The sequence below is a fragment of the Phaenicophaeus curvirostris genome, chromosome 3 (assembly GCF_032191515.1).
Source record: "Phaenicophaeus curvirostris isolate KB17595 chromosome 3, BPBGC_Pcur_1.0, whole genome shotgun sequence".
Taxonomy (NCBI): domain Eukaryota; kingdom Metazoa; phylum Chordata; class Aves; order Cuculiformes; family Cuculidae; genus Phaenicophaeus; species Phaenicophaeus curvirostris.
In genome coordinates, this window is record NC_091394.1 from 69,550,234 (window position 1) to 69,622,322 (window position 72,089).

Here is a 72,089-nt window from a genome sequence, read left to right on the forward strand (position 1 = left end):
GCTATAAGTTGATGATTATATTTTATCCTATCTCTTGTGACCCCCAGACTATTTAAATCAAATATCAGATGACCTTTTCCGTTTTGTTACATCAGCAAAGAAGACTGAATATGTTAAGGAGCCTTTAATAAGCAGCTTCATGCCCCAGCTGCAATTCAGGAGGGTGGATCAAAATTATAAGCAAGGTGGAAATGTATGTCACCTAACTGCAGGCAAATAAATTGCCTCAGTGTGAGTTCAGTGGAGTCACTGAGGCTCCCTCTACGGGCAGTGGACAAGAATCCCACCGACCCTATGCAGCCGTTTGCAAATCAGTTGTTCTCTAGAGATTTCTGGTTTTACTGTTTATAGGAGGGAGAGAACAAATGACTAGATTATACCTACACAACTTCTACCAAGACTAACAAGGTTAGGACAAATTAATTCCTTGTATCAGAAACGGCGTGACCAGCAGGTCCAGGGAGGTTATTCTCCCTCTGTACTCGGCACTGGTGAGACCGCTCCTTGAATCCTGTGTTCAGTTCTGGGCCCCTCACCACAAGAAGGATGTTGAGGCTCTGGAGCGAGTCCAGAGAAGAGCAACAAAGCTGGTGAAGGGGCTGGAGAACAGGCCTTATGAGGAGCGGCTGAGGGAGCTGGGGTTGTTTAGCCTGGAGAAGAGGAGGCTGAGGGGAGACCTCGTTGCTCTCTACAACTACCTGAAAGGAGGTTGTAGAGAGGAGGGTGCTGGCCTCTTCTCCCAAGTGACAGGGGACAGGACAAGCGGGAATGGCCTCAAGCTCCGCCAGGGGAGGTTTAGGCTAGACGTTAGGAAAAAATTCTTTACAGAAAGGGTCATTGGGCACTGGAACAGGCTGCCCAGGGAGGTGGTTGAGTCACCTTCCCTGGAGGTGTTTAAGGCACGGGTGGATGAGGTGCTGAGGGATATGGTTTAGTGTTTGATGGGAGCAGTTGGACTCGATGATCCGGTGGGTCTCTTCCAACCTGGTTATTCTGTGATTCTGTGAAATAAAGAATAAAGGTAAGCAGAATGCTATCTTAATATGGAATACTGAGCAGTGTCACTGATAAAAACCTGTCCAAATGCCTCACTGAGGAAAAGGATTTTAAAATTGAGACAAATCAAATGGGAATGAAACCAAGGAGAAGCCAAGAACTTAGAGCAGATATAGCTTAGTCTTGGACAACCCCTTTACAAGAGGCATGTGCCCAAAAAGAAGGTAACTAAATCATGCTGCTCTTTAGTAACCAAGTTTTGATGATACTTGAATGAAGCTGGTAAACAGGTTTGAGGCCTTGTATTGTTTCCGTGTACATTTTTTGGTCCTTGTTTTGGTAAATGCAAACCCCTTCACTTGTCTGATACAGTGGTCTTTAGGAACTAAGAGGTGCTGTATTTCCCCGACATACCCGTGCAGTCCTGGTCCCCATGCCAAGACACCTGCCAAGTTTCTTTCTGCTCTTTTGCTGTAAGTCAGAAGTGTTTCATCCTTGGTGATGTATTCATGCTGAGGAGCACCTCTCCACATTTCAGAACACCACTGGGCTTTCACTGAAGCCTTCTCAAGGGGGTTATGAATACGGCACAGTACTCACACAGCACTAGAACAGTTTAATGGAGAATAGGGGGAAATTGTTAAGATTACATCATGGCTCCAAGCTATCTGAATCTCACAAATCTGGAAAGCAAATTTTGGACTCAGGAAAACTTTCATGTCACCCATTGTTAGGTGAAAGCCTGCGAGAAAAATGAAAAAATACAATGCAAGTTTTTCTAAATATTGTTGATCAGCTCAGAATAATTGTTCTAAAAGTGATCTCATGGAAGATATATTTTTCTTGGTGCACACTAATTAACTTGAGGAACTATCAATTTCCTGATGATTTCCTTTCTTACTAGTAGATATTAAATCCTTCCAAGCATGCTTTCCCTGTTACCATCTGATCTGTTCATTGAGAAGAAGCAATTTACATTTCATGTTTGCAGGGCATGTAAGGCTTATGTTCAATGAATCACTGGGAAGGAATTATCGCAGTTTTCTTGCAGAAGTGTCGGCTGACTGGAATATTTTTGGGGCCTTTGGGAACACCTTTCTAAAGGCATTACTGGTTTTGTACACAAGCAAGAGAGATGAAACTTTGTTCACAGAGAAATGATGTAATATGCCATGGAGGCCAGAATGTGTTGTTTGCCTTCATAATAAAATACGGAGCTATTAATTTCCTAGGTAAGGACCATTATGTTGATTTTTAGGTTCACTCTTGATCTTGAATGATACATTGAAAGAGATAATGTCTTCTATATTTAAAATCCAGAAATTTATTTTCTTGCATAGAAGAAGTTCAGAGAAGTTTTCAATATGAATAGAGGACCTTGATATTTTCCTCAGCTAGAAATTTTTTCAGATGGTTTCACAAGTGCTCTCAGCTAGAAGAATCTGTCTGTGTGCTTCCAGATGAGCATGGCATATCGGGTTGTATCTTCTGCAACTTTCTTGCTGACCACTGCTTTTACTTTTCAGTGCTGACACCTATGAATCAGTGCTTCAGGCATGTCACAATCAGCTCTCCCATTATTACCAAGATAAAAAAGTCCCACAGACAACTGTGCTTTGAGTTCACCTCAGCTGCTTACCGCTCCTTCCACTCCCTGTCTCCTGTCCTGGCTTACTCCTTACCCTCCATCCAGGACTTTTCTTATTCTTTCATGCATTTTTGGAGAATGTGACCATTCGTTCTATTGTGGGCCTGAAGGATCTGAAATAAGCAGCTAAAATGAGATCCACTAGGCTCCTCTCTGTCACTTTAAGATCACTTTCTGTGTTGTTCCATCTCTGGGACATTTTCACTTGGTCTGAAATTTTCTTCCCTGCTCTTGTGATTCACAGAATCTCACACAGTTGTGTTTTGCCTGGACCCCACGATAATTCTTTGTCAAGGCTTGTTGTAGGACTTTTCCATACCTCTTCTTGACTATGTTTTTTCAGTTTTTCTTTAGTTTCCTTCTTAAAAGAGGCTCCTAAAATGTACTACGATCCCCCAGGCCTACTTCAGGTCTCTTCTCTTTATCCCTATCCGGACTGTTCTCTTAAAGGCCAGATGTGTTTCCCACCCTGGCTAATCATTTCTTCTTGTGAATGGGAATTCAGTATAGTCCAACATCCAATCTGCAAAAAATTCTCTTACAATGACATTTTTCCTCCCCCCAGCAATTACTCAGTGTCCATGAAAGGCAACTATTTTGTATTGCACTGAGGAGTTGCTAATCTGTTGGTAGAATGAGCTGTTTCCAATGACTAGCTAAAAAAATTTAAGAGTTTGAAAGACGGTATTGTGAAAGGAAAATATTCACTTTAAGGACTTCATCCTCTTTCAGGCAAAATTGCCTCATCATTCCTCTTTCACAAGTTTTTCCACGGCCTATCATCCATCAAGTGTAACTGAGCTGTCTCCCACAATGAAGTTCTCTTGTTCCAAATTTCAGGATAAGGTTAAAGCTCTGAAATGTTTCTGCCAAATAATTTCTTATGATAAATATTTTCTTTTCTAGCTATAAAATGGCATGATCCCGATTTTTCTTACCAAGACAGGAATGTAGAGGTGTTGCCCTGTTCTCCTTAGAGATTTTTAAGAACAAATTATGGAAGGTCTCAGAGGAAGGAATGAACTAAGTGCTCATTACTCTTCTTACTTGTCTACTATATCAATGCGTAAGCTGAGAGTGAAAGTGGTTTCTGTGAGTCTCAAAGAACTCAGAGTAGGTCATTATCAGAATTACTGGTGACATCACTGTCACTTGCATATGCTCTATTCTTTCCTCTAGACTTGTGTGGGCTATGAAGCCACTTCAAAAACCTCCAGGAGAATTAAGTGCAGTCAAAGTCCTGCATAAATTTAGCCTCATCTGTATTCCAGCATTCCTGCTTTGATACGCTTTTCTCCTTACCTGCAGGTATGCTGCACTATTGCTGTTAAATTCAAATATGCTAATCTCACTGTGCATCAGTGTTACTCAGAACTTCTTCGTGCCTGAGAAACCTTCCCAGCCACCTTCAGAGTGCCTGCTGTAGCTCTGAAGTTACAATAAGTCAGAGGAGCCTCCTGGTAGGGAAATCATTGTTCCCTTTCTTTTACATGAGGAATGTGTAGGATTTGCACCTTCTGCAAATCAGCACAAGACTGCTGAGGCCAGAGAAATGGTCTGTTCAAATCCAGGTGAGTTCTTGTTGCTGAAGGCAACTGGTCATAGAGAAAGACATCTGAGTGACTCCCAGAGCCTGCGTTTTATTTATCTTCTTGTGCATACCTTCAATCCCACTTTCCAATAAATATAAAAAAATACCTTATAAAAATTTAAAAGAATACTTGACCATCTTCTCTTTTCCAGCTTCCTGTCTTCATGGACAGTTTGTAATTTGTCTAAAATTTACAATAAATCCAGGCAGCTTTAGCTACCATAATAAATAGGAAAGTCTTCCTGTCTCTACTGCTCCCTGTCCAAAACTTTGTTATTTCACAAAAAGAGGTCCCTTGAAAGATAGGAGTGTTTCTGTAGCTATCGAGCTGTATATGTACTAAGAAGTAGGGTTTGAAGAGAAAGCTTTGTTAAACTAGCTGATACAGGTGGAAAAATCGGGTTTTCCCATTCAGGCTCTGGTTCCCTTCTTAAGTTCAGCCAAAATCACCGTGTCCTACCTATACAGATAAATATGATTTTTGGCTGTTCGCTTCAGCTCTCTTACTGATAGACAAGGCTGTATGAGCCTGAGATCTGTGAGGAAACAAAAAATCACCCCTGTTAATCATGCAAGGTTTCGACTACAATCACTCCTCTCCTGGGAAGGACTGTGAGTCTGTCTGCTTAAAAAAATAAAACCTTTGCCTTTCAGATTGCTCCTCATCCAGGGATTTTGGGTTCACTCAAAACATTTTTTGAGACAAGCACATTTCCAAAGTTGAGCACTGTGACACAGCCAGGTCTCCTAAGATTTTTTTTATGGAGGAATCGTATACCTGCCACTGACTGCTCTCTGCTTAATAACTGACAGTATTTGCTGTGAAGTTACACTAATTTTCTCAGTAAAGTCCTAGTGGCGTTAGGCAAGTTTAGCATGTACAAGTCTATTGCCACATACTCAGCAAGTATTACCAGACAAGAAAAAAGAACAACCCTTCAAGCACTGGGAGAAATGTTGTCCTAGTTCTTTGGAAATTGTTTTTTTGTTTCTTCCTTGACCTAGCAGAGACCTACAACTGCCCAGTGGTTTCTTCAGGGTTTTGCAACTGTGAGGCAGAGTCTGGCAGCATCTCAAATGCAGAATGAGTAAAGGCAGCTTACTGAATTCACTTGATAAAAGTGTTTGGAAACAAGATAACAAAAGAAATGAGCCAGCACTAGCTATAGTCAGTCCTGGTAAATAAAGGATCAGGGCTGTGGCCCTCAGTGGGTAAGTGAGCTCAGAGCACTGCACTACGAGACAGAGGCAAGGTTATGATGGAGCAAAGTGAGACACATCTGGAATTTCAAGCAGAGAAGAAAAAGAACAACAAAGAGCAGAGTGTTATTGTGATATTAGAGGCTCCTCCTGCTCACAGCACATGACTCAGAATGGCACGAGAGGAGTGCTACAGCTTTGATGTCAAACATCTCCTCCTAAATGTGAAGTTGGCAAGCAATCTCTCCGTTGTCCTTGCACAAAATTGCAGCTCTCCTTTACTTTTGCCACACAAAGACGTTCCTGTCATCAATCTGCAGTAGGCCCAGTTCTGTCACAATTAAGAGACCATCTGGTACTTTTACGCAGAAATCTCTTAAACTGAGGTATTTTTTTTTAAAGGGTTGGGAGGGGGATATCCTGTACTCCATTCTTTTTCTCTGCAACACCTCTGGCCCCCTCCTTCCACTTCCACACCCTGAGCTTAAGTTTGTAAACCTTTTGAGCTATTTTAAAAAATGTACAGCTTGTCCTCTAAGACATAGGAAATTACATTTGATGGTCTATTGTATAAGAATTTCCATATTTAGAGAAAAATCAACAGATACAATCTCTGATTTCCTTTTCCCTATACTCCTCGTATTTGCCTCTTTCGGCATCATTTGGTTTGGCTGCTGCCATGGTGTAACAGAAGCAGATGTCATCAATATGAAGACAGATTTAAAACCTATGAGAGATATGTTCAACGAGTTAAAATCAATACCCTCAAGATCTTTAGAAGTATGGTTCTAGCTAATTTTAAATCCAAGAAAATAACTGGTAAAATCAATAAAGAAGTAAAAAAAAAAAAGAATCTCTCAAATGAAGTGAAGACAGGAGCTACAGTTTATCATTTGTCCTTGAGACAAGGCTTTAACCCTCTGTCAATTTAGACAAGAAGATTCGTTCTCATACTTGGTTTCCAAACTGTGAGATGGACTCCCTTTGAAACTGAAAAGACTTGCAAAGACCCTTGCGTTTCCAAAACCACACACGTTTCTGTATCTATTACACACACAAATTTATTCCTTTGATGATGTTTGTGAAAAAATACATCTCACACGGCAGGTACCAGTAGCCTCTTAAGGCACAAATAGAAGGCACTTTGGTACCCAAAGTGGTCCAGGTGCCCATCTCTGATTGGCAAGAATTCCAGTGTGGTTAAAACTAGTCTTTCATGAAGTGTTGTTTAAGAAATCTGAGGGTTTGAGTCCATAGGAAACAAATTAAATAATTATCAAAAAGAATGACAGCTTTTTATTGTGAATTTTGTTCTGTTGCACTGAGCTTTTTATGGCAAAGTAAGGGAGATCATTATAAATGAAAAAGTTTATATGCTTTTTGATTTTTCACCTTCCCACGAATTTAAATATTTATGACAGTCTTCACCATTCAGAAAGCACAGGTAAACATCACAAATCAGCCAACCTTTTTTGTAGCATATCAATTTACAATACATAGGTTCCGCTAACTTAACCATATTTTCCATTGTCAGCTTTCTGGCCCTTTTTCACTGGTCTACAAAGAACATTTTGCACTGTGAAATACCCATGTAAATACAAAGTCTGTATTCATGTGGAGAAAATTATAAGCACATGAAAGTAAAGCACATTCCTTATGATCTTTATGCTGCCTGAAGATTAAGAATACAATAGCTTAAAAGAACCCAGGAATAAATTGGTCTCTGGGGAGCATTCACAATATTTTGTAAGCCCATGATGCTTTAATATATAAGTTACTAATACAGCCCTAATAGAAATGCTTGAAATATTTTCCACACACTCTCATTATATGGCCTCACCCCCCTCTTTCATTTTTCTATTTCAGTAGTAGAGCTCATCAGAATAGTTTGTGCCATGCACTTCTTTTAAAAAATGAAAAGCTAATAAAAAAACAGAGTCCAATCTGTGCACATTAAGGAAGTTCAAGCTATGTATGTTTACAAAAACTAGGAAATCATCCCGAGAAAGCCACCTTTTCCAAAAAAATATGAACTCCCATACCAAACACTTAGTCCTTTCATGCAGCATTTATGTAGCCTGACTTCTTGAAGATGATCTCAAAGCTCTTGTAAATACTTGGGCTTGGATTAAATAAATTCAGTCTGATTAAGCTGATTGTTACCATCTGAAAAGCTTGACTGCTTCTATCAAGAAATCACAACCATCTTATCACATTAAGCAAAAGCTGCTGTCAAAAGATGAATAATTTTTAAATAAAAGATTAAATGAAATTTTTATGTTTTGTTAAAATACAGTGGTCACTTGGTGGATATTTAAATCTCATTTAACAAGTGTGAGCTGAAAAGCAATAAAGGCAGCAAAAAAATCACAGGTGACATGTTTCAGAAAGAGCTGCTGATTTATAATCCTTTTGCTATGTTACCAGCCTGGAAATAGTCTATATTCTTTCAGCATTCATATTATTTCAGAAATAAATAAGTGAAAACAGGTGTCTGCTTCTTTTTCAAGGATCAAAAAACTTCATCTTGCTCTGGCTATATATCTCTATTTGTACTTGGTTTCATTGGCAACCTAAGTTTAAGGTGTGTTTGGCAAACATTACCAGTCTCCCAGTTATCAGTAAGAAACCAAAAGCCTGGGGCTGAAATCTGTGCCCAACAGGATTTGACTTTCAAGAGTGCACTGCTGTATCTGCTGCTTTCTGGAAAGACAGATTATGTGGAATGACACATAAAACCCCTTCAAGAATATTTTGTTATGTGTGATGGAAACCTATCTCCTTGGATATATTATTGGTCCCTTCAAACTGATCCAAAACCTTCTTCCATTATCAGACTTCGCAGCCTGTTAACTGTTGATCAGTGGACAGAAGTGAATCACAGCTCTCTGTGGCCATCAGTGCCCTTGGAACAAGAATCTATCTTCTGAATGCCCGTGCATAAACTCAGTTTTTGGTCAGCACTGCTTTGATGATTTCTGCATCAAACTCCATTTTGTGGTGTAGACATCCCTGTGTTGGCCAATACAAAGAAAGTTTGCGAAATAGACTTCATGAAATGAGGACAGTGTTACAATCAGATGTTGTTAGCAATAAAGTCCTAATTACACTCTAGTCCCATGCATGGTGCCAAACCCAAATAATCTCTTATGCATGCGTTTTTATTGTGTGGCATATTTAATTGAATCCTTGGAAGCAATCTATGATTCACAACCAGGTGATTATAACCCCAATCTCCTTAAGAGTTAAATCCTCAAATGCTCTGGCCAGGAGGAAACTTCAAAGCAGAAATGCTGGCAGCTTTACCTCCTGTGCACACTCAAGGAGGGGCAGGTCAGCAGTGCCTAAGCAGTACGTGCCTGGGGAGCAACCTCGGCATGTCAGGGAGCATGATACATGCACCTTGCTCCATCCGACCATAGATGCTCCCACAGGATCTTCAAGCTCCTGGCAAATACTCTCCCTCAGAGTGCAATCATGCTGCAGCAGCTATGAGCAAGCAGAGGAGAGGTGCACAGCAGTATTACACTTCTTGCAACGTTCAGTGTATACCTCTTTTTTTGTGCTGACAAAGAAAAAAAAGAGGTGAAAAGTGTATTTTTTTTAAAAATAGAAGTGTTGTGCATTCGAATGTGACAATCCACATCTATGCAAGAGGCAATATCTATCCTGGTAAGTGAAATAGTGCCACAGCACAGGCCTGAGCGTTCATATAGGATTGTCCATGCTGTCAGTCACAGTGTTGTCCTAGGCTAGCTGGCACTTGTCATATCCTGGTTCAGGGAAGTAACATTGGCCAGGAGCAATCCCCATTTAGAATCATAGAATCACTGGGTTGGAAAGGACCCACTGGATCACTGAGTTCAACCATTCCTATCAATCACTAAACCATGCCCCTCAGCACTTCCTGAAAGGAGGTTGTAGAGAGGAGGGAGCTGGCCTCTTCTCACAGGTGACAAGAGGGAATGGCCCCTCAAGCTCCACCAGGGGAGGTTCAGGCTTGAGATCATGAAAAAGCTTTTCATGGAAAGGGTCATTGGGCACTGGAACAGGCTGCCCAGGGAGGTGGTTGAGTCACCTTCCCAGGAGGTGTTTAAAAGTCTGGTGGAGATGCTGAAGGGCATCATTTAGTAATTGATAGGAATGGACTTGATGATCCTGGGGGAGTCTTTTCCAACCTAGTGATTCTGTGTTATTGTGTATCTAACTGTTTCATACATTTGTTAGGAATAAAGACATTGCCTTGTTTTGTTGGACCAATGGGCAATCTTTTCTCATATCTGATGCCACAGGATCAGTGAGGGTTTAAATGCTCTCAAAGGAGGCTTCTGGTTTGTAAGACCCAGATCTCTGAACTCTACTGGTGCTTTTCTTTCACTATTCTTTACGAAATGTTAAAGGCAGAACAGTTTGTTTGATGAGAAATTACACTTCTGCAAAAACATCTTTTTTTTTTTTTTTTCTCTCAAGAAGTTTTTTAGAAAGCAAGAGCATAGGGACCAATATTTCATGCCTAAACAAGGCATTTCAAGTGATATGCCAAGATACCAATCCGAGGAACAAATATATTAGGTAGAACTAGTCACTGATTTATGAGGGAATTTGAAATGAGGCAGAGGTGTTGCAATAGCTGATTTCAGATCCCAACGTGCCCACCATTGTTGTGACCTGAACAGTTTCTCAGGCAGCCTGACCTTGGCAGTGGGAAACATGAGCGGGCTTGATGGCCTTGTCTTCTTTCAGCAGAGGTAGAGCACCTCCCTACTGCTTTGGACAGGCATTTCCTTTGTTGCTGGATATGCTTCAGCTCTGACTAGGTAATCATGTCATTTTCTGACAATTTCAACTAGCTTTCATTTCACTGAAGTTAAGGGGCAGGGCTGTTCTGTGCATTTTTATGAGTTTAATGGAGTATGAAAAAGAAATCACTTTAGATAGAAGTTCATTGAAAGATGACAGAAAGATACCGTTCTAAACTGTTTTCTAAGATACTTGTGCCCTTTTCATTAAAAGCAAATGCAAATTTTCCAGATCGTATTTCACATTTCCTTGTTTCGGAGGGGAAAGGGAGAAAACTTCTTTTAAGCCAACCTGACTGGGCAGTCTGGTAGCGTAGTAGAGGAGGTGCCTGTGTGGAAGTAGAATTTCAGAAATTAACATTATTTTGCTAAAGTCCACAAGGAATTTGAAATCTGACATTCAAAAAGCTGCCCCCATCTGCTTTTGTGAGAGTGGTTTTCCTATTACTTTTCATACACTATCCCAGGAATTTAGCTAGGAATTTTTGTCTCTGGTTCAAGAATGCTAGACCCAATTCCTGGTACTTGGCTCACGAAGCACAGCACAGGATATGCTCATCCCTTCGTTGCACACGGTCAGTATGTTTGTATTTCTCACAAGCATTTTTGGTCTATTGTGCTTTCTACTTTGCAGATACACAAGCTGAAAAATGTGAATGAGTGAACTATGTGCGGTTTCTCCTACCACATTAGTGAACAGCAAAAGGTGAGCTCTTCCCTCTGTACAGTTTTTTATTTCCTCTTAATGGTATCTATCAATTTTGTTGCCTGAAAACTGGGTTAACAATAGCATTTGCTGTACAACATCACTGTGTTCAGTGCAGTTGAGAATCCTGTAGTTTCCATTAACTTTGCAATATCAGGAAGTCTAATAAAATATCAGGAAGAGCTGAAACAGTTCTCTTAGGTGAGCTTTCCTGTATGTTAGGGTGGAGGGGAGGACAAAATGTTAAAAATGAGCTTTATATCAGAACCTCCACTTTACAGCTGAATAAAATAAAGCATAGAAAGATTCAATAATAATGATTTGATCTTTCAAGCTACTGTCCATCTTAAGCTTGTAAAAAAATAATCAGGCTCAGATGTGATACAGACTTACAAAGGCATCAGTAGTCTGGGGAGGATAAAGTGGGAAAAGTTGGGTGTTTGGGGCTGGGAAAGGGATGATGGAAAAGACCACTTGGTACGAGTCCTGCTTACTCTTGTGTAAGATGGCCACCACTGGAGATCAGGTCCTAACACATTTTCAGTCTGATCCAGGGCAGCAATGGTCACGTTCTTATCTCTAGGTAAGCAATGCTTAAGCACTGATTATTTTAATGCATCTTTATCTCAAAGGCCCTGTCAAGCAATTTCTAAATGATTTGAATAATTTCTTTTCACATCCCTAGTAAGTGATGCCAGGGAGCATTTGCTGTTCAGCATTTGTGAAAGTGCTGATCTATAATCAGATACTGATCTGTTCCTTTGCTGCCTGAAAAAAAAAATAGTTGCAATAAATTCAAAGCTGTCTCATGAAGGCTGCAAAGATCAAATGGTTTTTGTTTCCCTTCTTTGCTCACAATAGCTTGCTTTACAAACTAACTACAGTAGGCAGTGGCACAGCAAGTGAATTCTTAATCACTCTGGGCTTTGTTTGACCTAGCAGTCAATATAAGACAGAGGCACAATGGCATTATAACTTCCTTCCCACAACACAGCATTGCTTGGAAGCTGCCCAAAGAATATTACACCACTGACTACATTCTTAGCTCAGTGGGTATTGGTTCTCTCCTTTGTTTGTTAGAAAGCTCCCCATTTTGTACCCAGTCCCTTAAGCTCTGTCCTCTTCTAGTACCATCAGAGTCAGTAAAAACAGGGATATGCTTATGAACAGACAAACTTGATTGCAGAGAATGAAGTTCTCAATACTGACTGTTAATGAAATGGTATCCACTGATTTAAATGTCATGTTTGCTTATTTAAATTTTTCCTCCTTCCTTCCCCTGTGCTCAATTTTTTCCTCAAAACCAATGTATTTGTTCATGTTATCTTTCAAGTAGTAGGACCATGTGACCGAAAATATGGCATCTACCATAAGTTTACATGATAATGACAGGTTGCATGTTTTAATTAACGTCCTCCCAGTGAAAAATATTGTTCGTAGAGGCAAGAGCATTATAAACCCTTTCTGTACTCTTAAAAAAGGCAGCCGGTGCACAAAGTCCAGGATACTAATTGCATATTCAAGATTAGGTAGAAGCTGATATGCTTTGCTGTTTCAGAGCTTCAGACTGTAAGGTATGATACCGAAAAAGGAAGATAAATTGGGAAAATTAATGAAAATTTAATTGTGTGTTTAAACCTGGCTACTACACAGCTTAGGTAGTATAATCCTGACACAAGCCTCTCCTTATCTAATGCAGAGCAGTCTTTGGGTCTGATCCAAAGCCCTCTGGGGACAGCAGGAGTCTTTCCATTGACTTCAATGAGCTTCCAACCAGGCTGTTAGCTGTTACCTATTTATAGGAAATTTTTCTTGTATTTTGTTGGTTTTTTTACAATATCTAAACAGCTGCTAATTAACCACATAGGATTATAAAAGAAGCATTTGCCTAGGGACAGGAAGCCCATGCTTGCTGCTGACTGCAGCTTCCCCAGGGGCAATGCACCTGGCTCACTCTGGCAGATTCAGATCCCTTCGAAAGGAGGGAGGAGTAGGGTCCTGCCTTGCTAGAACAAGCCATCAAATCACTCAGGATGTGGCTTTTGGTCTTGGCCCTACTTACAGAGGGTTTTTATGAGGATGTCCAGCTTCAACATTGAGCTGGAAAGCAGCCCTGGGTGGGCTTGTTAGCTTCCTTCACTTTCCAGAGCTGTCACTTGCACCCCACCCTGTGCAAAATATAGCCTGGAAAAGGAAAGTGGGTTCATTAACATCCCAGTGTCCTGGCTTTGGATTTCCTTGCCTTTCCTGGCTCTGGTGCTGCAGAAATCAGCATTGCCGTGGGTCTGTGCTTGGCACGGGGGTTTGCAACACCTGTGTAACAGGTCTGGGCTTATTACAGTCTCTGGGACCCTGTGACCATCAGGCTTGGCACAAGAAGTACAGGATGTTGTTGACCCCAGAGGCACTCCAGCAGACATGGGTGAGGACCACGGGGCCCCTCGTAGGACTAGGTAGATGTACAAGATGAGGTACCTCTCTGTGAAGTGCTTACCAGGCAGCTTGCAGAGAGGTACAGGGGCTTTAGAGGGGCTCAGTTTGCTCTGAAATGAGAAACTGTTCCATAACACTCCAGGTGAGATTAAGATGGGAGATGAGAAGTACCTTTTTCAAACTGAAATGTCACTTGAGCTTCAGTGAAAAACCTTAACTATCTGATTTTTTTAACAAAGACATGGCATCTTTGGTGATTGCAGAAGTTCTTGCTGTGCAACTCAAAAGCAACAACATAAACCTGTACAAGTACACTGCCAGATTTGGAGTAATTTTTACTTGTTCTGACTAATCTTTATGGAAGACCGCAAATGTGCATAGCAAATAGACATGAATTTCTGTCCTTGAAGATTTATTAACCTAGGTTTAAGCAGAACTGGAATTTAACAGCGAAGGCGACAGATATGAAATATTACTGGGTATCTCCTACCTGCAGGCACAGTAGTTTTGCCAGATCACTTTAGGAAGGAGGAGCAGATTTACAGGTCTTTTTGAGAAGGTGGCTCGGATGTTGACATTTACCCAACAAAGTCAGCACCACTGCCTGCAAACTCTAGCAACACTTCATTGCCCCTGTGAAGGTAGAACTTCCTTGGCTGGCATTGTTCCGACCATTTGAGCACAAAGGAGCACAGAGCTTCCTAGGGACTGGAGAAAAGGGGGGGCTGTGAACTTCTGCATGTTTGAATAAAGCACAAAGTGATGATTCAGGGCTCTCTTAATTTAAAAGGAAGTCTCCTGCCTACAAGTCACTTGGCAGTCCTGACAGAACTAAGTGGTTATTTCACTTTTTCCACTGGTTTATTAGCTGGAGACTTCAACACTGACAAGAATATGTGCTGGAAAGATACATGTGCACAAATATCAAACCTGTTAGTACGACCTCAAATATGTTACAGGATATCAACTAACACATTTTGGAAGAGGTGATATGTGAGAGAAAGAGTGAAAAGGATCCTCTTCTGCAATGTGCTGCTTGACCTATGGAAAGTGTCCCTGTCAGAAAGGCGAGTGCTCTAATGATATTTCTCCCATCGTCAGTTTGATGTTAGTGTTTTGTGGAGGTTCACTACAGTTTTCTCTGAGCATGATCTCACGCCCCGACACTGACAGACCAAGAAAATGGTTTTTCAATGTCAGTCTGCTGAGACCTGGCTCTAGATGTGCTGACCCTGTGCATGTAGCTCTCTAACTGTCACTGTAGTTTTAATTAGCAGATCACAGCACCTTCTTACAGCTTAAAGATCTCTCTGCCTCAGATCACTTTCTTCTTACAGTTTATGAAAAACAATGTTGGTGGTATGCCCTCCCTTTAGATTTATAGAAAAGAAAACAACTCATCTGCTACCAGGTGCACATTGAGCACAGTTGGAAGATGTCTGTGGCATTGGTCTTGTAGATATTGATTATAAACTGTGCCAGGTACCCACCCATAAATGAAAAAAGATCAATATGGTCACTGAAAGTCTCCGTGTATTAAGCGGAGTAATCATTTCCACAAGGATGTTTCTTAACTTCTGAAGGTTCAGCTTGGCAGGTAGCATCATTCTTCTACATTTTAAAACACTGTATAGATAACCTATATCTTCTTCTCTTAACAAAGCCCAGATGACTCAAAGTGCAGAAAAAAAGCTGTAGACTTTGTACTTTGCACATTGTCTGCCACCTGCAATCGAACCCAGATGAATTGCTCAGAAGCAGAGTCAACTGATGGCTGTTTTTTAGTTCACACACCACTTACTCCAGTGCCAGGCTCTGCATTAACTGCTATTCCTTTCCAGGGTTGGCCAAAGAGATTAGCTGTCTCATCAGACACCAGGCATATGAATCCTAATAACAGGCCAAGGATGATTTGATGTTTGGAGTAAAAATATATGGGAAAATTTGTCCCACTGTGCATTTTATCCACCCTGCGTAAGTCAGTGTCGCACGAATGTCTGAGAATAGCAGTGGCATGCAGTCAGAGAGAGTGATGACTCAGGCAGTAGTTTTTAAGCTGAAAAATACTCAGAGTTGTTACTGAGGATTATAGATGCATGAGGAAGATAGCATTAAAATTTGGCCTTTTACTTTTTCTTCTTTTAATTGTTTGTCAACCCACACATTTATTCATGTTTATCAACCATGCATTTTTTTAGAAGCAGGTTCAGCACCATCATACTCTTGACAACCACTCAATGACAAAAGACATGGAAGAAGAAAATAAAGCCATGTATTAGCATGGGGGTTTAGGCCATTTATATAGTCTCAAACTTTTAAGTAAATATAAACACTCTCTACCCTCTCTTCTCCTGTCAAACTATCTGTATCATGTTACAAGTTTTTGCCTTGTGTTCTTAATGAATACAAGTGTCACTAGTCAGCGACAAAAAAATTCAGCAGAAATCTGCTATAATACCATTTATTGATTTAAAAGGCCTTATATGTCATGTTTGGTTAACTGCATCTTCCTCCAAACAGCTCTCTAATAAAAGAATAATATAATTAACAGAGGTCCCTGGCTTAGGATGCACATGACTTTTTAACATAAACCTTAATCCTGGGCACCAAAGTATTCACGTGATTACTTAAGACATATTTAAAATACCAAGAAAATACATGACTTGGTAAGATCGCTGATTTACTACTTTCCTCTCTCAGCTGCTTTGCCTGTTCTTCTGGACACTGTTCTCTGTTGGATAGGAAATGAATTGTATAATTTGCTACTTTCTTCCAAAATACTTTTTTTCTGATTTTGCCCAACCTTTCCTTCAAGCACTTGCTAACCTGGAGAGTGCAAACTAGTTGTAAAATAATGGGTATATGAAGACAGAACATTTAATATGAAGGTTTGCATTAGCACATGAATCAAGTTGAAGTTTTTTTTACATGCCTCATGACCTTCTGTTCACAGACCCAGACTGTGAGAGTCGGTGAATCCAAATCATACATTGCTAGACATTTCATATATAATCTCAATGGATACCATTTCAAAATGCACAAACTCACGAAGTAAACAGAGTAAAGACAATTTCCCTAGACTTGTATTTGATTGGCATATTTGATCTTTAAATACACACTAGGGATTCAGGAGTCTGGGGAAGGCTTGGCTAAAAATAATACCAAAAAAAAAGAAATTTAAAGCTAGATACAATGTTCTCCATTTTTATAGAGCTTCCAGTTCAGTAAGACTCATGTATTTTCAATGCCATCATGATTCTCCAGTTAATTACATAGAAAGTATTTTTTGTCTGACTTTTTTGTTTCTGGATTCAATCAATTGTTTGCACATATATTTTTAATTTAATTTAACCATGTTTATAACTTTGCTCCTTTTCCTGGAGTAGTGATAGTATTCAAGAGCCTCGGTTTCATTCAAAAAACCCAGTAACAATATAACCAGTAAACTATTGAAAATATAATCAGTGGCAATGTAAGGAGCAGAAGATAAACTGAAGGTTGTTTGAAGCACTGTGGTTTTGGGCAGTATCAGTGTTCCACATGATTTGGATTGACGACAATAAAAGCACACACATCTTTGGGATGAAATGGTGAGGCCTAGTTAAGAATTTATGTGAGAAGGGATTGCCGTGTAATGGCATACAACGCATACTAGATCTGCACTTTAGGAAATCTTCCTTCTCTGGTGGCATCGTGTCTGTGGTTAACCTCTTCTGTCTCTGTACTACATAAAAGGCACCTAGCTGTGTTAAAACATCCGGCTGTAGAACAATATTCCTATTTCCTCCAACAATGTGTTGTCTCAGAAGTCTTTTAAAATGGTTTATAAAAATTCCAGTAGACACAGCAAAACAGTAAGGTGATAACTTCAGAAGATCATCCAAAGCAAACTAGGAAATGAAGCTTTTTGTAAAAAAGGTTTGAATGAAGACTGTCTATGCACTAAATCTTTTTCATGTACAGAGAAGGAAAATATTCTGTAGTCGAAGCTAGCAGAGTGGTTTGTCAAGTTGCCACTAGTGTTGCCTGCAATTAGTAATAGCAAGTGGCAACTCTATGTCCACCAACTTCTGTCATGTGCCTTGTCTTAATTTCTTCCATAAGTTACAGTAAATATTTGTCAGAAATCTCATAGATTATTAAATTCTGCTACAACAGATGAAGTTTAGCCTCACCACCTCCAAAATACATTTTGATGGTCTCTGTCTCTTGATAATTTTGTGTAAAATACCCTTGTTTCTCCTGTGCTGAGGTTGCAACATTCAGAGATATTTCAATAGCAGATCATCACAGTCAAGAGACTAGGAAATAACACAGATGGGAGATCTTTCCTGAGACTCATTGTGACAGAACCTGGATTTTATGCTAGATAAGCTAGAGGAAAGGGTACCATAAAGAGGGACCTTGACAGGCTTGAACAGTGGGCCCATGCAAGTCTCATTAAGTTCAAAAAAGCCGACTGCAAGGCCTGCACCTGGATAAGGGCCACCTCCAATATCAATACAGACTAAGAAATTAGTTAATCAGCAGTCCTAAAGAAAAGAACTTGGGTATATGGTTAGATGAAACATTGGACATGAGCTGGCAGCACACGCTTGCAGTGCAAAAGGCCAACCACATCCTGGGTTGCATGAAAAGCGCAGGTCAAGAGAGGTGATTCTCCTCCTCTATTCTGTCCTCCTGAGATCCACATCTGTGGTACTGCACCCAGCTCTGGGGTTCCCAGCACAACAAAGACATAAACCTGTCAGAGCTGTTCCAGAGGAGGTCCACAAAAATGATCACAGGGATGGAACACCTCTCCCATAAAGAAAATCTGAGCGAGGTTGGGCTGTTTAGCTTGGAGAAGAGAAGGCTCTGGGAAGAACTTATTGTAGACTTTTAATTCTTAAAGGGGGCTTATAAGACTTTTTACCAGGGCCTGTAGTGATAGGACAGAGGTAATTATTTTAAATTGAAAGAGGACATATTTAGATTAGACATAAGGAAGAAATTTTTTACAATAAGGGTGGTGAGACATTGAAACAGGTTGCACAGGGATGTTGTGGATGCCACATGTCTGGAAGTGTTTAAGGTTGTGTTGGACGGCACTTTGACCAACCTGATCTAGTGGAAGATGTCCCTGCCCATGGCAGGTGGGTTGAACTTGAAGGTCGCTTCCAACCCAAACTGTTCTATGACTCTATGATTCTGTGATTCCACATATACCCCTAATCTTTGCAAGGAAAAATAAATTTTTAAAAAAAACTTTAAAGTACCTCGTTGTCCTTCATAACATGGAAATCTGATATGACTGATTGGCTCTGTTATCAGCTGTTCAGCCTCAAATAAGCATCCGTACATATTAAAATATGTATTCCTGCAGTGATCTTTGCTGTCAGTAGACTTAAGTGATAGCATCTTGGAACAGAAAATGGTCTTTTTAGAAGCTTCATTTTTATTTTCATGCAACCATTTTTACCTTTTTAGTAGTATAGCATTACTTTTATCCTCCCACTGAACTGTATCTTCAAGCCTACCATTGCAAGGATTTTGTGGCCTCTCTAATTAAATTCAAAGCTGCTTTCTTCCAGCAAAATTTGATAATACAAAATCACCTTCTTTGCTCTATTCCCTCCCAGGTTTACAGGGCATTATTACATATCCATATGTAAAAGCTACCCCATTAGAAAACTGACAGTCTCCAAAAGCTCCGCATGAAAACAAAGGCAAATCTGTGTACACAGGAAGCCATCACAACTATTGCATCATATATTTAACAGCTACCTGAGAGTAACGTTTGAAAATTCACAAAGCATTAGAACATGAAACATCAAGTCCTATACAAATGAAATCCTTGAAATCCTTAGCCTAAGGGTTTCCTTAACATAATATGCACAATCTTGTCACCTGCAGAACCCGTCAGATGGAAACTTGAGATGAGGAATAAGCTGTAATACTTTGCACAAGTAAGGAAAGGGACTAGTTACCTTATCTGCACAGAGAAGAGACTCTGGCATGAAACTCTAGAGTGAAGTATAATGGAAAGTGTAAAACTAGTGCTGCACTAGTGGAATTTTTGTAAGTTTTCTTCTATCTTTTCTTCTTCAGTGTTTTCATTATAAACAGCAATACTTTCCAACAAATGGAGTAATACTATTCATCATTATTTTGCTTTTTCTGACTGGAGAACATACACAGGACAAAAAGAGTATGACATATTTCACTATTTTTTACACAGAAGCTTTTAATGTTGGACAAACCCAGGTGTTTTTATTTAGTTTTTGTAAATTGCTTTTATTTCCTGGCTATAACTATTACATAGAGTTACTGTTCCACCATTCATCCCTCTTGAGTATCTTGGTTAATATGGAAATAAATAATACATGTGTTGGTTTCTGTATGTTTGAACTTTCTGTTCCCTGAGGGCTCGATTTCCTGCTATTGTTTGTTACAGGTGACTATGTGAACTCACTACTCATGCTGAAGACCAGTGTTGTCTGTTGTGCTTTTTGTCCCAGTACCTACAGAGCCAGACTTCAGAGCACATCCTTCTGTTTGGGTTAGTAGGGGAAAAATAGAAAATACTCTTTTCTTTTCATGGAAATACTTCCTTCACTTTGAAATCAATGTCAACTTTTCATGTGATTAAGAGCTAATTCCTTAAGTAAGTGTCTCAGGAGAGTTTGTCATGTTGAGTTGAAAAATAAAAGAAATGAGCTTTCTGTATTTTGAAGCTGTAAATATGTCAGTGCAAGATACTCTGACCATGGCTTCTTTATAAAAGGGCAGATAACAAAATTATTTTCTCCTCTCTGTCTTGACACATGGCTCCTTTCACCTGTCTGCCACAGCTACTGTTCACTTCTGGTGACTGAATCATCCTGTTCTAGTTTCCATCTGCATGAATTTACCTAGACTGTGCTTGGTGAGTCTTTGCCTGTGAAAATGGCACAATAAAAAGTAGTTTCCCTTGCTGTGGATATACAAACTCAGAGCAGATCTGCTCAGGAAGATGACCAAACAGCAAATGTTGCACTAACGCTGGGGAGAGGACGTGTTGTCTTTCAAAATCTACAGTCTGCATCTTTCAAAATGAGCATCACTTCTTAAGTGTTGTGATTAGCAGTTGCCACTGATTGCTTATTACATTTTGGGATATTCACCAACTTAGATACTATAGTTTGGTTAAACTAGCTGGGAAATGGACATAAACCTTAATGGAAATACAATTCTGATAACATGTATAAAATCCCTTTTGCAAAGAGGGGTGTGCAGCCTAACATCCATGCAAGCATGACATTTCTCCAGCCTGTGGAAACTGCTTATAAGTACTTCAGAACCTCCCTTGGCTACAATCAGCAAATATAAAAGGAGCAACTCAGTTATACCTCTTTTTCTCCATTACTATCTAGCTGCCCTGCAGCAGTAAAACTGCATTCTTGGAGATGTGTGATATCCTAGGTCCTTGTACCATAAACTCCTTGGAACAGAAACTGTTCTTTGTGTTAGCAGAGACTAACTCAAAGGGCACAGGTCCTGACTTCATTGTATTGTTGCAGTTAGATTACAAATGTCATTCACTTTTAGCCAGAAGAGCTGATAACAAACGATTCTGCTTTCCTATTGCTTGTAAACAAGAAAACCCTATCAGATGAAGCATCATTTCAGGAATGTTCTCTTAAATTAGAAAAAAAAAAAAAGCAGGCTTGTTTCAATTAATATTGTAGGTTATAACAATGAATACTGTTGAACCTGTTCACTTTTCTTATTGACCTCACTTTTATGAGGCTCTACAGACTTTTTCTAAGACCAAAGGCTGGGCAGATGTCATGCAGAAGTATCAGAAGGAAAGGCTAAAGATGAATAGTGACCTACTCCTGCTCTGCTTTTAGAGTCACCTCTTCCTCATAAATCATTGCAGAGGATCAGTCACACTAATTGTTACATTTTAAGTAATGGATTGCTTGGGTTAAGTAAGGAAAGTGAACTGATCTTCTCTTTTCTAGCAGAAAAGGACCTGGGGGTGCTGGCTGGCAACGCTGAATATGAGCCAGCAGTGTGCCCAGGTGGCCAAGAAGGCAAATAGCATCCTGGCTTGTATTAAAAATGGTGTGGCCAACAGGAGTAGGAGAGTGATCGTGTACTTAGCACCGTTGAGACCTCATCTCAAATGTTGTGTTCTGTTTTGGGCCCCTCACTACAAGACATTGAGCTGCTGGAGCATGTGCAAAGGGAAACAAAGCTGGTGAAGGATCTGGAGCACAAATTTTATAAGGAGCAACTGAGGCAACTGGGGCTGTTTAGTCTGGAGAAAAGGAGGCTGAGAGATGATCTTATTGCTCTCCACAACTACCTTAATGGAGGCTTTAGTGAGATGTGTGTCAACCTTTTCTCCCAAGTAGCTAGTGATAGGATGAGATGAAATGTCCTGAAGTTGTACCAGGGGAGGTTTAGATTGGATATTAGGAAAAATGTCTTTACTGGAAGAGTGGTGAAACATCAGAACAGGCTGCACAAGGAAGTGGTGGAGCCTCATTTCCTAGGTGCTCAAAAAACATGTAGGTGTGGCAGTTTGTGACATGGTTTAGTAGGCATGGTTGTGTTGGGCTGGCAGTTGGACTGGACAATCTTAGAGGTCTTTTCCGTCCTTAATGATTCTGTGATTCCTGCCTCTTATTTAGATGCTAAATGGGATACTTCAATTTTTCTGTCCTTTGGCCATTTTCTTTCTTCCTTGCAGCTTGAGAAGCCTTTCATAAATTTGAAAAATTAAATTTATGGCTTATGAACGGATTTGCAAGCAGTAGGAGTATATCAACTTTGTGTGTGTGTGTTATGAAAAGGATGTGTGTGGAAAGGCATGTAAATTACAAAGGATAGTGTCATCGTTTATAAGTTATTTCCGTTAACAAGTACTTCTATTGAAATCCAGATGGTGCTTGGAGAATTTTCTGTTACTGAGAAAAGAGTTCCCTTCCTCTTGGCTGTGGTACATCCACCACACCTGGGAGTGACGCTGGTCACATTCCCATTGCCTGGTTTTGGATCTGAATGTTCCACCATGTTGTGATAATGTGGATGCTCAGCTCAAGTCCCTGAGGTGATGTCCCCCTTCTTTCTGGGACAGAAGCATCATGCTGTTGTTGAACTCTAACATCCTTTCTGTTTCACCCTTTCCCCATCTGACTTACCAGAGAAGGGGAAGAAAAACTGAAGATTGCCTGGGACTGTACCGAGTAATTTCCTGATTTAATAACTAAAGCTTGAGAATCTTGTTATTTTGTCTTACTATTTTGCAAGTAGTAAAACAGCAATATTTTTAGAAACAAATGAGGAACAAGGATTTAAATTTAGTTTTGCTTCCAGCATTTTCAGTGTTTGTCAAGTTCATGAGAGTCTCTTGGGAGTCCAAACTAAGTTATGACAATACAACAGCACATCGTTTCATTTAGTCAAAAACAACCTTTCAGCCACCCAGATTCCCACATGTTTTCCTAACACTACAATTGCAGATAAAGTTTAAACTGCTTTTGAGTTAGGGTAGGAAACAAGCTGGAAAACAGCCATCTGTACTTCCCAATTGCCTAGTCCAAGAAGCGGAGCAGGCTGTAAAATCCATAGGAACAGCAGGAAGCAAAACAGCAGCATGCGTGCAGGGCACATGAACTGACACCACCACAATGAAAACATACGCCTGCTTGTAACCAGGACCACACTTTCACATCTGAGTGAAAGGAAGCAGATCACCTTCTCTGCTCATCTCAATAGATGATCCTCGGTCATGTTAACAGATTTGATCCTGTTTAGAAAACATGGACTGAATTTTCTGGATGGGTATCATGGTGTGTCACTGGCACACAGTCAGAAATGTAGGAGGGTTTTCCTTGCATCACCAGCATACCACCACTCTCCAGCTGGGTACTTCTTGGAGATCCACTGCCAAAGAAAGTTACTCCATACCTGCTACCCCAAATAGTAGTGAGAGCTACTTCACTTCAGTGAGATTTTTTCAGCAAATGCCAAACAATAACACACAGTGAAGAAAAGTGGGTGCTTCTAAGCTGCTATTTGTCTCTTAAAGACATTTGGAAAAGGTCACTTAAACTCTTTCCTAAAGGTGCTTATCGTTCTCCATGGATAACATAGGGAGATATTTCAGATGGAGGTGTTTATGGTAGGTGAGGTGGAGATGTCTGTAATGCACTGAGAAGAAAATTAGAGGTGAGGATTCAAAAGGAAGGCAAACCTAAATTCAGCAATACATTTACATGGTGTCAGATCAACTCCTGATGTTTGCACTAGCTCTTCCTTGTTCCCCATCTGGTATCTGTGTTGCTGCCGATATCGCCTAGTGCATTTTTCCTCTTAAATATCACCCTGGCGATTTCAAACTATTTCCTGAGTTTGTTGAGATCATTTGAATCTGAACCCTGCCCTCCAATATGCGTGAATTTCCCCTCATCTCTGTACAGTCCTTAAATAATTATTACCAAAGAGATTGAAAAGGACTGAACCAGCTCAAGTCCACTTAATAGATTCTTTCACTTTGACACCGAACCACTGACAATTCAAGTATGCTTTTTGCATCAGTTTGTACCCCTTCCCTGTAGTAGCAGCTTAATCAAGTCTAAATGTGTAAAATGTCTATGCATGTATCAGCTGGTTTACTGCTGAAGCCTTATTGAAGTCGACAGAGGGGACCGCTACTGCTTTGCTTCCATCCACAACACTTGTTACTCTGTGTAGAAGAAAATTAGGTTGGTTTGAAATAATTTATCCAGATAGGCCCCCATTCTTAGAAACAAAGGGAGGGAATACAATCTTGAAATTATTCCTTTTCCTTGACTCAAGTTTTCCAGAGTCCTTAGCTCAGACTATGATGATTGCCCTTTTATTTCACAACATGCTTTCAGCCCAACTTGAGACAGAGCCAGTATAAACTGTGGTGATGCTTCTTGATTGTATCTAATTCCCCAGAAAGAGTAAGAACCAGGGAGAGCCTTAATGTTGATTCCTGTGCTCCTGGACAGAGGACTCAGATTCTGTCCAGAAACTGAATACATTTACACACCTAAACTTTCATAAGCTGGCTGCTCACTCTCTCCTTAACTTAATGAAAACACTTTTGTCAACTGTGTAATTAGGGGCCTTGAACGTTTTGTCTTATAATGTCAAATCACTTTGTCATCTAATTTTTCCACTATAAGGAAAGGAGTTTTTCATAAGGAGAGGATTTTTTTGAAGGAATTAATATTCCTTTTAAAGGACTTTACCTATACAAATTTAAATAAGTCAGTGTGCTGTAGAACTTTTAACACTATATGGTACATAATACAAGAAGGCAGCACATTACTATACAAACCTGTGACCCTCTGCTAGGAGATTCTCTACATAAGGTGATTGAGGGCCACACCTTCAGTGTCTCACAGATTTTAATATCAAATATTAAGAGCTTTCAAGTGAAACACATATGTATTTCAGATTTCATCTCTGGAAAATCATGCTAGGGTCTGAGAGATAAATGAACTTCTTGTTGGCATGTGTAAGTGTTGTACAGCAGCTCGATACATTAAATATCTCTCCTTTCTAATAATGATGTTTACAGATTTCCCGAAGAAACCCTAAAACTCTGTCAAACTTGCTACAGGCTGTGCTTTAGTTGGCATGTCCCACAGCTTCACTACAGATGTCTCCTCCCATAAGTATAATTGGCAGTGAGAGTATTTATAAGCTTGAAGATCAATCCTTGAGGTGTTTTTGACTCCACTGCTGACAGAGGTGCCTCTAAGGAAGCCTGATCCACAGGGAAGCCAGGAAGTAAATGTGTTCCTGGAAGTAAATAGAAAACGCTTTTCCCCTCCCTCACACTCCTCAAAAATAGTATGATCAATATTGATGATCACATTATACCAAATAACATGCAAAATCATTTAAATACTTTCAGTTAACATTTCACTGAGCATTTGAAAACAGATCCAGCTGTAATCTATTCACCCCATCATTTTTGATCCACTTAATTCTTTCTGATTTTAGTTTTAAACATGTTCATAACTTTTGAGGAAAGTATATTTAAATTCTGGTTTGTACTTGAAAGTTAAAATTAGCAGTCTTCTTTGAAAATACTGTATTAACAGTGTCTAACACTGCTTTGTCCCTCTGTAGTGTCTCAGGGACTGCATTATTCCCAATGTTTTTGTGCCCTTTAGTCCAAATAACATAATTTTCTCATGTTTCCCATTTGCAGCGTGATGGCCAGTAGCCAGTCACAACGTTTTGTGTTGAAATGGCAAGGATATGCTCTAATGGCCTCCCTAACAAAGACCTTGATTACATCTGAATTCCAGGATTTCTGAAGGCGACTTTTTCATGGTGTCAGCCTATTTGTTTCTGACTGATTATCCCTTCAGCACTGCTAACCTTTCACTCCTTTGAATCTTGGACATCAACAGAACATCTTTAATCCAAAATGAAATTAATTTAGGGAAAGCAACAGTGTCAGAAATGACACAGTTAAGTAATTTCTATACAGCACAGTGTTTATGAGCATAACAAATTGTTTTTCTATGAAAAACAATGTGGTAAGTTGTGAGGACTTCTTCTGAGGCACCGTTAAGCTTCGTAGCACAACCTACTCCTCCTGCCCAAATCTTTGCCATTCCTAGAACTGCTCAGCCATATGTTTGCTGTCTAGTGAAATGTCCCTATAGGGGACAAGGTTTCTGTGCAACTGAAATAGCAGCAAAGGCCATGTGCCGAGCCCCTGGATGGGTGCAAATAATTGCCCCCCAAATGAACATAACCTAAACAGCCAAGAAAGGTTTATAGTTAGTACCTAAGATATCATCAGGGACATAGACTACCTTGCAGGGGAGTCAGTGGCCTCACCTCTCCTCTCTGCTCTGATCCTCATGGAAAAGACCGGTGTATCCCATGCTTAGCTGTGCATTACAGAAAGATGCTTTCTATCCCAAATTGCCGAATTCCACCTATTCCAGGGCAATAGCTATGGTACCCAGAGTCCTGATGCAGCTTTTATTTGATTTAAGTGTTCTCTGTGGAAGCACGGGGCTGGGAAAAGCTAGTCATGCCTGTTTGCTTCTCCTGCCCCAGGAGACACCAGGCAAGGCAGAAGAAGGCAAGGCAGAAGCAGGCAGTGCTGGTGGGTCTGTAGTAACCAGAGGAAAAATACCCCATGCAGGCATTTCCCACTGCCTCAGGAGATGTGGTTGGAACAAAGTGTGTCAGAGCCCCACAGCACTCACAGGAAGAGCAACCAGTGGGAGAAGCATGTGACTGTGGCCCCCTAAAATCAGCCAGATTCTCATTACCTGGGGTAGGCACTAGATCAAGGTGATGGCTTTAAATAATGCTGTTTATACGCCAACATCAAGCTACTGGTATTTCTAGCTTAAGGGCATACACAAGCCAGGGAACTGGCAACTGCACTCGTTCGTCAATGCAAAAGCATGATTCAAGATAAAGGCATCACACTTCAGTTTAGATGTTTGTTCCATAGCATTTGGCCCATTTAAAATATTTCTGAAAGAAGAAAAACTAGTTTACAGTAAGACAGAAAAAGGCATTGAGACTACACAATTCGTATTTCCCCTAGATTCTCCTAGAGACCCCCAAGGATTACTTTACTGAGACACCAGTATACCAAAGTGTCCCATTTCTGTGCTGCTTTGTACCACCTACCTTATTGTTTTTTGCTTTCAACACTATCAGTTCTGTTGCACTTTTCCTGTTTTGGAAAGTCTCCAGCTCTCCTGAGATTTTTTAAGTGACCTTTGCATAGACTGAAAGTGTCAATACTAGGCACTAGCATATCTGCATTTAGTTAGGAACTTAAAAACCCAAAGATATCATTATTTTAATCCCAAATCTCTGGAAAAATAAATAAAATTAGAAGTTCCGTAAGGAGAAGATGGGGGAGATGAGTTATGTCACAGAGGGTGCTGGCCTCTTCTCCCAAGTGACAGGGGACAGGACAAGAGGGAATGGCCTCAAGCTCCGACAGGGGAGGTTTAGGCTAGACGTTAGGAAAAAATTCTTTACAGAAAGGGTCATTGGGCACTGGAACAGGCTGCCCAGGGAGGTGGTTGAGTCACCTTCCCTGGAGGTGTTTAAGGCACGGGTGGACGAGGTGCTGAGGGATATGGTTTAGTGTTTGGTAGGAACGGTTGGACTCGGTGATCCAGTGGGTCTCTTCCAACCTGGTTATTCTGTGATTCTGTGAAAAAAGGAGAAGACAGTGAATAAATAAACAAGCACTAGGTGAGCTGTCCTTTATTTTTTTCTTTTGTTACTGTTTCCAGATCTGGAAAAAACACAATTTGTACCAAAGTGAGTGTTTATTTCCCTTTCTCAAGGAAATAAAAATCTGAAAACTGGTGTTTTATCAGAGAGGAAAATTTTCCATTTAACCTCAGAGAAGCATTTACAGGTTGCAACAGGAAAAGCAAAGGAAATACACGGCTTGTTTACAGCCATAACTGTTCCTTTACTGGTGGCTCAGGGACAGGAGATGAGTTGTGCTTGAAAAGCTCCGGACAACTCCCACGTTCACAGAGCTGGACGAGGCTGGGCAGCTCCAGCAACCTCTCTGGGACCATGCTGCACTGCAAAGGAAGGGAATAAAGCAGGTACAGAGCAAAAATCCAGATTCATAAGTCAGTTAGTTTCAGGACATGGCAGATTCTAAGCTGCAGAGTGTTTTCAGCTCTCTGTTAAGAGTCTAGGATAATAAACTGGAAGCTCACACAAAACAACAGTTCATGCTGTATGACTGTTTTTATGGAAGCCTGGTGGATGATCTTCACTTCAAATATTTTATTACAATCTGTTTGCAAAAAAATGATACCAGGGATATCATGCTGCCTCCATTCCTTACAACAGTCACTGAGGACTTAGAGTCACAGAAACTCTGACACTAACAGTGGTGAGTGTTAATGGTAAAGGCTAAAGATGGGGAATTTGTCCCTGAGTCTAGGTTAGAGACTGGGGTGAACTCCTCTTTAAAACTGCTGTCCATAAATCTCACAGCTCATCTTTTCCAGGATTCATTCTGTTTGTCTTCTGGCAGCTACCTCCAGTTAGTCTGCGTCTATACAAAAGTGTACCTAAAGCTAGACCAAGTCTCTAGCTTTACAGTGATGCATAGAGATAAAGGTGACCTTTACATTTTGCATTCACATATGATGTCTGCCTCTTAACTATCTGCTTGGTCACATCAATTCATATTCTGAAGTTCAGGATCTTTCCTAGCCTTGAGAATCTGTGTTCTTGACTGTAAAACTAGTAGGCAAAGGTTCACATCAGTGCTGCAGCTTCTAACAAGCCAAAATAAACACACATACCTCTCAGAGTTGTTTTAATCCCATACAGAAGCCAGGGGGAACCCTGGTGATGGCATGAAGACAGTGACAGGGGATGAAATACTCCACTTCACGTGGTTAGCATGAATGTGACAGTGTTACTGAACACGAGCTAATGGAGGCAAAAATTAATAAGCTGCTACAGTGTTTTTTGATTAAATAGTTTTCCAGAAGTCTAGGTTTAGTTTGTCTGGTTTTTCCTTAGTTGAAAATAGAGTAAGTGTAATGGGAAGAATGAACATCTTAGCTACTTAGCTGGGCTTGGTAGTAAACTCTTACCTGATGAATTCTTTATTTGTGTGCTCAACATTAAGCACATGCTTAAACTCTGTGCTAGCAGTAGACTGGATTGCTGAGCACTTTCCAAAATTAATCCCTCTAGCCTTAAGATTTCTGGGGTTTATTCACACCTGCCCCACACTTCATCGAATCATTTAGGTTGGAAAAGACCCTTAAGATCATCAAGTCCAACTGTTAACCTAACACTACCAAGCCCAACACTGAACTGTGTCCCTAAGCACCACATCTATACGTCTTTTAACCACCTCCAGGGATAGTGACTCAACCAATTCCCTGGGCAGCCTCTGCCAGTGCTCGATAACCCCTTCAGTGGAGAAGTTTTTTCTAACAGCCAATCCAAACCTAGGAAAAGAGACATTATCCCTCAGGGTCCCAGCAGGGCCCTTTATAGCTCACAATCAGCTTTATTTCCTATGCTGCTTAATTTCACAAGTTGAGAGCTCTTTTGGCTGAGAAATATGCAATGTATTCTAATAATTTTTTCATCTAGTAACTGCTGTTTTTCAAAAAAATGAGAGGTAATAAAAAATGGTACTGAGAGAAGCGTAAATAATTAGAGATGAGAATGAAACAATGATGTGATAAAACCATAGGACTGAAATGATCATACTGGAAGTAAAAAATTGTGGCAGTAAAGATGATTTTCCCCTATAGGTAATATTCAGCAATAAAATCTTGTACAGGAAAGGAATATTGAACCTGTGAGATGACAATGTTTACACACATCAAGAAAGTAGCATTAACACTCTCTCAGAGACATACTAGTTGTGTTTTACTCAGAAATAATCTGACAATTTATACAGACAGGAACAACAGGAAAGATGGCATCATCCAAGAATGAGAACTTAAATAATTCATGTGGAAACAAACACTCTATTTTATGTGTTGAGAAGCTTTTATTGGATCACCACAATCCTTCAGATTAGTCACACTATGGCTCTGAAATGTTGAATTATAGTGTAGTAATTTTCCCAATAAAAGGAAATAAAGTAAAAAGCATGTAGCTTTGGTCACTGAACTAAGCTGAGTTTTAAGAGCCAGTCCCAGTCTGGTGCAGAGGGGGAATTTCTTCACACTCTTTCATAGACTCTAGTGCAGATAACTCCTTTCATGGCACATTCCTAAGGCACAAAGGAAAATATTAATATATAACATAACATAACATAACATAACATAACATAACATAACATAACATAACATAACATAACATAACATAACATAATATATAAAATATAGAATATTATAATATATAATATAATAGATAATATATAATAATAGATAATATATAAACATCTTGCTGACAGCAGGGGTCTCTGCTGTGGTAACATCTGAAGTCAGTGAAAATCCATATGTCATGTTTTACAGCTTTATGTATTTACATAATTGTTAGAGCAAAAAGCTAAGCTATTTTAATATTACAAATGGAGTTGTTTCTATTTTAACATCTTCAGACTTGCTTGGTTTCATATATAATGATAAATAGATTGTAAAATTAGGCTTGTCTTCCAGAAACAAGTTTACCTACTTTGGTATTACTGCTGGCTTGACAGAAATATCAGCCCCATCTAGTTTATTATGCAATGGCAGACAGACACTTTCAGTTTTACAGAGGTTTTTTGTGGAAGCAGAAGTAGCAGAGTAGTTCAGAGATCAGGCTTCTGGCCTAAAAAACTTTGTGCTTATGAGTCACAAAACATTTTGCCTGACTGTTTCACCTTTGTGAGCGTCAGTGGCTCCCGGTGACTCATAGACACAGGATGCACGTGACATAGGCAAAGGGACATTGAAAAAGACCTCATCAGTTGGCAAAAGACCTGGCCTCCTCCACAATCCTATTTAAGAGAAGGGGCAGACAGTAGGACGTCGATGGAGGAGGGACCCTACATCTCTCTTTTTCAAAGGTGGTTTCAGAATTAAAAAAAATTACACAGAATTACAGACATGAAGAGATGCGAAAGCAAATCACCTTTCCAAATGTATGAGGGCTTAAAACATAAGGCAATCAGAACAAGGCGGCATGTAAAAGTGTAATAATTTCAAACAAGTGACCAAAATCAGTTAGGCTCCGCTCTTTAAAAGCTTTAGATAACTTTACTGCAAAAGCAAAATCTTAATGTTAGTAGTCACATTTACAACTAGGGTCCCTTGCTTGGCCAGCCCATGGCTAGAGAAAAGCAGATTGAATAGGGGATGAGAAAAAGCCAGCATTCCCTGGCCCTTGGGAAAGACATGGTTCTCTCACTATAGTGGATATTTTGAAGGAGCTGTCAGGATCTGCCTGTCCCCACTGCAGGTGACTGTGCAGGCATGGGCACAGAGGTGCTGGCTTTCAACAATAAACCTCAAGCACCTGCTTAATGCGCTCAGAATGCTCATGAGGAAAAAAAGAAATGTAAGTGTGTGCATTTATGTGCTTTAGTGGAAAAAGATGTGTGAAAAGGTGTAAAATTAGCTTTCTAAGGTGGACAGGCTTTATTCTGAAGACAGGAAAAAGAAAAAAGCCCGTCCAGCAACAACAGTACTCAACTTGCAAACTTTGTTTGCATTTCACAAGTTTCTGCTATTTGAAAACCTCATTTCTTTTAAGAATAATGATCTTGAGACCAGTAAGTATGCTGTCGGTTCATGGTACCTCTGCCAATATAGTCATTTTAAAGACAATTTACTGTATGGAGCAATGCTTATTTCCTTCCAGATTCTTACCTAAGCATTGTTCCCTTTTTCTCCCTTTTGACCTTTATCAGCCCACAAGGAGTGTGAACTTACCACCACCATTTTCCCATCAACCAATCTTCTTTTTATTGTGGTCTCTTTGCCATTCCACTTCTGCACTTGCACCAAGGCCCCTTTCTCCAGGGTTATGACACTCTGCAAAGGCCAAGAGAAGAGGTTCAAACTGCAGCCCAAGCTTTGCAGGTTAGAATGAATGGAAGTTCACTTTACTTTCAGCAAGATCTACATTCTTGGCTAATGGCATGCTTAGTAATGTTAGTTTCAGCGCCATACTGTTACATTTCTCCTTTCAGTGCTTTCTTTGAATAATTTGGAGAACTCATAATGCACTAAAAGGGTAGGAAATACTGCTGTGGTGCTCTTCTAGGACACCAAGACCACTCAGAGGTCATTAGCCCCCTTACCTTGACTTTCCGGTCGTCTGCTGTTGTTTCATCAAACTGCTGGCCCAGTTTGAAAGAGATTGTTGTGTTTTTGAAGGTGCTTTCAGTTCTGATGGTTACTATGTCCCCTTTCATACTGATGATCACATCAGGCTTTGTCAAACCACCTAGTTTCCGGGTAGCTAAGCCCACTCCTAGAAATCAGAAACAAAACTGTCATTACATTCTAGAAAGCAAGGAACTCTGTATGCTTTCATAAATGGAATAATAAGGACCAGCTTCGTCTAATTAGAATACTGAATCAGATGAGACAGTGAATCTTCGAATGTGGAAGTTCTGTGTTCAAAAGCTGAGGCAGTCCCCACTGATTGAGTGCACCTTCAGCAAGACATAAAGATATACATGAATTTACAACTGTGTACATTTAGATGAGAAGAAATAAAGAGGTTTACAGATACGCATGAATTTGTGTAGAGATAGAATAGGTAGAAAAAAATCAGAGGAAAGGTCTATTTATCATAAAAGCTTCCAAAAATCCTCCAAAAAAATATCTTGACATATCTGAGAATCCACACTTTGGTTAACCAGCTGCATGGGAGAAACTGGAAGCTGAACTGCCAATACGCTGGTGCTTGTTGATTGAAGCATATACTGGAGACTGGGCATACTTAGGTTTCTACTAACACCCTTAAGGATCCTTACATCTAAACCTCAGTGAAAAGTACAAGTAGGAAATATAAAAAATATTGAAGTTAAAGAGTGAAGAGTTGCAGAGAGCTTCAAGAAAAATAGAGTGTCAAAAGCCTTTTATATTGCCTAGTGTTTTTCAGTCCAGTTCATTGTCTACAAGCTGCAAGGTCTGGGGCAAGTTAGAATGAAGGCCACTTATTATTTATCTCTCTTTTATAAAAACAGAAAAGGGATAGATATAGCTATTGCCTTTGTTAATGCTGTGCTCAGATAAAAAGATCCATATAAAAGGATATGAAGTTATCAACTCTGCAGCATAACATTATTTGCAGCGGTTATTCTACACTGAAGCAGGTCTGTTCAGATCTTCAGAAAAATGTCTGTAGCTGGACTTTCATCCCACAGTTACTCAGGCCAATTAATTAACTGCAGTTCTTTTGTTACTTGGTTTAACAATTCAAATAAAGGGAACCAGTGTCTCACTGAATCATTTATATAGCAAAAGCAATGTTGTAACTGACTGTGCACTTGCTACATAGGAATGAAGGCAGCATTAAAATGAGAAACAATGCCTGGTTTATTACATTCTTGGCATTCTTCAGTAAGACATAGATTCATTCATAGGATTTAGACCTCTGAAACCGAAGTGTCATGAGACATCAGCTCCTTTATATATTGTAAATTATCAAAAGTCACGAGTTTAATGGTACAATCAAGAGAAACTTTAAAAAATGCTCTATCTCCGTAGATTCCTCTCATTACAGGAAACCAAATTAGATCAGGTCAGCTGAGTTAGACAGAATTACATTTATTATCGTAATTCAGTCTCCACCTTTCTGGTTTTCCATTTTAGATGCTAAAGGAAAGAAATTAAATTATGCTAGAAAAGTAATTAAAGTGCATTTGTGGCCAGGGAAAAGGCACAATCCCCATCCATGAGCAGAGCATAAGATGAAGAAATGACATTCCCAAGGAAATTTTATTAAAAAAAAAAAAAAGGAAAGAATATTTCTTACCCAATTCTTTCATATAGTCATCAAAATTTTCACTGGAGATGAGTTTCCAGGTTCCCACAAATCGGTTACACATTGTACAGGCTTTGCGAGGCAGTGGTCCTGAGAAGAGAGGCAGCGGCTACAGCAGCTCTTGGCGGGAGTCAGAGAAATTGTGTGCCCAACTCAGACCCCACTGGTCTTCTTTTAAAGATGCCCAGTCCCTGTAGTGGTCAGCACAGGCCAATAGGAGAGGCAGTGCCAGGGCAAGACAATGTGCACCTTGTCCGAGGCAGTCATGTCAGTACCAAGGCTCCGGGTGACGCCTGCCTCGGCTTCCCTCACTGAATAGATCAAAACACTGAGTCGAGTGTGGGGACAGGAACGTGAGGTTACCACTGCATCCACAGAGCAGTCAGGGGGCACTGTGGTGGGGTCTCAGCAACATGGAGCCACCACGCACAAAAACACTGCATCCACATTAAGCCCAGCTCTGACTATCCTCCCAATGCCATTCTGCTGCTGTCACCATATAGAATAAAATGGAATAGTTTCAGCTGAAAAGGACCTACACTGATCATCTAGTCCAACTGCCTGACTAATTCAGGGCTGTACAAAAGTAAAGGTTATACTACTAAGGGCATTGTCCAAATGCCTCTTACACACTGACAGACATGGGGCATTGACCACCTCTCTAGGAAGCCTGTTCCAGTGTTTGACCATCCTCTCAATAAAGAAATAAAGGAATTTCATAATGTCTAATCTAAACCTCCTCTGGCACAACTTTGAATGGTTCCTACATGTCCTGTCACTGGATACTGGAGAAAAGAGATCAGCATCTCCTTCTCCACAATTGTCATCCATGTGTTAATCAGGCATATCAAAGTCATGTGGTTTGGGGGAAAGAGCTGTCAGGAAGCTGCTGTACATAGTGTAAATAGCGTTTGGTTGTTTGATTTTTTTTTTCTTTACTTTCACAATCCATCTTAGAAAGGGTCTGTGTGTTATATCATTTGAAGGTAGAACTGAATTTTACTGTTCTGTTTTCTTCCTTTGCATAAGAGCAATGATCTCAAGCTGCAGGTTCTTTCATGAACATACCCAGGCACCACTGCAAAGAGAAGAAGTCACTAAACTCTACTGCCTTTCCTCTTCCACAACAAGGCACGTTCAGAAGATCAGTGCATCACGGGAGATCAGCTCGTGCTTGGCAGATGGGTGGCGTGAACAGAGGGCGAGCCATTAAAGGGCTTACTCTTAGTTCAAAGTCACTTGGTGAGAGGTGAGCAGTTGTACTGGGTTGGGAAGAGGGCATATACTGCTCTCTTTTTCATTTCTGTTCCTGGATAGCTGGTCCGTCATGGAGCTAAGGGCAGATTTAAGCCAGTGCAGTCATACAAGGTGTTGCATACAAATGGGTCCTACTGTTGCCAGATTTCTTTAAGTTATCCCACTTCCATGATGAGACTCCACAACCTCCCTGGGTCCATGTCTCCACTGTACCAAGAAACCCAGAACTGGACCCAATGTTCCAGGTGTAGCCTCATCAGTGCTGAGTAAAGGGTAAGGATAATCTCCCTCAACCTTCAGCACTCCTCCTAGTGCAGCCCAGGACACCACTTGCCCTCTTTGCTGCAAGGGTGCGTTGCTGGTTCATATTGAGCTTGGTGTCCACCAGGATGCCCAGAGTCTCTTTTGCAAAGCCAAGTTTGAAAGTCTGCAGAGCCTAAATTTGGACAGTCAAAAAATTTTTATAAATTTAGACCTAGAACTGTTGTGTGGCTGTTATTTAGAACTTGTGGTTAGTAAAAACCAGACACAAAAAACAAATCCATAAACTGCATGTATATTTGACAGGCAGGAATACAGAGCATTGTAGTTTAAGACACTTCAAACTATCTGAAAATATTCAATGTAAGACCATATCAACTGTAATTCTGTCCTGCCCCTTCCTAAAACATCTTCCTGGAGAAACTTATTACTTGCTACGTGGAAGGATTAGATTACTTCTTTCGTACTTGTGTGAACAGTAGCTTTCTGCTTGTCTTTTTTTAAGTATTTCACTTTCTGGATTATGACCGCTTAGAGGGGCTTTTCAGATCTGCATTGTAAAGGACACTGGGATTATAGGTTGTGGGACCAGATTTCTTGTGTTTAAAGTAGAAAGAGTGAGATGGAGCTGATGCTGGGCCAAAGGAGGGTGAGGTTTGGGTCTCATCTTCAAAACTGCCATGGTTAAGAAGGGGAGCATGCTTAAACAGGAAAACAACACAGCCTAAGCAACGAAAATTTTGTAGTCTTTGGATTATACTGTGGTTATGGGGAGATAACCAGGTCTTAAGTCACAAATTTTGGTCATAAATGCAAAATGTTTTTATCCTATCAGTCACAACATTAACAAGGATAAGTTAGGCACACGTCTAATCACAGTGCAGTCTAGGGAGGGAAGGACTAGAGTGAATGAAATGGAAACAAAGTGAAGAAGTAGGAAGCAGATGCTCTACCTGTAACATGTAAATAAACGTCAGTCTTTGAAGGTATTGTCTACTCATAGCTCTTCTAAAGCAGAGATGCTTTATATCACACTGTGTAAAGAATAGCTAGCAATTTTGTCCAATCTCTGGAAACAAGAAAGATCCTCCTAAATGAAACTATCCATTATTTTCCAAGGAATAATACAAAAATATTCTACCATTACGCCTCAGGCATTCTTTGTTCTTTTTTTTAATTGTCTTATCCTCACAAAGGCACTTTAACAAGACAAGGATGGTGCCTTTGGGAAATAAAAGAAGATTGGGACTTTGTAAAACCAGTCCCAAAGAAATTCGAGAAGAGCAAATTAGTCAGAATAGAACAGCTATACTGCAGTACCAGTAACCTTAAGAACAAAAGTGACAGAGAATTATTTATACAGACAAAACCCCAGTCTTATGCAGGCTCAAACAATGTTGACATTGCTACTATCCATCTCTCTGTCAGTAAGAAAATAAACACTTTCTTTTAAAAGACGTACATTCTAGAAAGAAATATGATCAGGAAATTGTATCTAAGTAGTAATAATACCTATGGAAATCAATCTTTTATTCAAGTTTAAAGGAAAAAATGTGTCAAGGATTGCAAGTACACGTGATAAGAGGGAGCTTCAGTTCCCTTTTTTGCTTATGGCTGGAGTAAAACAGGATTTGAAATCAATACACTTGACAATTGTGAAGAAGCACTAGAGATAAAGGCTAGAATCAATAAAAATAGCTAAAATTATAGAGTTTTTCAAGAAATACGGAAAGTAAATTTATGTCAATTTTTTTAAAGGAAATATGTTCTGGAAAATTCAGTGCCAAAAAAAGGATAAATTAAATTCCTAGGAGAGTAATGAAGAAAATAAAAGTGGATAACAAAGGCCAAATATCTGTTTTGTTGTGAGGACACCAAGGATGTTTTAACATTGACTCTATAAAACCAAGGGATCAAGTTTGAACACAAAGCCAGCAGTCTGCCTGTTCCCAAAAGCTACATTGGAGGGTGCAGATCACCTTTTATCTCCTTATCTGGAGCATCCCATGAGATCAGACCAACACTGCTGAAGCCAAGGGAATGGCTCAGGACAGACTGCAGAGCTGGGTGCACACCAGGCTTCACTGGCTAGGATGCAAAAGCACTCGGTGTTCCATCCAGTGAAATCAAAGAGTTAAAAGAAAAACAGAAAAATAACAGAAAGGTCAAAGCTCCAAATAAGTCTTGCTTCATCTTTCCACTGAGATGCTAAAAATCTGTGGGTGTGAGTCCCCTTTCCCTCTTGTGATCCAAGAAACCTGTAAAACAGCAGTGAGCGAATATGTTAACAAGCAAAAAACTCCTCTTCTCAGAATTCAAGGGTGGCTTGCTGCCCTAGAAGTGTCACCCATGGGGTTTGTAGAGGTTTGGCAAGATCCTCCTTTTGTCAGTGAGGAATGCTATGGGATAGTTTCTGATTTTTGGAGAATAGTTCAGCACTACAGAAGAGAAGGAGATCTGTGTTGCTCTGCAGGCAAGGACAAGATATCGATCTGCCTTTACCCCTCAGAAATGTGTTCTATCACCTCCATCCAGGTCTAAGAGCACACTCCTTTGCTGTCCAGAGAGGAATTATCTCAATTTGTTCAAGAACTCACTAGGCTATTGCCTTTTTTAGAGAATAAATTTTGGCCTCCTTCAGGAAACAAATTTCAGACATGGTCATATTCCACAAAAAACTTCTCTAATGCTTCATTATGATGCTGGCCCTGCTAAAGTTTACAGACAGAATGTCATTTTATTGAAATAGTCAAAAATTGAAGTTTTAAGTGGTTTTATTTATTCATAAAACCTGAATTCATTCACCAGGTACTAAAATAAATGGTGATGTTTTCAGAAAAGATTACCTGCCTCTGAAAAATAAGTCTGTGAATGCTACAATTGTAACTACAAGCTTCATTAAGAATGTAAGATTTCTGGAAAATAAAGGCTGCTATATGAATATTGGAATGTTGGAAATTTGACCTCTGAAATATGGTGTTTCTCTGTCTGTAGACAATGGGATATATTCAACTATAGGATGATCTTTAACAGATATTTATTGCTTATTTAAGTCAGCATTGCTGCTTCTTATGATCATCACTTCCATGTCGGTTTTCTACCATTAAACTGTAGCTTTATACTGGCTTTTGGAAATACTTTTAATTCTTCTGAAGCGCTAAGGAGATTTAGGATTATTTACATGGGCTACTGTGAAACATATTTCCCTCCTCTATGTAACTGCTGTGCTGTAAGCTGATGAAATTTCACAGCCAATGAAGCCAAGGTAAAAACAGAAGAGCTGTTTGTTTATGGCTTTTTTAACTGATAGTCTTTTGGAACTGCTCTTAAATGACCCCCTAACTCATTCAGAGTGTATAAGTGCCATTTTCTTTTCTCCTCTCCGGTGGTAAGAATAGCACAGAAACTTGGGAACAGCCTGAGTCATGCAGAGGAAAGTTCAAGTGTAAGAGGTCTCTGCTGCTGGCAGTAGGCACTCAGCACCATTGCCTCTGACAGCTGACCTCAGGAATGTCAGGAATATGTGGAATTTTCACAGATCTTAATCACAAATCCCAGGATATGCTCATGTCCCCATTTTGTGTTTACTGCGCAGATTTCCAGGCTCTTCTTGTCCAGGCTTTCCCTAGAATTCTTTTTGTTTTGAGGTCCTCAGTTTAAGTCTTGAGTCCTCCCAGGTATAGAAATCATGACTTCTCTAGATGTGAAGTTTTGGAATAGGAGGCCAGGCTTAAGTGCAATAGAAAAAGATAGCTCAACAATAAGAAGAGTTGAAAAACATGTGGTTCAAAGAGCTTTGCGTCAGAGAGGCTGCTGTTCCCAAGACTGATCTTAGCTAATGAGCTAGTGGAAAATGCATACTGGAAATAAAGGAGACTGTACTACTAGCAAACTTTTACATGCTTTTAGTTAGTCTGAGAGTACTTCTTAAGCTACGATCCTTAATTCAAGGCTTTTTGACTGATCTGGGACAAAAAGAGATATTATGGAAAGGGACATTAACAAAACAATCACAGATGAGAGCTACAGCAGCTATAATTTCACACTTCAGGTGGAAGACGATAAGATCAAACTACATCAGATGATTCCTGAGTTTGAAATTTTTGGCATTTGTGTGAGAAAGTGTTGCCTGGTGCCCTGCTCATGTTGGTTTCCAATGCCGGACATTCATAGTATTTTCCCTCCTCCATGAACCCCATTACCCTTCACCTGAAGCCCAGAAAAACAGCCCCACTATTCCCTTTGCTGTGCATAGACTCCTTACAGTGGGTAGACCACATACAGGGCTCATTGGATGATGGTTTTGCATCCAGGTCTACATCTGTGACCATCACACAATTACCATTCACTGGCTTGCCTCCAATACACTTTCCACAGTGAGATAGGTCACAGTTACCAAGTGTGGTACTAGCTCTCATGCTCTGCTTTCCCACACAGCACCCATTCACAGGTTATATATCCCTTACACCCTTTTCTGACAAACTCGAGCACAAGCATGGGTTGTACAAAGCCAAACATTTTATTGAATAACCACAATGAGTTAGACTATCTGTGTGTAACTGCTTTGGGATGTATCTGAAAAAGTACAGTTCTTTTTGAAATGGATTTATGAAGTTTTTTTTCCTTTGGTTCAGTTGGTTTTCTCCAGCTTTAAGCATTAGTCCTGTGTGAGGATGGCTTCTTCATGCTTTTTCATAAACTCTTTTGCAGGTAACATTATTCATGGTGCATTCCTGGAAAGAAAGGCAAATCTAATCAGACTTTAACTCTCATTAACTGTTTGTTAATCAGAAGGTAAAGAACTACTTATACATTAGAAGCCAGTGTAAGAAAACGATTGCATTTCTACTGCTCCAAAAACAGTTGTCAAAGCAGTGAAATTCAAGTTTCAGAGCTTCAGAAACAGAATTTTCAAATACAAGCCCAGGACTGAAAGAACATCAAAGTGACTCCCATGAAATTTCTAATCTCCACTCAAAAACCTTGAAAGAAAGCTACTAAGACTTCTATGGAGGATGACTGGACTCCAGAGCTGGAAGTTAGTCTTCTTGCCTCTCACTTTTTGCAGCTGTAAGTTGTTTTCTTCCCATACATATATACAACACATACCCACACGGCTTTCAGACCTGCAGCTGCTGGCATCAGCCTCTGCATGTTAGGCTCTGACCTCATCCATTCTTCTGTTAGATCGAACCCTGATTTTTTCAGTCTTAATGAAGTTGTGATTAAAAACTATTTATACTTGCTCTCCTCTGGTCTCTATCCAAATAAATTTAAATATTAGATTTATGAACATAAAAATTCTCTTCAGGGGAGGGCAGAACTCTTCAGGAATTTCTTGTATGTATATTGCTTTGTAGCGTGTAGGAATGTCAGCTGCCTTTTACGACCAGTTTTAGCACTCTCCTAGATTCTTCAAAGTGCCTTTCCTAAAACTAGAGAGCATTGCTGGGAAGCCGCAAACTGCAGGAGGACCTCACTGGCACAAAGTCAAGCACAATACTCTCTCATCAGATAACACCAACGAACAGAGTTCAGATTGTTTGTTTTTTTGATATAACATCATATCATTGGCACAGTTGTTGGTGATCTATAGTACAGTTCCCACAAATGGCTGTTGAGTCTCTACTGGATATGAACAGGAGGATTTTGCATCAGCACAAAGCAGACACGTGGACTGTGCTAGTGTTTCCTTTATCCTGTCCAGGACTTAAAGATTCTGATATATAAACATCTCCTTCACAGGGATGTTGTTTTTGCCTCCCTACTCTTTCTTAACCATGACTTGCTATGAATGGAGAACAGGCCCCTCCATACCATTCCATAAGTTTAACAATATTTCAGTTTTAATACGTGCTCCAGACCCATTCAGAGAGACTTTCAACAAGTGCACAGAACTCCTTTAGATATTTTCACTCCCCATGTTTGAATCCAATGTAATATATCTGCCAAACATGAATTCTACACAATGAATTGTAGCTAAGCAACAAAAATGAACTCACCACCACCAGGTTTGCATCCACCAGTTTTCTCTTTATGATAGTTTCTTTTCCGTCCCATTTCTGCACCTGGTTCAGGACACCATTATCTAGGGTTATGACGTTCTGCCAAAGGAAAAAAATCGAAGCATAGCTGTCTCATCAGGGTGCTCTGGGCTGAAGAGAAGACTGTCTCCATGTCAAAATAGCACATAGCACTCTATCTTTGAAGGCAGCATTTCCATGCTGCATGTCAAACCCGTGACTCTGTCCTCCTGTTCCCACATCCCTTTTGAGAGATGTATTTGGAAAGCGCCGGTTTTGGACTCACCTTTGTTTTTCTGTCGTCTGCTGTGATCTCATCAAACTCTTCACCTAACTTGAAAGAGACTTCCATATTTTTGAAGGTACTTTCTGTTTTGATGGTCATCACATCACCATTCAAACTGATAGTCATAGTGGGTTTGGCCACACCAGCCATTTTCCTGGTAGCAAATCCCACACCTGTAAACAAGACAGAGCAGGATGAAATGCTTATCTTTACTCAATGTTTTTATCTTATATGTTGGGAAGAAAAAGACTTCAGTGTTGATTTCCATATTATTTTCTCAATTTTTTTTATTAATTCTGTGTGGCAGAGGCTTCCTTGTAAAATCACACTCACTTGGCATGGTTTAGATGAAGCCAGGTGGGATAACAAAAGGAAATTCTATGCTCTATCACTGACAGTGTATTAAAAGCAATATTTTGAAGACTGCGACAAGATTTTAATGGCAGATATTTCCATATACACTTGTTCAAAATCATAATAATTTGTGGGCTAACTATATCTAAAAGTGAATAAGCAGAAATATAGAACAGTTTCTAAGCTATGAAAGCAAGCAAACAAGAAAAAGTGAGAAAGAACTTCTTATATTTGTCAGTGGCCAAGCAGAATAAAAGGAAATGATTAAGAAATTGCTGGCAATGTTTGTGTCCTGAGTAAAATCTAGGGTAAAGATTAGGAGCACAGGAGTCTCACTGAAAGCTGTCCGAATGCTGCATAAGTCTCAGCGAATATTTTACCCCTAATCTCCACATAACCCCTCAGCTGATCTAATCAGTAGATTAGATATTAGAATATTAGAACCCATTAGATATTAGATATTAGAACCCATACTTCCTACATACTAAATGAGTATGGAAACCTTTTAAAGTCTAGTTTTAATTCTAAGCAAGAAGTCTGCACCTTTAGAGAACAGTATTATCCCTCAAATCTTTTGCAAGTACCTGCATGAATCTATGTAATTTTCTTTGTTAATATTCACCAGAGACAGCTACAGAATTTCATTCACTGTAATAGCCATGACAATTATTTGGACTCCTAGCGCAGTAGCAATATAAAGAAGTTAAGGTGTGTTGCTTTTGGACACAGAAAAGCTTGCTGCATCCTAGCATTACACCACCTTCTATGTTGAATGATAAAAGCTAATCCTCACAGAATGTTGCAGTGACATCTTCTACTTCAATTTATAACACTACGAAGTTGGCATGCATAGACTTGGCTTACCTGAAAATATTTTTCCCAATCAAAGGGTTTCTAATTTATAGAAATTTGACACCAGTAATTCAGATAGACATGTTCTCCAGTTTAAGACTATCTGATAAAAATAGTTGGACTAAAAACCCCTTGGTAAGCAGCATAGCCAGAAAAGGCAAATAAGAAATAAAGTTTGAAACCAGCATTCCTTCCCTGTCCCAGATACAATTACTCCAAATAAGAATTCTTACCCAGCTCTTTCATATAGTCCTCAAAGTTTTCACTAGCAATGAGCTTCCAGGTGCCCACAAACTGCTCACACATTTTGTCAGGCTAGAGAGAAGTCTTCCACGGGATCCAGCAGAAATGCAGGACAGGAGGACAGTATGAACTCTAGGAGATCAGGAGTTACATTTAAAAAGGAGCCTTGGCCACATGATGTTTTAGGATGACCAATGAAGAGGGAGTCCCAGTGCCCACTGTTTTATTTCCTCTCCTACCCCTCCTTTGCCAGTAGGTCATAGTGTTATTATTCATATGCCCTTACTAGCACAAAGATCACTGTCTTGTTTTTATTTAATTATTTCTCATTCAAGAACACTCCACCTTAAAGGCAAATAATTAAACCATATTGTCTTTCAGAAGAAAAGGGCAGGCTCATCCTAGAGAGGGTTATGTTCTCTCCCATACTCTTTTCTTTCATTTCAGTAAGGCATATATAATGGGCACGGCGAAATTCTTAGACTACCATCTGAAATGTGTATTGGGCTAATTTAGTTTGTTTTCTGCAACCTTGCTGCCAGAAGTTTTCTCCAGAAAGATAAAGAATTGCAGGAAGAAGTCATAGCTCAGATCGCAAAAGAACTGTATCAGAAAGCAATCAAGCAATTTCTTAGACTTTCGTTTTGGCTGTAACATACTATTCCAATGGCAAAAATTGGGAAATAATTGTGGGCTCCAGCCCTTGCAATCATCTTTACGTGGATTTCCTGGGTTGTTGGGCATCAAACATGTTGGCCCACATACTTTGGTACTTGCTGACTTCCTAAGTAACGATGTTGTAGAAAAATTGTTTAAGTAGGTTTGTAGGATCATAAGGAAACTCAAAAGGGAAGAGAAGTTGGGAAGACTCCAGCAGACCCTCCCACTCAGACAGGGCCAACTCTGAGCTCAGACTGGGCTGCTCAGGACTGTGCCCTGTCTGGGCTTGGAAACCTCCAAGGATGGAGCCAGCACAGCCTCCCTGGCAACCTGCACCCCTGCCCAGCTGTCCGCTTGAGCAAAAGGCTCTCCTTATCTCCTGTCTGAACCTCTTGTCTTTCAGGTTTTACTTACTGTCTCTCATCCTCCTACAATTCACTGCTGTTAAAAGCCTGGCTCCAACTCCTCCGTCACTTTCCCACAGGTGTTGGGCACTGCTATGAGCATTCCCAAAGCTATCTCTTAACCAGGATGAACCACCCCAGTCTCACAGCTCCTCCTCGCATGGCAAGTGCTACAGTCCCACTGAACATCCCCTCTGCTGAACATCCTCGAAAACAGGATGCAGTGATGTGGATACAGTCTAATGAGTACTGAGGAAAGGAGAATAAACACTTCCATCAACCTACTGGCTGAGGAAAGGAGAATAACCACTTCCATCAATCTACTGGCTGTGTTATTAGTACAGCCCAGGATGATTTTGGCTTTTTTGCTCAGCTCACTGCCTATCAGAATCCTGAGGGCCTTTTCTGCAGAGCTTGTCCCTGGCCAGTCTATCTCCAGCCTGCATTGCTGTGAGGGCTGAAAATGTTTGTACATGTATAATTAGTTACCCTTTTGTGACTTTCTTTAAGACTGCAAACTGTGGGGGGAAAAAATTCATATTTTTTTTACTTTTGTTTGTTTGTTTTTAGAATAGCTAATTTTAGGCTTGGTCTATAAAGTTTTTGCATTTTTGCTGACTTTGGGCTAATCCTGAAATAAACAAAATAATATTCTAATTCTTGAAGTCACTGATACCTTTCCTGATTTGTTTTCTCAGAGTATCACACACTCAGGTTGTCTTTAAAAGGAAACTTTGAGTGGCCCTCAAGTTTGTGTCATTATCTTGGGCTTTTTTTTACCTAGAATTATTAGCTTGAGAAACACTGCGCCATGTATGAAATTGAAAACTGAAATCTGGTAATTACACAGGGAGTACTTTGAAGTATCAGGTGAGGACTGCTGCAGTGCCCTGGATAGAAAGGGTGTAATCTGGCTGAACTTAGTCCCTGCATCTATTTTTCTTGCCTTTTTGGAGCCATTCTGTGTGTGGTTTGCTACAATTAGCACTCGTTTCTTTGGAGGGAAATAGGGTTTTTATATTAAAAAACACAGCCTGAGAGAGGGGAATTGTCTTCCTTTGGTGTCAACATCTGTCTGCAATGCTAGTGCTGCTCAAAGAGTTTTTTCAGAAAGGTGAAGCACCTGTTGTGTGCAAATCAATTTGGAGCAGACGAGCTCACCCTCTCTAGGCAGTCAATTACTTGCATATATTTAAAGTGAATCTGAGCTATTTGTAGAGCTCTTGCAAACATGATGACTCAAAAACACAAGAAGAAAGCCAGCTTGTGGGTTGACTTGCTTGTTTACTTCAAAGCAAGCAGCTATCTGGGAGTAGGCTCATGCTTTTCACTTGGGAAGTATCCTACCGACAGCCTCCTTTCCCTCAGGAGAGGCTTCCAGTGACAAGAGATAAGCTTGTGGCATTGATGGCATCTAATACAAATCCTGACTGCTCTCTGGGGTAAAGGCATCAAGTCATACAGCCCTGCCTATGCAAACTAAAGTGTTTAATGGTCATAAAGAAAGGAATGGGGCTTCTGAGCCTGGAAGTTTACGCAAACCTGGGATTCATGTTACTTGCAGGAGCGTTTTACAAGCAAGAGCTGGGCAACCTGGCTAAGCAACCCAGAGGTCATCAGCACTGATGAGATCTAATATCATCAAAAGCAAGGACATCTTCAAAAGTGTAGAAACTTCCTGCAAAATAAGAAGGACTTTTGAAGAAACCACAGCAGATAAAAGGTAAACCAGGGAAAGGAACCTGGTGAGGGTCCACCACAGTGAGGAAATGCCAGCAAAGTAAGCGCATCACAGAGGGAAACCCTGTCTCTTAATCCTGATATGAACTGATGTAGCTAAAGTCTGCAAACAATGATACACCGTCTGCAATGTGGTTTTGGGGTGCTGTAAACTTAAGGACGGTTTCTGATGCAGGTGGTGTAGAAGTGGAATAGCAAAGCAGCAGCTGCACAAGGGAGATTGGTGGATGGGAAGATGGTGGTGTTGGGTTAACTTTTGCTGTGTGAGTCAGACAAACAATGAAGATGTACTTGAGATAAACAACTTTTTCCAAAAATGAGTGTAATAATAACCTCCTTATGGCTCTTTTAGTTTGTGCAGAAGGAATGACCCTGCTTCCACTAGAGTATGTGAGAAAGAGGATACTTACTTATTCCTGCAACTGAGATCTGTCACTTAGGACAGCTTTTAGCTGAGGACAGTGCCAAAGCTTCCCTGGCACTTCGTATATGTATGATTTTGTCAATTTGAAAATGCAGCATGTGAAAACATGAATTAACTAATCAGAGTTAAGACTATTAGCAACACTCTGCTTAAATAAAAGCTTCTTTCTCTAGTTCCTCCTTGTCCCAGAAGGGCAACAGTGTACAACCCCTTTGACTGCTACAGCTATTAAACTGATGAATACCAATGTGTATCGTGTATTTGACTTACACTTATTTGAATACCAATGTGTATCGTGTATTTGAAATACACTTATCGTGTATTTGTCTCCATAGTTCTGTTACTCTTTGGCTCAAAAACTGGGGTGAAAAGGAAAGAAGACATCCATATTCAATTCCACAACTGATGCCATAGCAGACTATTAGGCTATGATGATGACTTTTGTCAAAAATGTTCTTAAAAGGAACATAGCCTTTGTATGGGGTTAGTGGCACAGATGGCAATGTCCATAGCAAGAAAAAATACATATTGTTGGAAAAGTTATTAAAAATATGTTTTCTAAAGCAGGGAAGGAACCATGGTTGTGCTGTAAGTTTCCTGTTCAGGCACAGCAATATCTGTTGAGAAGATGAGCTATAGAAGCTCTCACGCCAGGAAGGAGGGACTACATCACACTGTCTGGTACTGCTGCAACTTAGAGAAAAAAGCTTTCTTAATACTTGTCTGACTGGATACCGGAGTGGGAGTCTGTCCTAAGGCCCCAGAATAACTTCACGGAAGGTGAGCTAATGCTGGAGAGCCAACAGGGATGGGTAAAGGGAGTGCTCATCTCCACTTGCCAGCTTGTTACATTTGTTTCTGATTAATGCTTGAGATGGGGTTCATTGCCTTAGACTTCTGCTTAGCCAGGAAATGTACAACTAAAGCTTCATTACTCATGACGTAAGGCATTAAATTTACAAAATACTGGCTTCAGTTGGTCTGAATGTTCAAGAGGCCAAGTGATTTTCAGTGATTTTTTTTTTCTTTTTCTGTATTGGGGAAGGAGGTCAACAGGAACCACAAGCAAGTCCTTTTCTCTGTGGTCAGCAGAAAACTCCCCAGCAGCAACTGATGCCCCTGTCTCATGGCCATGGCTTTAGGCATCGCTCAGGACTGAGGGTACAGTTGCAAATGGTCACTTTGCTGATGGTGTCAAATTTTGCCAGCAGCAACTACAAACCTGTTGTTTCCTTGAATTACTACTGACACCACTCTACCCAGCTATGATTCTGGGCTGTGGCATTTGGTGACCTCAGGATGGTGGCCCCCAGTGCTTGATTTTTGCTTTTAGTGATTCTTGTTTCTTGTATTTCCTCCAGGACTCTATCTCAACCAGTGAGATACACAATCTCCACACACTTAAAACAGTTTCCAGTATCTGAAAGCAGAACTGTGAAAATTGATACATCTAAAAGGTGTTTCAGTAACGCTAAGCTAAGTTTGTGGTAACGCTAAGAACAGAAATGAAATATTGTAACTCCAAGTTAGTGTAAGATCAAGCCCCAGAGAAAAAACTGATGGTCAACACCATTAATTTGTAATTAAAATACATTTTATTACCTTTTCTAAATATGCTTTAAGGATGAAGAAAACAATGCAGACATGGCTGGATGGACTGGCAAGCTTCTGGATTCTTGCCTTTGCTGGCTTCTCCTGAAAGTAGTGTTAACAGCTGAGATTCTGGCTTTTCTCAGCAGATGGCATGGCAATAACATATAGTTTCAAACATTTATGGCTCACATGAGGTGACTGCTATTCCTGAGGAAAACACTGATTTCTTAAACACTGCTCTAATGTGTATGTGTTCCCTCATTCCTGGAGCAAGTCTGCTAGCAGTACGAACCCTATCAAGTAGCACTATGGATTGCAGGGACTGAGTTAAAAGGAATATCAGAAAATTGGGGGAGGAGGACTATTTGCAAATCAGTTTTCTTTTCATTGTATTGAGAAGAAATGCTGATACACTAGCTCCTACAGGCATGAAAATGACAGGCTTCCAGAACGTAATGTGGGCATTTCCCTATAGGAAAATTCAGAACATCAAAACTCTACCTCAAATATGCCATATTCAGTAAATGCCATAATGAGATTAATGATAAATCTAACTTAATGACTTCTGAGGGTTTGTGCTAGAAAAGATCTTGTTTTGTTGGCTATAGCATAAGCACAGCAGATGTTTCATGTTTCTAACTACCTACCAATTTCCCTTACCTAAAGAACTAGTTTAAAGTTGTCTAGAGTTTCTTATGCTCAAACCTATCCAACTTTTTTCATGCACTGTACAAGTCTTGCAACTGCCATCAGGATATTTCATCTTAAGGATGTACAATGAAAATCAGCATTTTTCTGAGTCCCACATCTTCTATTCCTTGGACTTTGTTTCCCTGAACTTGTTTCAGAGCACATAAATCCTGCCTGTTCTTCTATCTTACCCCAGTCTCCTGAGGAAAAAAAAAAGTTGGTTTTCTTTTCTTACTTCCTTATCCCTAAACTCCCTGTAGGTTGAGATATTGCAAAAGATTTGCAAATGAAGAAAGTAATGTTTTCCAAAGCACTTTAGCTTGTCTTCTTGCAATTTGAAGACTTACTAATAACATTCTGAAAAATCCCTTTGTAGTCCTTCTCCAGATGCTCTTCTGATTTATCCCAGATGATCCAGCTCAAACCATCTCTTGAAGCACCCACCTCAACAAAGCAATAAGACCATTAGTTACATCTGCTTTGGGACTGCCCAACAAGACTCCACTCCGGTTCTGCACTTTTACTGCAGCTCATGTGATATTGCCTCTTATTTCCATGGAGATCTGCATTTAGAATTTTTCCACTGGTGGTTATTTTTGTTTGTTCCTTGCTATATATTTTCTAGCAAGATGAGAAAAAAAATCTGCAAATAAAGATGACAGAGTAGTGTATTTTGGTAACATGTAATACCTTGCAGGTTTACGTTATTCCTGGCAGAAGCTGTCCTTCTCCTAACAGTTGCCGTATTGTGAAGAAAGAATGTACCCAGAATTTCAGTGCTCTTTCTGACAAATAAGGAAGTCTACGAAGAAAATTTCAACAAGACTATAAAGACTCCATACAAAATATTTAAGCTTTGCTGAACCTGCTCTTTGAGTAAATATACATGTTTATTTCCATCCTTGTTTCTGCATTTCTTCACTCTGCATGTCACAGTTTATTGCTAGCAAGGCTTTAATGTGACAGCTTCCTCTGAAACTTTTGGAGATCTCCTCTTGTACTTGCCAAAAACCTACCTGTAATTACTGATGTATTTGAATTGCATCCAAAGACCTATTGCTCCCCATAAAGGAAAGACAAAAAAATTTGAATATTAAATGCCCTGAGTTCAGAGATGAAGCCCTACCTTCTACATGTGGCTGAGGGGGGGTGGGTGTGTGTGTGTGTGTGTAAGCTGGCAGCTCTCCTGGTTCTCTGTGGAGCTCTGCAGCTGACTGCTGCCCCCGGGTGCTGGGAGCTGGAGGGAAGGAAAAGGAGCCAATTCCCAGAAGCCAACAGCTGCTGCCCAGCCGTGCACCTTGCCTGGGCCAGTGGCCTCTTACAGTTGCCTCTTCTGCAGCTTCACCGTCAGATTTCACTGTCACAGCCATCTCGTTTCATCTCATACTGTACCAGGATCTCTGCAGAAAGAAATGTAAAGGGTTTTCCAAAGCATCCATCGCTCCTGCCCTCCCCACTTTGGACAGCTGTCTTGCCAGAACAAGTCAACATTTCTTAGGATCACTACGCAAAAACTCACATCTTCCATCAGAGACTGTCTATAAAATACATTTTTTAATATCAGATAGCAAACCAGTGCTTTGCTTGGGATGCTGTGGAGGAATTGAAGGCACAGGGCAGCTTGCACAGGGAGGACAGAGTTAGTGGCCAGATGTGCTGCATCCCTCCAGCAGGCATCTTCAGCAGATGTGCATAAGGTATGTCCCTATAGCTCTTGGTGCCCAAATCTCTAATTGCATTAATTAATTAATTAATTGCCTTAATTTTGGCATACACAGGGTCTCTAAATCTGCTAATGACAATAATGACATCTAGTTTAACCCTAAAATGAATCCTGCAGCCCAACAATTATTTTAAAATCCTCTCTGCCTGCTCCTTTTTCCCCTCTGAAGGATCTCATCACAGCTGGCAGACATAAGTTGTGGGTCTCTAGTGGACATAATACGATTTTTCAGGGAAAATGAACACCACCTGCTGTCCTTCGCAGTACTGGCAGCTATTCCTTATTTCTTGATTTTCTTGATTTTCTTTGTGCATTAGTGGGGGAAGCTCTACTTATCTCAGCATCTTCTTAAACTTCTCAAACTATTAAAGTGCTGCATCAACTTGTAACTGCTCGAGCCGCTGAACATTGTGAAGAAATACAGATCGGGAAGCCCTGTCTCACATTAATATCAGCTATTTGTATTTGCATGCTAGCTATTGTAATGCTAGCATGGCATTTCTTTGTGGAAGTAGCATGCAGGAGTTAAAGCACAGCATCCCTCTGAGCTGGGGACTGAAGGTCTGAAGCACACGAGGACATTTGCTGCCTCCTTTTCCCTACAGCAAGGGCTATCTCAGCCACCTTTATTTATTTCAAAGCTTCTGATGTTACTTTAAAAAATATTGAGTTCTGCCATTCCTCTTTGGGTGGATTGTTGCAAACATTTGGCAGGGTGTTTGTTACATCATGAGAGTAGAGCAGTTTATGTTGTCTTAACAAGGGCTCTCTGTACATAATTTTGGTGTCATGAAATGCTTGATGGAACTGCCAGTGTAATATACATGAGGGGATGAGGGGACACCTTCCTAAAGAAGAACTGAAGAAACTAGAGACATGAGACTAGACACATGCTCTTTTTTACAGGTGTCATTTCTTCCTCAGCCTCTGCAGGTATAGCTTCCTCTTTCTCTCATGTTGTTTTAGTCTTGCTGCCAAACTATTTAAGCTGAACATAACTTAATCGCTTTCATGATCTGATATGGCTTTAGGCTCTACATATCCCTGTTTTAACAGTGCTTTCTGCCTTAGTTCTGTTATCTTAAACTTCTGGTGAGCCCATACTAAATTCTTGGAGTTATACTGAGGTATTTGAAAATCCTGTGTCATTTATAGTTTACTGCCTGGCTTACTGCTTCTTCAAACTGCTCATCTCAGTTAATGCATGACTATGCCCTTCTTGTTGCGTATAAATCTTCTGTGAAGAATCCCCCTGAAGTTCTTCCCTTGCCTACATAAGCAGCACAAATACAATCATCAGCAACAAAAGCAGAAGAAGTGAACAGCAGAAATGCTGCTTTCAGCTGTTGAGAATGACTTCTTGGTTCTCAGACCCAGCGCCAGGGATATTGGTTGCTTCATGAACATGTAACACAGTTCTGTTGTACAGAAATGGGCTTGGTAGAAGAAAATAGTTTATTGGTTTTGTTGCACTGCTGTTCATCCAGTTTCCAGTCATTGCTAATGACTTGTTTAGCCTGTAAATATTTGTTTCTAACTAAATACATGATAAGGTGTTGCCAGGCTATCTGGGGTGACTGAACTGTTTGATGTATACCCAGAAAAAGCTACGTTTCCTTCCAGCTCTCTTTAGTTCCTTGTACTTAAGGACATGAACATGAAGACTGATGTCTCCATGCCTCATTCTCCTACAAAGCCTGTTACAGAAGTGTTGTACATATCTGATCTTTCAGTTTCCATCTATGTTTTACAAAGTCCTTTGAACTGTTAATGACAAGAGGAGTGGGATGTGAGCTATGTAGGTTTGAATTCCCTCTGCCTGAAGAGGCTACTAAAGCTACATCTTCTGATACTCAGACAGTGGGAGAAAAGGAAGTTCTGTTCAGCTGTTTTGGTTTGTTTGGGTTGAATGCTGAATAAGGAAAGTTTCCCATTTACCTTCACATTAAAATTCCTTCCTCTCAGATTTCAGCTTAGGTATTAAGCATCTGTTTTTCAAATCTAGCATTTGCTGTAACAGCAGGAATTTATTATTCTGGTACCATATCTTAATCTCATTTATGGAAATCTCTGTTACAGGCTGATATTTCAGAAATGAAAGTACTTTACTGGAGTAAAGATGATGAATTAAGATTTGTACATGAAATCTTTAAAATTAGTTCTCAATAAACCTGCCTTTAGGATGACATTTAAGGTGCTCATTAAAACAATGAGAGAAAGGAGTCTTACTGTGGTGAGTGTTGTATTTTAAATTCATACTTGATCCCTGAAATAGTAATAGAATGTCATCAAATATTGCTGAATTAAACACATGCTATATGATACACCATGCAGGAAAGCTTTTAAAGGCTTATTGTCAGTCCTTAAGAAACTACAGAAGCACTGGATGGCCACAGAGCTCTAAAGCAATGAGCTGAGTGTAATAGTTAAGAAGACCAAGATCCTTCAGGAGTTTGTAAGTCATTAAAGGAAAGTACTCAGGAATTCAGTTCATACAGGTACAGTTCTGCATAGATATGCAAGAAAGGGGAGTCTGGTTCACTCATCCTAAGTTATAATAGTTCTTCATGAGTTTCAGTGTATCCTTCTGTATCTTCTGAGGAATATAGTATAAAATTATCGCCATGAGTAGTGATGAAGAATTTCTCCACCTAGCAACAGAACTTGCTGTTGTAAACTAGTTTGATAATACTTGAGATATGCAATCATATTTTAATAAATCTTTATACATATATTTATATTTTATATAATCATATTTTAATATATATTCAATCAGCAAAGTTCTTACAAGCACATTAAAATCATCTTTGTAACTAAACCAGCAGTTATTTTGCTTATTAAAACTTACAGACAGAACAAGCAATTAATTTGCTGAATTTACTGCCGAAGGAGCTATCTGGAACAATGCTGAAGTTGTTTAATATAATGGTATAAATGTAGTCTGAGACTCTTAACTTCTAATTACAAACATACTAGCTTATCAATTTGGTTCCTTGATTACCACAGTTTCTACTTAGGTTGAACAATTTTTGTCTTTAGAAAGGCATCTTTCCTACCTCATCCCCTAGAGATATAGACATTTTCTGAAGTAGAAAAAAGCTGAGATCCTTCTTGTCTTGACTAGTAGCTAACTTCTCAGATACAATAAGTTGTTACGTATTTGTTTCCATTAGCAATAAAAGAATCATAGAATATAGAATAACCAGGTTGGAAGAGACCCACCGGATCATTGAGTCCAACCATTCCTATCAAACACTAAACCATGCCCCTTAGCACCTCGTCCACCCGTGCCTTAAACACCTCCAGGGAAGGTGACTCAACCACCTCCCTGGGCAGCCTGTTCCAGTGGAGAACTTGGCTGCAATCACGGTGTCGGAGAATTGAGCTTTCTTAGGTGCAGAGATTCTTATTTGTCGGTCCCTGAATGTAAGTCTAGTAGGACATTTAAAGTACCTGCTGCTAGACAGAAGTTATGCAATCTGGGACTGAACACTGAAGCTACTGGATCTCCCAGAGAGAGTGGTGAGACACATCTAACAAATGCTTCCAAGTGCTTAGCTAAAACTAAATATAACCTAGATCAGGGTAACATATTGGCTTGTTCCTGAGTGTGCATGGCTCTCTACAACCAAGTCATGGAGTCTGTTGATAACACAAAACCAGTATGTGCCTATTATGACCTAATCTATCTTCATAACATCTGCTTTGTGAAGCAGAAAGTACTGGAGATTGCTTTCTCAACTGGTAGTGCAAATCACCTGTGTGTTTCCTGAACATTTGCTGGTACAGAACCTGACTATAGTAGCTGTTTAAAAAAAGATCTTTGTCTGGTAGCCAATAATGTAGCATGTTCTAGGATCAAAGCAAAACAGGCTTCACTCTGTTGTCACTGGCCCTTGATGAAACTGCTGTTTAGTAATCTTTGGAAGTTCTGTCTGTCATGTCTTAAGGTTATTAGGATGAGTATAATGGTTGTAAGATAAATCTTGTCCAGAGAGGACCTGTATCTTTCATACACACTCGTGTGGAATCTAGATTAAAATTTCTTACATTCATGATCAACCTGAACAAGTCAGAAATTGTGGACTTCAGATTCATGTCTACTTACCTAGAGTTTTGGAAGACCCCTCAAATTCTGGTGTACATGACAAAAATCAGCATGCTGAATACATCAATACTGTAAGTTAGTAGAGCATTATTTTAAATCTCTATAATTAACACTATGCTGATCTGTTTCTACTTGTACTTGGATTTCTATTACGAAGATAAATGCAAGATGATTAATATTGCCTACTAAAAGAAGAATATTATTCTAAAAAGATCATTTGACTTCACATCATGGGGATATGTGAAGCTTAGGTCAGCAAACACAGACAGAAGGATAATTCCAGGAGCTGAAGTTAAAGGTCCACTTTACATGTAAGGAGAGATAATGACTTTTAATTGCTTGAGGCTTGAGTGAAGGCAGCCAGCTGAAGTCTGAAAATTGAATATTGCTTGTATGACCCGAATAATCTGTGGAAACACCTTACTGAGTGCTCTGGTATAACAATCAAGAGCTGATAGCAGCTACATAATTTAGTTGTCATACTGAAATGGCAACTTTTCTATTAATTCTGGGAGGGTGTCCAGTGCCATCAGACTCCTTCAATCTCAGATTTCTCTCTTCTCCTGCCCTGTCTTTCTTTTATCTTCAAATTTGATCGTATTAATAAATGTAACATCTCTGAAGAAGAAAAGCTAAGTTGCACATTGAGAGAAATCATTAATTCCGATTCTTGAAATAAATCTCCTTGTTAGTTCTATTATTTGGTTTATTGCTATCCAAAGTTACAAGGACTTAAGCCTCTGCGGTTTTAGGTTATTGGCTGGATGGCCAAATTCTCAATCTGCTTTCAGGCAAGAGGGTAGTCTGTGCTTGGGCGATCTTGTAATGTGTTAGCACCTAACACAACTTCTGTAGAAAGCATGACCCTCTCACTTCAAAACTTTCTTGGTTTCTGCTACACTAGTAATAAATCTCTTTGGAGAGAAGAAAAAATGTAACTCGATCTCACTTCTCCTCTTCTTTCCCCTTCCTCACCAAGCAGACAGACAAAACCTTTCTCTTCAAAAAAGAGTAGTCAATGAGCTTCAGATATGTCTGTCTGTGAGTTTCTGTGGCCTGTTTTACAAGGTGAACAAGAAGGCCAGTATTGTCAAGAACCAGAGAGAGGTGGCTTGAAGAGAAAAGTGCCTCCTTCTCTTAAATTAGGGCTTGTTAATGCCATCAGGATAAATGAAAAGGCAGGCACTGACTCCAAATAGCCACTTCAGTGAGACTGCTGAAAACTGAGTTAAATCCCCTGTCATTCAAGTCAGCAAAGGGGCAAAGGCAAAACAGAAGAGAACCATTGCTTTATTTAGTCTTCTCTGTGTATATTAGTAATCTTCACGCTACAAATTTGCTTATACTTCTTTAAGTTCCTTATACTTCCTGCTCTTCAAACTCAAACCCTTGCACTTTGGGACCTATGTCTTCAATGTCTTCCCTTAGGCCTAGATATTCAAATCTTCTTTTCGAGTACTGTGTCCTTTTTTCACTTGCTCTACGTGCCTACTGAATGGGTAATCTACTTCAGTGAACACATAAAGGTGGAAAAAGGCAAGGAACAGCTCATGAATGTTCTTTTCTTTTGTTTTAACAGGCTGGTAAAGTTAAGCCTTTTACTTATAAAGTAAGGAAACAGTGACTTCCCTTCTCAGGAAATCCTGAAAATCAGGTTAGGTTTCCTGGGCCATGAGAGTAAAAGGAAGGTCCCAGACACGTCCAGCTCAGTAAGGAATGAAGCAGTTCTATGGTAGAAGGCAAGCAAATAGCCCATTCCTTTTTCTGTTCCCTGAAAGTGCTATTTCTAAAGTACAAGGAAGAATTTTCTTACTCTTTGCATTTTACAATGCAACAATTTTTAGGGCTTATCTACGGATTTACCTCAAAGCAGTGTTTAGTTTCTGGCATCAGGAAGATGTGAGCTATTTGCACATTTTTAACATTCTTACTGGAAATTCAGTGTTGTGATACCTCTGCAATATAACAGCATATATAAAAGATAGACATTATCACAAATTAAACTCCAAACTCAATCCCTAACAGCATCTGGACTTCTTTAGTAAGCCATTTTTCTGAACACTGAAATACATGTCTCTGTCAGTTCTCTATTTCCTCATGTCCCAGTCTCAGAGCAGTAGTATGTACCCATAAACAGAAGGTGTTGATGGCTTGGATCTTTAACTTCAGTTGTGATAATTAAAGGCAGATAACTTGAATTCAATTGTAAGGTTGCAATTTGCTAGGCTGCAGTAAGGATGATTCACCAGCTGTTCTGTGGTGACCAAGAGTGCAATCTGTATATGGACTACATCTTTGTGACTCCAGCCTATGTCAAATACAGGGTTTAACTCTCTAGCTGTTTAAGGCAAACTGAGTAATTTCATATTTTCTAGTTACTCTGACATTCTAGCTGATATTCTGGATGAGACTGTCCTGAATAAATCTGGATGTCTAAAAAATGGGTATCTCTATCAACGCAAGTCACCTTGGATTCCCCTTTATAGTCAACAGAGGTCCAATTATGGATTGCAGAGTACAAATACTCTAATTTTAAGGTCATTGTTTACGCTAGAAGAATAATTTTGTAAATTGCATTAATATCTTGTAAAAATGAGCAAGAGTGCCTGTACATGAAGCTCTGTATCTTGATGTAAAACTTAGATGAGAAACACTCTACCTGATGACAATAATGATGAGAGTAGGATGCACACAAGGCTTTTATCTATTTGAATTAACTGCATTTGAGTAGTTGAGGGATTATAAAATCATGGTTGTCCGTGTCTTTAATAATTAGCGTTTATCTCCTGAATTAGAATCTAGATGATTTATAGACCATCAAGTTATAAAAAAATGGGAACTTGTTTGATAATAATTTATTTTCCTTGCTCAATAGGCAGATCTGTGCAAAATGAATTCAGTTTCTCTGATAATTGTTTTCATCTACCTGTCTCAGCTGATTTTGTGAGGTATCTATCAGATTATGTTAACAAACTAAAATGAGTAGAATAGATGTTACACTCAGCTAAAAGACTTGGTCAGATTTTCTTTCTTCAAGTAACTAACTATGTCTTCTTGTTGTGCTACTTGTCCCTCTGCAGCAACAACCGTTAATATGGCTTGTTTGGGACGATAATAAAGATTTTCTCCTACCAACAGGCTTTCTTCAGAAAGAAAATAAATTCAAAGTAGCAGAATAATTTATCCCCTCATTCCCTAAATTATCTCTGTACATAGTCCTAATCTTTAGTTATCTGGTTTCACGTACTAGAATCAGAAAATATGTTAAGAGTTTTCTTAATTTCCTGTGAAGTGGTTCTTAAGTGCCCTTCATCCCAAGGTTTACATTTGGAGACTTTTTTTAGGTTTTTTTTTCCTCCCAAAATTCCTTTCTTCTTACACTCCAGCCAACAATGTTCATGGAGAAAAAATAAAACAAGACAAGGAAGTTTTGTCAGCAGTCCGAGGCACCTCCTTCAAGATCAGAGTGGGATCACAGTGTGAACAAGGAAAATGAAGGAGAAAGGATCAAAGCATCACTTTTGCTGGATCAGATGATCTAATCCAGTATTCTATCGCTTACTTGCAAGGGTGTTGGCATCAGCCTTCATTCTGAAAATTTGTCGTTTATCACATGTAATTGGCCTGTCTTTCCTTTTGTGATCTTCCAATTTAAAGCACGTTGCTCTGCAGAGCCATTTCAATTGTGGAACCCAGTAGCTTGTCCAGATTCAGTGACTTCAGAGCATTTCTTTAGTTATGAGTAATGCGCTAAGAAGAAATAGAAAGAGCAAAGAGCAGGTCTCCACAGACCTTTGTGAAAGATGGGAAGTCTTAGCCTCCCAATGAGGATGTAAGTAGGCTGCTGCAAAGGTGTCCAGCTTCAAGATAGGAATGAGTACTTCAGGCTACCTACAGACCAGTAGCATTGGATCCTAGTTCTCAGCATAGGCTAACAGTATGGAGTAGGTATCATGGCATCTAGGCCATGTACTAACATCTTAAGTATGTGTCTTGGGTTTGCATGGTGAAGTTCTAGTAGGAGGGGAGATACATGAGTGGCTGCTGTGAGAAGATGCCAGAAATTTCCCGTTTCCAACAAAGCCAATGCCAGCTCTCTCCAAGATGGACCTGCCACTGGCCAAGGCTGAATCAATCAGTGACAGTAGTAGTGCCTGTGGGATAACATATTTAAGAAGGAAAAAAAACCATCCATGCAGCAGCAATCAGAAGAGAGGAGTGAGAATATGTGAGAGAAACAACTCGGCAGACACCAAGGTCAGTGAAGGACAGGGAGCCGGTACTCTAAGCTCTGGAGCAGAGATTCCCCAGTGGCCTGTGGTGAAGACTGTGGTGAGGCAACCTGTCCCCCTGCAGCCCATGGAGGTTAACAGGCACTCATCTGCAGCCTGTGAAGGACCCCATGTCAGAGTAGGTGGATGTGCCTGAAGGAAGCTGTGATCCCATGAGAAGAATACACTACAGCAGACTTGGCAGGACTTGTGGAGCCATGGAGACACGGAGCCCATGCTGGAACAGGTTGTCTCACTGGACTTGTGACCCATGCGGGACTCATGCTGGAGAAGTCTGTTCTTTAAGGACTGCACCCTGTGGAGAAGATTCATACTGGAGCAGTTTATGAAGAACTGGAGCCCTTGGGAAAGACAAACACTGGAGAAGTTAACGGAGGACTGCCTCTTGTGGCAGGGACCCGATGCTCAAGTGGGAGAAGAGTGTGAGGAGTCCTCTCCCTAAGGAGGAAGGAGCAGCTGAGACAACTTCTGCACATGCCAGTGTCATGAACTGACTCTAAACCCCATTCCCCATTACCCTGTCCCACTGGGGTGCTGCCTCCCAGAGGCAGAGAAAATTGGGACTGAAGTTGAGCCCTAGAAGAAGGCAAGGTGGGGAGGGGAGGTGTTTTAAGATTTGGTTTTATTTCTTATTACCATACTCTGATTGACCAATAATAAAGTAAACTGTTTTCCCCAAGCTGAGTCTGCTTTGCCCATGTTGGTAATTGCTGAGTTGTCTCCCTCTAATTATCTCAATCAACAAACTTTTCATTCGATTTTCTTTCCCATATCTAGCTGAGGACGAGAGTGATGAAGTGGCTTTGGCAGGCATCTAGTGTCCAGTCAGGGTCAAACCACTCCAGTACGGCTCATCATCTCCACAATTTTGGGCAAATGCTGCAGTATTTAAGAAACATGGTGCCTACTGACTGACCAAAGACAGCATCCTAGACCTCAGTTGAAGAAGGTGAAAGCAGTCACATCAAGCCTCCCGACTTTTCTAGATGTCCAGGCTGTGTCTGCTCCAAGCAATTCAAGAACTCTCCTCCTACTGCAGGTTTTGATGTGACTGATAATCTGCCTGTGGCTTCCTTTGAATTTTTTTCACCTAGGAGGGAAGGATATGCAACAGCTGCAGTAAGGATTATTTCAGTTCTTCTGGTCATGGGTATAAATCAGAAGCTATTGTTCATAACATACATGTAATCTTCATAGAGTCCATCACGTTAATTTATTTCAAATTTGCCCTTTAGTGGATTATGTTCCTGATGTGTGACCTGACTATGCAGAAAACACAGAACAAGTCAAGACACATGCTGAGCCAATCTGTCACTGGACTGGATACTGAGGATAGGCTCGCTGCCACTGTTGCTTGTCCCTTGATTACATACTCTATGCTGTCCCATCTCTGGACCTGGGTTCATATCACTTAACTTCAGCCATTCAATAACTAATTAGTCAATTTAGCTAAGTTAGTCCACTAAGCTCCAGCTACAGACAAGGTGCAATGAGAGAGGCAGGTCCAGGCCACATATTAAGAGTGTATATTTTATGTCATTAGGCATCTGGAAGTGAATTTCTCTTTCTGTTGTCTACAGAGAGAAAACAAATGACTATCTTAAAATTAAACCTCCTGCCTGAACAGATTTTGGGCTTGCAGAATCAGGAAGTGACTATTCAACACTCAGAAATGCCTGTATATTCTCCTGGGGTTTTGTGCTGCAGATCATTAGCTTAATAGGTTTTGTGTAAAACCGGTAGGTGGTAGTCAGTACTGGCTCAATCTAATATTAAAGATGGAAATAGATATAAAAACCCTGACAGTAAATCCTGTGGATGACTCAAAGCCTTGCAGAATCATAGATTAAGGGCTGATGATGCAGCATGAGCTGGACCTGGCAACAAACAAAATGTGTTACAATATGCATATAAAATGGGACACTGGAAAATGGTAAATTTGTAAAGAAGTTTGATCAAACCACAAAACATTAATGCCAGTCTGACAGTGCGACATGAGAGCTAACATGATTCTCGAGGATATCCGGAAGAGTAGGGAATTTTTCAGTATTAAGGATGCTGGATGCAGAGTATAGGTCTGCTGCATGTCTTCTACAGAATTAAGAGAAGATTCACAAATTTTCTGAGGATGAAAAAATGTCTCTCATTGAGGGGTGTACATAGCTTGAGTAGTGTATAGAAACAAAGATTACGAAGGAAGCTGAACACAGTATAATTACCTTGCCTTCACTGCAGATACACTGCAGAGATACTATTATGTTTTATATAGCTCCTTATTCTAAGGCATAATGATAGCCTGTGTCTGAAAGATGAAACTGAACAAATTAAAATTAGAATTGAGGTACACTCCCTGAGCAAGTGAGATTAATAAAGCCTGACAGAAATTGTTCCAAATAAGTACCAGTTATTTTTCACCACCATGACTCTAGAAGATATTTTTTAGTCAAATTAAAATTATCTATTCCACCTGCAGGCACTACTGTGTGAGGTTGAATGATTTAGGAAATACAGAAGTCTGGCCCAATTAATATCTTAACTTCTATGATTCTGATATAGAAAACACACCTTTCATGGTTTTCTTAAAATACTTGGTTATGTCTGTTCCTGGGTTTGGAATACCTATTTTCATTTCACCATTTTCCCCCAGAGTAGGATATTCTTTTCTTGTTCTTCTGGAAATATGGGAAATCTAGTGGAAAACTTTCATTCTTACCTCAGTTTTACAGTCACGTAGAGTGGTCTCATTGAACATCTTACCCAGCGTGAAGGAGATTGTGCTGCTTTAAAAGCACGTCTTCTTTTGATGGTGACCACATGCCTTTCAGCACTGATTGTCATGCTGGGTTTTGCAAGCCTGCTCCGTTTCCTTGAGGATAAAACCACTCAAAAACAAAAAGAAAAAAGGAAGAAAAAAAAATTTCAAATCATATAATCTCTGCCAGAAACCTGCACAAACTCTTAGGGAATTGAATGTCTTGTAAAGAGAAAAGTGGCACTGATGGGAAATGCAAACATTTCACAGCATGTGGTCTTGAAGAGCTCTTAGCATCTGCAATATTTAATTTCCCATTGAGGATTGGATGTGATGTAACATCTATTAAAGTAAATAGATCTTACTTGCTATGTGGGAAAGACATTTTCCATCATTGTCAGATCAATGCAGTCCATTGCTGTCTTTTACAACTGCCTTAGAAGTACTTTGTAAGATATTCTACACACATGCTGAGCCATCACGCTCACTGTGTGCTTGTGAACAAAATGCACTTCATGAGTAGAAGGTAAATGCATATATAAAACTATCTTCAGAATATGAATTATTGCTAAGTGCAATAGTGCATTTACTTTTTCAGCTTTCCTGGGTGGATAAAACAAGAAGTGCTTTGAAAACAGCACAATCTCCTTCACACTGGGTGAGTTCAACGAGACCTATTCCAAACAAGTAATGGAGCATTAAGTGGAGAACTGAACACAAATAAGGCTACATACTTTTGGCATGTATACAGGCTCCATGAAGAAAACCAGGTGCATAATAACACTTAGAGCTGTAAGGTTTCTGCCCACCAGCTCCATTTACTGCCAAAGCTGCTTGTGATGAGACAAGCTGAAATGGAAGATTCAAACATTCCTCCAGCACCGGGCCTGAAAACAAATCAAGGAGAGAGGCAGATGACTCGCTCCTGTAGCAGTACTCTTTCAGAGTACTGTGCTGGTCTTTAAACTGATGCCTGAAGAATAAAAATCATGTAACACCCCAGCTGGTTGACTCTTGTTATCTTCTTCTGAGATGCTGCTTATAAAACAGGGTGAATCTGCAGAACATATCATTACTGTATGGACCCCCTGCATCTTACCCAACTCATTTCATGAAAAGATTAAAAAAAAGGATAATAAAATAAAGTTTAGCATAATAGTCAATCTTGTGTCAGGGAAGTTCAGAATTTCAGCCAGAGTTTCACAAGGATTTGGTGCTTATAAAAATAATGGCAGTGGCTGTAGAAGCCGAAAGTGCTGAGAAACAGCAAAATACAGCTCCTGGGGTAATACCAATTGAGTTATAGCCAGGTTGCCTGATGTTAAAAGAAATAGGAAACTTTATTCTAAATTTGCATAATGATTTGCAGAGTGATTGAGGAGGAACTGCAAGCCTGAAGGAAAAACACAGGAAATCCCAGAGCTACTAGTAGAATGAGCAGGTCGAAACAACTCCACCTGGTGACTCTCATGAGAAACTTTTGCTACATTCATAGTTGTGCCCTTTGTAGAAAGCTGTTATGATCCTAACCCAGTTACTGGCCTGCTACAGCTGCTTTTTATTTCTTTCCAGCATTGTTTTTTCAAAAGTGGGAGATGGGCAATAAAATTATGTGTAATGTGTAATTCCTGCTATGGCAAGTGCTATTATGTCTGTTGTTTGAAGAGGTCTTTTCCTGAGTGTTGCTAGTATGTTCTGAACTTCACCTGACTGGCTAGCTCTGTGCTGGATAAAGGTTTCTTGCAGAGAACAGTTTTGCAGGTATTTTTTCATGCAAACTTCAAAGATTTTAGAGTTCATAAATCTGAGACAAAATGATCCCTTCAGGCTTCATGCCTTACAAAGATAAGTCTGAAGGAAGGACCATCACAAGAAAATCTTACTAGAAGTTCCGTAAGGAGGAACTGTTACACCTCCAGGAAAACATTTTTCAAGACTGGTTAATGGAAAGAGGTTGTGTGCTTAAGATGAGGCAGCTCAGTGTTCAGGGAACTCCTACCAGAACCAAAAGAGTTTGGGAAATTATTGCTGAACAGGCACACCTTAGAGTAGAAAAGGTGTCTGAGACAAACTACAAATGTCTCAATATTAGATTGCAGGAGTATTGCAAAAGAAACAAAGCCCAACAACAATCCCTTCAAAATTAATTTATTTATTTATAATAACTGAAGAATTAATGTCTCTGTTCTTATCTTCTATGTCTTCTTCCAATTGTTGGCTCTTTTGAGAATGTTCTAGGTATTTAAGTGGATTTTCATTAAAATATTGTTTCCTTGCTTTCTAGATGTAGAATTTAATTCTTTTGATTAGGATCTGGAATTCATTTTTCTCAAGGGAAACAAAAATTATCATTAAGATACGAAAACCTAACTTATCTTTGAACACTATTTCTGTGGTAAAGATACCATCTTTAGCAGAATTGCTTGAGTTAGAAGACTGGTAGATGGGTAATCAGTAAATGGACGTAATAGCAGAGACTTGACAATCTTTTCCAAGTTAAGCAGATTACACAGGCAGTTTCCTCACAAATTAAGTTACTCCCTGCAGTTTCATTTTGAGCTTTTGCCCAGTCTATTATACCTTCTTTCCCATTAGGATAGTTCACATCTTCATAGCTTGCCTTCTTATTCTTGCAAATAAGGTAGTAAATTATTTCATCCCTTCTCTCCTATCCCTTTGTCTTTTATTTCTTTTTCTAAATAGCTTTTATAAGAGATTTTTTAAAGATGATATTGTACATATACATGCACATATATTTACATATATATTGTACATATATATACACGCATATATATGTTTCTGTGTGCATCTAAAATTTATGTTTAAAAACATGCCTCATCTAGTTTTTTCATGCATTATTCAATTTTTTTCACAGAAGTTTGATCTTGGGTTCCTAAAAGATAATCAGTCACCTATCCGGGTGTGGTGAAGTGCTGCTTCTGAAGGACAAAAAGAAACAACTATTTTACTAGCATGATCCAAAGGGGATTCATTTGCAATCTGTCCCTAAACATCCCTACATGCGTGACACATATAAACCAGCATTTTGTAGAGTGTGATGACACATGCTACTTAGCCAGGACTGATGGGGGACTGATGGGGAATATCACCTCAGAAGCCAACTGACAAGCATTGCACTTTCACTTCTCGGTCTTCACCCCACAGAATCTCGCTTTTCCCATTAACAATTCAGGAGGGTAAACTGGCCTAATTAAGCCTGAATAAAAGCAGTAGCTAGAACCAAATACAAACAGGATGGTCAGGTCTAGATAGGTGATTTTGTAGTTTCAGAAGGAGGTTCATGACACTGGTATGGCTTCCCAGAAGCGATGGATGTTCAGTGCTCCAGTCCTGGCTGAACGTCAGCAATAGGCAGGAAATGTCAGAGGCAGGGACGGAAGGTCTCTTAGGAAGACATAGGTACACTTAGTAAATCTGAGTTTATGATGTGGCAGGTGGAGTCTAAAGGCTAGCTTAAAGTGAAGGTGACGAAAAGAAAATGTAGATGAAGAAATGAGGGTTAATAAGAAGATAAGAATTTGTGGGTCCAAGAAGTTGATTCTGCAAAAAAAAAACAAAAGACCATTTCTGTAGCCTCTGAAAGACAAAGACAGAGTGAAAGGTCTAGAGGAACTGGGGAGGAAGAGGCTGCAGTTGAAAAGGAGGTGAGGAATTTAAACAATCGGCTTGAAGTGGTGAAGAGATCACTTCTGGAACAGAAAAGAAAATAACCCAAGCATGAAGAGCTCTACTGAAATAGTATGAGTGGTTGAGTGAAAACCTGCCAAATGCAGTTTCAAGTATCCAGAGAAGAAAGAGGAGCTGAGAGTTACCAGCAGGATTCAAGGACTTCTCTGCATTGTTGCTGGAGATGTTGTTGCCAGGGGCTGAGAGCTGTATGTGTGCTTAAACATTAATCAAACTACTGCCCCTACCTTTTGCTAGTGCTACATCTTTGGTCTGGATTTTGAGACTTCTTCTCCATTACAGCATCCAATGGCTGGAATTGGGTGACTCTACTAGTGGCACTGTTTTCTCTAAAGTGGGGAGGCCACATCTCAAAGCAATTTTCAGCATATCAGCAGGTCCCACTGGTTTGTTTGGCCATACCCTGCACTGTGTACCATAGTGCTTCTTAGTGTTGCCATTTTGCAGTAGCCACCAAGAAAGCACGCAATGCAGCATCTGAACAAGGTTCCTGTAGAAAAAGGAAAAGGAAAAATTAAATTGCTTGGTAGAGGAATATGTTGAAATCTATTTGTGCTTTCTATTGCTTGAAGTCTTCCTTGGTGTTAGAAGTTTGTTCTGTGACACTTAACCATCATCTTGATTGTTTTTCCAACTATTTCATGTACTATAGCATATCTGGCAAAGCACACAGCATTTAAAAATCAATTTGTATTTAACTCCTGCTTGATGAAAATTAAGGAGTTGACCAATTAATTGTTTTACAATTTGACAAGAACCTTCATGTTTTTATTCCAATAGGGAAGTAGTATCTTTTATTTAACAAACTGAAATCATTGAAGACAAATGCACTTCAACTTACATCAGGCTTTTTCTCAGATCTGAAATGGATGTAATAGTCTTGAAAACTAATGTCAGGTTGGAAACAACAAAATTTTCTTAAAGAATTTCATACTCTTGTCTAGCTGTATTTATTTCACTAACGTTTTTTCCCCTGTATATCACATCCAGGCTCCAGAGTTGTCTATAATCACACAGCACAGTAGAAAGCTACTGTTTTATGGGGAGTGACCTAGAAGGGTTTTTTTCACAGGCCAAATCTGTCACTGTGCAAAATCTGATATGATACTGTAGGTGAAAGTAGCCACCACCTTGAAGGTTTAGGAAGCTGTGCTAGACACGTGCCTGGGAGAAGGAGGCTGGATGGCCCTTTTCTCAATCCGCTGTGCAATGCAAGGACACACGCACAGGGCTTGTGTCCAGACCTATAAGCTGTGATGTAAGCAACAGAGAGTTGAAACAGATTAACACCTCCTACCAAGAGACTTGCCTCATGGATCTCTGTGATAGAACCTGAGAAACTCAGGTGCTTTGAAGCTTAACCCCAGTGAAATGCATCTCACAACAGCTAATACCAGCCGATTATTCAAGGGTATTATCTCCAGTGGACAGTTCTCCATGCCCTTACCATTTCCACAATCTTCTTTTTACTATATCCCATTCTAAACAATTACTTAAGAGAGAAAGTGGTACTGGGCAGAGTGGGATTAAAATACTCATCATTGATCTCAATGAGCCGAGACTCTAAAAAATTAAGGTGTCTCACAAATATAAAAATCACTAAGGCCTAGATTTACCTTCACCTGAGGCTTTCCTGTCTTCCACGCTACTATGGATGCTACATAACAAATTGCAGAAACCTATTGAAGAAATTCAAGACTGCTCTGAGTCTGAAGTTTTAAAGTGAAACTTTGACTGGGGAGAGAGCAGAATTCATGGACTTCATGTATAAAGTGGTGGATAAAGTTTTGTGATGTGCTGAAAGCTTGTTATTCTACAAGACATTCTTTAAACAACGGTTTTATCATCCCTAGAACAAAACAGTCCAAATACTGCTTCCCACACCCTCACAACATATGTGCAGTCTGCCCTTGAGAACATACCTGGAAAAATATGTGCACCTTCCAATATCTGACAGGAATCTAACATGTGCAGGCAGGGTGGGCTGGCAAAAGTCTCATATGTGCCAGCAAGGCTGACAGATTGCTGCTACAGCATTTTCTTTCCAGGAAAGTGGAGGTTTGTAAAACGCAGCAGGTGTCTTGCTAAGAATAACAACTCAAGCTATGTGCCAAAGCCCTGACAGGAATTGATGATGAAAATAACCTGTAGCTGGGTGACTTCACCTTTGGTGAGTGTAAGTGTGCTCTCAACTCCTGTCACTGATAAGATGGATCAGCTGTGAATTAAAATAAAAGGGACCAAAAAAAAAAAAAGCAAAAAACTACCTTACCATTTATCTTCCCCAGAGAAACAGGATTTATCATGCTGTGAACAACAATAGAGCAAGCACTTCTTGCCTTCACATGATGTGCAATTCAGTTATAACACAGATGCTGACGCTTTCTGCTGTTCAGTTCATTTTTCTCAATATCAGTTATTCCATAGTATCATAAACTAGTTTTGTGAAGCATCCTAAACCAGTCAAAGCACTGTAATAAATCTGAGCTTTCTTATGGCTTGCTTTAAAATAATTTTTAAAGAAATGTGACTGTTTTCTGATTCCACCATGGTGATATTACCTATAGTGTGTCCATGGAATATCTCTACTCTGCTATCAGTGTTGTCAGTTGATGGATGCACTTGCATCTGTCAGCATTCAGTAGCTTCTTTCAAGTCCCATGGGAGACAGAGGCTTTCATTTAAAATCTGATTTTCTACAAAAAAAAAAAAAAGCACAACCTGAAAATATGTACTCAAAAAGAAATAACATCTAATTTATTGATTAAACTTACAGGTATTTTAAATTAGCTGTATGAGCTCGTAGTTGTTTATTTGGTTTTGATGTTGAGCTTAAAGACTTTTAAACTGCATTTCCTTATATATATATATATTTATTTACAGTGTTTCTAAGAGCTAGGTGTTGGTGGACTGACTGACAGTGTTTTTGGTAATGTCAGCTGTGTGATGCTAACAGCTAAAGAGGAGACTTAGTTTCCTCTGTGCTGCAAGATCAGGAGGCTGTTAATTCCTGCTGACCCAAATCCACGAAGACGTCTAAGTGTGGTACAGTCTGTAAGGACAATAACAGCATTTACAGACCAGCCAGTCTGTAGGAAAAAGGAATGGACAAGCTTCTGACCACACCAGCTCTTGCAAGGTTGTCTTTGTTTTTCAGACTTTTCTGTACACAGGACTGCAGGTGCATAAGCCCTAGAGGCTACTGTCCATGAAGCAAAAGCTACACATCGTCACCCTTTGCCTAAAATCACCTAAACTCTAATGGTTGCCCTGAGGCTTGCAGAAATTCACCACTCTGTCCATGAGTTCTGCAGGCTGTAGCAAACTCTTACCAGGCTCATGTTTGCTTGGAGGTCTACTTGTCAGGCATTAGGGCTGGTTACAGCAAGGACTCAGGCAGGGAAATTAGGTGCCGGCTCCCATTCCCAGGCGGCATGGTAGTGCTGCCATCCTGAACAGTTACAATGCAGAGTGGTGCCAGAAGCATCGGCCGTCAGTATTATTGCAACAGTACTCATGACTCTGGCCTTTTGTCCTTTCCTGGCTTGCCCACGTTGCACTTGTGCACGGTGTCTCGTTCCCTTCACCCACCACTGTGTAGCCTTGCAGCCTCTTCTGCAGAGTGAGGTCTCCTGAGGACAGGTCCCAGCTCCAAGGCAGATCCAGTGGGCTGGCCATGGGAGCAGGCTGGGCAGACAGGACGCCTTGCCCACAGGACTTGTAATCTTATGGGCCCATTATCCAAGATACTTTAAAGTTAGTAGTGATATAACAACGCTTTTCTGATATTATCATCATGACAGAGTCAAATGGGTTTCTCACCCTCATACATTACGCATATGCATGCATATACAAATAGCACAGTGAATTATTTGAAAACACTTCCCAGGCTCTTTGGACTTGACCTTCTTTTCCTGCACGCAAAGTAAAACTACATGACCCAAGCTACTGCTATCCTATTTAGTCCAGTAAGGGGAGAAGGGTTTTTTTTTGTAATTTCAAAGACAAATCATGGCAGAATGCTCAGCAAACAAACAAACAAAAAAACCCCCACCAAAACTAAAGTTCACCTGTCCCTTGCGTCCCCACTTCTATTACCACCCCCCCAAAGGAGATTCTCTTAAAATAAACTCAATTTGAATGACATAGTTTGGCTTCTTTACATTACCTCTAGGCTTGCATAGTATTCTTAATTTCTCTGCATCTAGGAGACTGAGAAAACCACTTTTCATACAGAAGCTGTCAATCTAGTACAATTTCTTGGCTTCTAACTTGGGGTTTTAAAAAAACAAAATGTCCTTAGAACCAAGAAAGGAAGCACACAAATTTATGAAGTGCCCTACCGCTTGAGATAAACACAAAATTAGCTGTATTGCAGCTATAAAAAAACCTAGCAGCTCTTTATGAAGCCCAATGATGCTGTCAGACTAATGGCGTAGACAGGAAAAAAAAAGTTTTACTTTTTCTTGGTAAACAAGGTGTATGTTATTGTCAAACTGATGTACAGAAACAAGTAGCAAAAGCAAAGGAAAAGCACTAGGGAAAGGCCTTGGCTCACTGTGCATGAATTCTGAAATAGCTGAGCAGAGAAGGACCTCTAGAAACAGTGTGAACAATGAGGGCTGCCCAGTCTAGGTAGAGCACACACATCTAAAAGTGAATTTGGGTGTGTTTTCCTTTGGAAATTATTGATGTCTGTTAGTTTTATGAGTACCTAAAAGGTCTAAGTGTTGAAGGGTCTGAACTCAGAGGGCTCCCATAAACGAGCACCTCCGCATTCATTTTACACACTAATAGCACTGAGTACTCATCACACTCGGCATTACTGATAATTAGACAGTTTGTAGCCAGGAGCAATAGATTTTAATAGTATTTTTGTGGGAATCTTTTTCTAAAAATAACAGAGGCCCAAAGATCTTACCCACTGATCTTTCTCTTTCCTTTTTGGCTCCAAAATATGGTTTATACACAGTAGAACATCATCAGACAAGGAAGGATGAGACAGCCGGCTTCCACAATGCCCTCCAGCTTTTCAACTAAGTTAGTCTTAAAATGAGGAGGCCTTGATGTGCCAAATTAGGGGTAGAAAGTAATTTAGGGGTAGAAAGCAATTTAATGTGGGTTTCCCATTTCAAACTATTCCAGTTATTGAGATTCTAGATTCTTCACTAGGTTTTTTTCTGGCGCAAGAGAAAAATGATCCGTCTCTAAGAAAAGAACAGGTCTTTGACTGGATGGATGAGCCTTAACCTGATATGGGCAAAGATCAGGTAAATCTGTGCTTTGTGAGGCTTCTTCCATTCCTTGCCTACTACTTTGAGTTTCTTCCAACCATGTTTAATCACTCTTCTCTCCCTGTGTTGGCTTTTGTGGGTGCCACTCCTATGAGCCGACCTTTCCTCCTGCTCTTTGCTCCTGTCACTCTCAGTTCCCTCATAGAGGAAGAATACCTGGGAAGGCAGCTGGAGAGAAGACACAAAGTGCTCTGGGCAGCCGGGGTCAGGCTCCTTGAAGCCTGCTGGGGCACGCATTGATCACTCTGTCAAACGTGTGCACTCATACCTCCATGTACACCATGTAACCTACTTTGTAACTTGGATCGTATTTCTCCATTTGTTCCCTGAGCATCCTCAAGCCCTCTCAGCCTACTAGCTGTGGAATCCAGCTCTCCCAGAGTACTTGTAAAATTCCAGTTTCAAGAGTTTTTTAACTGAGCATGACCCTGATCAAAATACATTGGGTTTTGGTTTTTTCACAGAAACATCCTTTTATTCCTTTCCTGCATTGCATAATAGGCAGAATGTTTGGTTGCATTATGAAATACCTGGGCTGGGCCACTTGCATTTTGCTGCAAACATGGCTGAGTGTGGATGGAGAACGTCAAAAAAGCTGAGACCAGAAATCAGCAGATCATGTTTGAACAAGCCAGTTTAATTCATTACAGGCTTTTTGCTATTTGTGCAAGCCAAAACAAGGCAGAAAAAACTTCAGTGCTCTAGCGGTGTAACTGCTCTCAGCTTTTCCCTAGAGGCTCACATCTGATAGCTCAGAACAGCTTAACCTGCTTGACTGAAATCTGCAGAAACAAGTGAAACACCTTTAGCTGTCTCCATAAATGTCTAAAACTGATTTTTCCCCTCCCTCTATTGGACAAAAACCAAATTAATGCATTTGGTATCTCCTAATGATCATGATTTTGCATATGTGGCCTCAATTCTACCACCTTGTCAAAAGTTCAACTAACTCCATAATTAATATCTAAAGTCCTGATGGTGCTGCGATTACAGCTCTTGGACTCACTTGACTGCTCAAGTAGCAAGGCATATTAATGGTTAGAGGACCTCTCCATTCCCTCCTGGTGTCAATGCAGATAATGACAAGCCTACTATTGCCTCTTGGTGTAAATGTTTATACATCTTCCTGCTCAGTGGTAAGCCCAAGAATAATGAAAGTGGATTCTATTTCCATTTTCTAAGTGCCTTCACACTTGTCGTTTAAGCAAAATTGTGGTTTCTGCTTCCATGTTTGTGTTTTTTATATTCACATACAATGATGTCTGTGCATAAACAGCTCCAAAAGTCTTCCATGTACAGTCCTGTAAGTAGAGGGAAAGGCAAAGAATGACCCATCTACGTGTAGAAGGAGAAGCAGATTGTTTGTGAGGGAATTGAGCAATATTTGGAGAGCTGGGTTTCCAAATGAGGCATTAACGGCCAAACCAGAGAGATTCGGTCCTAACTAGAGAGACCTGGGGGCTGCTGCGCACAGGCATGCAAGGCATTGCTTTGAAGCTATATGAACAGACAAGCGCTGGATGCTCAGTCTAACCTCAGCTGGTTAGAAGTGATCAAACACT

The 72,089-nt window shown here is 40.0% G+C and overlaps 2 protein-coding genes across 2 annotated transcripts; both read right to left on the reverse strand.

The window, feature by feature from the left end:
* Positions 1-29,663: 29,663 nt before the first annotated feature.
* Positions 29,664-34,037, reverse strand: LOC138719223 (myelin P2 protein). Its single transcript, XM_069854298.1, has 4 exons — positions 33,855-34,037; positions 32,170-32,342; positions 31,799-31,900; positions 29,664-30,153 (listed from the first exon to the last, which is right to left on the reverse strand). The coding sequence occupies exons 1-4, from the start codon at positions 33,925-33,927 to the stop codon at positions 30,103-30,105; spliced, it is 399 nt and encodes a 132-aa protein (XP_069710399.1). The 5' UTR covers positions 33,928-34,037; the 3' UTR covers positions 29,664-30,102.
* A 5,844-nt stretch (positions 34,038-39,881) lies between these two features.
* On the reverse strand, positions 39,882-43,286 carry LOC138719212 (fatty acid-binding protein, adipocyte). Its single transcript, XM_069854277.1, has 4 exons — positions 43,130-43,286; positions 41,691-41,863; positions 41,384-41,485; positions 39,882-40,114 (listed from the first exon to the last, which is right to left on the reverse strand). The coding sequence occupies exons 1-4, from the start codon at positions 43,200-43,202 to the stop codon at positions 40,064-40,066; spliced, it is 399 nt and encodes a 132-aa protein (XP_069710378.1). The 5' UTR covers positions 43,203-43,286; the 3' UTR covers positions 39,882-40,063.
* Between the last annotated feature and the right edge of the window lie 28,803 nt (positions 43,287-72,089).

What these genes read in the sequence shown, in the direction of transcription:
- LOC138719223 (XM_069854298.1), bottom strand. Translation starts at nt 33,927, where the DNA reads ATGTGTAACCGATTTGTGGGAACCTGGAAACTCATCTCCAGTGAAAAT. An exon ending in TGACTATATGAAAGAATTGG is followed by an intron (nt 32,343 to 33,854) that starts GTAAGAAATATT and finishes TCTGATTTCTAG; the next exon opens with GAGTGGGCTTAGCTACCCGG. An exon ending in CAGACGACCGGAAAGTCAAG is followed by an intron (nt 31,901 to 32,169) that starts GTAAGGGGGCTA and finishes TGGCCTTTGCAG; the next exon opens with AGTGTCATAACCCTGGAGAA.
- LOC138719212 (XM_069854277.1), bottom strand. Translation starts at nt 43,202, where the DNA reads ATGTGTGAGCAGTTTGTGGGCACCTGGAAGCTCATTGCTAGTGAAAAC. An exon ending in GGACTATATGAAAGAGCTGG is followed by an intron (nt 41,864 to 43,129) that starts GTAAGAATTCTT and finishes TCTTGTTTACAG; the next exon opens with GTGTGGGATTTGCTACCAGG. An exon ending in CAGACGACAGAAAAACAAAG is followed by an intron (nt 41,486 to 41,690) that starts GTGAGTCCAAAA and finishes TTCCTTTGGCAG; the next exon opens with AACGTCATAACCCTAGATAA.